Source organism: Perognathus longimembris, chromosome 4 (genome assembly GCF_023159225.1).
Source record: "Perognathus longimembris pacificus isolate PPM17 chromosome 4, ASM2315922v1, whole genome shotgun sequence".
Classification (NCBI taxonomy): domain Eukaryota; kingdom Metazoa; phylum Chordata; class Mammalia; order Rodentia; family Heteromyidae; genus Perognathus; species Perognathus longimembris.
In genome coordinates, this window is record NC_063164.1 from 83354733 (window position 1) to 83426821 (window position 72089).

Sequence of the window (72089 nt, forward strand, 5' to 3'; positions counted from 1 at the left end):
TGGGTAAGTAGTGTATACAGTATGGATACACTGGACAGAAGAATGATTCATATCTTGGGCAAGATGGAGATGGATGAAGTATAATTTCATCACATTACTTGAAACAGTGTACAATTGAAAACTTCTGAATTATTTCTGGAATTTTTCCCAGAATATTTTTGGACCATGGTTAGTTTTACCTTGGAAAATAAATCACAGGTATGGGAGAACTACTGTACTGAATTACTCAAACTCAGCGTATCAAAAGTGTCTAGATAGAAAAACATATGTTTTTCAGGATTAGGGGCTCCCTTTCTTCATACTCTCTGGCCTTTACATTGCTTTCCAGAGCTGCCATGGGTAGTGGTGATGGGGAGGCGCACTCTTAATCATTTCCTCACCCTGACAGAGACTATGTTAGTGTTTGTGCTCTGCCAACTTCCCTTTTTCCTCCTGCCTTTCTCCAGTCTTCCAGAAGAAAGGGCAGGAAGGTCTTATAAGCAATATCAGAGAAAAAGAGGGGGGAACATGATAACATTCATTGAAAGACGAGACTTCTGACATAGTCCATATGAGCATGAAATATTGAGAAAAATTAGATAATATGTGGCTAGTCATCAACATATCTTATATTATAAATGAGTCCCTATAGAAAAAGGGTTATCATTTTTATGAGAGTCACAGGTAACAAATGTGTATGCTGAGAAGCCACTGGAACTCACTTCCATTCATAGAAATCTGTCTGGCTTGCTGTGTGCTCACAATCTCAAGTATCACTTTGCATTTCTGGGTTCACTAAACCCTCAGATTCAATACTGAAAGTCAAAGTGAAACCCCCCAAGAAGAAACCACATTGATTTTTACCTGCTTTAATGTTCATATTTCGAGATACTCTGACAATAAATCAGTTCACTCCACACTTAACCTTTAGGAGTGTATAACATACCTCCACCAAAGTCTCAGGATTTGACTTGCCTTGAAAAATGTTTTCCAATGCCAAGAATTTTAATAAATGTATCTATCTTTATTATCTTTAAGTAGTTATACAAAAATGTTTCATTTCCACATATCAATTTGTGAGTATAATGCATCTTGATCAATTACCCTTCCTAAATTTTTTTAATAAAATAAAAATCCTTCACCCACATCTAAAAACTTTTTTTAAAAGAATCCTGCCTGTATGTCTCAATTCAGTCAAGTAATAATTGAGAAAGGAAGCCCAAAGTACTTCTAAAATTTAACTTCTTATAAGTGTTTTGTAAAAATTTCAGTGTCTTGAGTCCCTGAAAACAAAGATCCTAAGTAACTATGCAAATTTCTCCATTACTATACCTATAATAGCACACAACAGAAGAGAGAAAGAAAACAGCCCACCAAAAATGAAAATAGATGAAGACAGAACAAAGCTGGATATCAAAAGATAAGTTTCTTTTTTACTTATTTCTGAAACAAGTAGAATTTTCACCTGTTATCTGAAATAAGTCTGATTTTAAATGATCATCTAATTTGAGATGTTCAGAAGAATCTTGGAACCAAAATGATCTACCCAGTGTATCTGGAGTTGAATTTGGGCAGTTCTATTTGTTGGGGGTTATTATCCTCATCGTGGCTGTGTAGCATCCTTTAGTACTTTTCTGTCAGTTTCCCTGAGAGAATAGAACAAGAAATAGCTCAGATTCCTTAAAAGCTAAGACACTACCTACAACTGTTAAAAAGCACAATAGGACTTGTGGGGCACGCCCACCCAGATGCCTTGTATCATTAAGAGGCGGCTCTAACTGGCCCCGCCTCCCAACCTTGGGACCACGTGTAGCCAAGATGGCCACTGGGGGTGAACCTGGAGGCAGTCCTGTGGGCTGTGATGTAGATTTAGGCCATCCCTTAGGGAGGTCCCTTGGCCCTCTACCCCTAACAGACAGCTCAGGCTGCCAATCATCGCCCCTAGATAGGTGCGCTACACCCCTCCCCTTCCGCCGCTCTCTGACCCGTTTAAAAAGCAGCTCATTTCTGCCATTAAAGTGAGTCTTAGCATTGACTTGGCTCCTGGACTGTCTGTCCTGGGTCGAAAGGGGGGCTGGGGTGGCAGTCTGTCTGCCCTCTTTTCCTTTTCTTGGCTCATCCGGGTGGGGCGTGTTTTCCCGTCTCTCCTGCAGTACAGGAGAGCGCGGGAGGCTAAAAACCCCAACAGGGACTGGCCCAGTCACAAGCCAAGGTTACCCAAACAGCGGAATCAGGTAGGACTGCTTAGTTGGGAAGACTAAGGGGAGAGTTGTAAGGAAGGAGAGGACAGTTCTAGAAGCTTGTGTAAACATCCCACTGTCCTCTGGGTGGAGGGTGGCCTGGGAGGGCACTACAGCAACCTAGTTGAACTGGTAAATGGTTATCTGTAATGACAGAAGCAACCAATCAAATCCTTGAAATCAAAACTTGGCAACTTAATGCCAAAAAGCCCTGCTCATTTGTGAAAATGGGCCCAACTGGACACTTGACCATCCTTTAAAAAAATAAGCCAGGCATAAGTGGTTCACACCTGTAATCCTATCAACTCAGGAGGCTGAGATCTGGGGGTCGAGGTCCAAAGACAGGCCAGGCAGACAAATTCGAGACTTATCTCCACTGAACTAGCAAAAAGCCAGAAGTGAATGGATGAACAAATGTAGTAAAGGTACTTACTGGACAGTATGTTGAAAATGAACTATACAACTTGTGGGTGGGGATGGGAGGGAAAAACTAGAAGAGAACAAGGGAAAGGGTGACATTATCCAAAACGAAATGTACTCTTTACCTAACTTATGTAACTGTAAACCCTCTGTGATTTACCTTTATAATAACAAAACTTTTTTAAATGCCAGAGTACAGTTATGACTCACTGGTAGAGCACCAGCCATGAGCTCAAGGCTCTGAGTTCAAAGACCCAGTGTTCACATTTTTTAAAAAAGCCATGTACTGCTGAGGCTGAGATTTGAGAATCACGGTCCAAAGCCAGCCCAGGCAAGAATGTCGAAGACTCTTATTTTCAATCAACTACCAAAAAAGCCAAAAGTAGAGTTGTGGCTCAGATGGTAAGAGTGCTAGTCTTGAGGGGGGAAAAAAAAACACCTCAGGGACAGCACTCAGACCCTAAGTTCAAATGCCAGGACTAATGCAAAAATTAATTATTAATTAACACTAGGCTTTAGTTTGCGTTTCTATTGGTGAAATAACAAGTCCCCAGAGAGAATTCCATAAAGGTGAAGAGGAGAAAGAACAGGTGGCTTGCTGACCCCACTGCACAGCAGTGTCCACCGTTTATCTGCCATCCCAATGGGTGGTGAATTCTATACTTGGGTTTCCTTGTGATTTCTTGCTCTGTCCTTAGGGCTGACCTAGTCTAGTATAGACTAGTATTGCTAGTTCTAGGGATCAAATATAGAGCCACCTACATGCTAGGCAAGTAGTCTATCACTGAGCTACATCCCCATTTCCCAAATGACACTTTGCAGAGGGTCTTCAAATGTGTTTGAGACGTTTGTCCTCACCGTCAATTAAATATCATTAATCTCCAGAAAGCCCCACAGGGGTCATCCTTGTATTCAATTTGCCTTTCCTATAATCAAAAAGTGGTTGTTTCTTTTGTAGAAACATATGAGGAAGTTTAATATGCACAGTCCATTTTTCCCGCATTTAGTTGTCTAACAAAGTCACCTCTCTTTGCCTTGAAAATTATGGTATGTATGTTTCCAAGCTACAAAGAAACCGTTGAAAATTAAACCACAGAACAGCATTTTAATGAGAACATGATTACCTAACACCCCACTGTGGTTTCAGATGGCCTTGTGCCAACCTTCCAAACTGCTACAAGAAGGTGGGGGTGGGGGGAAAGAGAGAGAGAGAGAGAGTTGACTAACATCCCTTAGTGAAGGTAGCTTTCTTGGATGACTTCCAAATAGATCTCTCTAGAAGGACATAGGTTATTATTGGTGCCTACAATTGAAGAAAACTTTCTTCCTGTTTTGAAGACAGAAAAAAGGGGGAGGCACCCTTGAATTAGTACATGATGTCCTCAACGAGGTGTTTTTGGCACTGAGGTTCAGCTGTGAGTGGCTGTACCTTTTACTGTCTATCTCATCAGCTTGCCTTCAGCATACCCACTGCTATTTCTGTAACCTAGGTTACAAGACCACAGGTGTGGGTGCTACAAAGTGGAAGGTCCCAGGCTGGCAGAACAAAGTCAGGGGACGTGGTTCCTCTCTGATTTGACAACTCAAGCTGAGTGCGCCTGGTACTGGGCCCCAAGAAAATGACTGAGGTGATAGAATTCACAGAAGGGCAGGTTCTCAGGACCATTCTTTCATTTCCATGGTGGATTTCCTGACTTCACTAACTCCTGAATCCCCTTCTGCAGTTTCCTTCCCTCTGGTGTCAACACAACCAGGTAATCCTGAGAGGCACAGGAATGCAGGGGATTGCAGAACTGGGAGACCGGAGTCAAAGCCCTTCTTCATTCTGTGTATGTGCAAAACAAGACCCACAGGAAGTTTATTTCTCCCCAGTTCATCCAAGACTAGTCAACAGAGACAAAAGTATAAAACTATCATCCTAAATTCCATCCTGGGGAAAGGGTGATAACTCTAGTCTTATTATCTCCAATTCCTTTCAGTAACAATCATTAAATAACTTTCTGCATAGGAGTGATGGGTGCAGCCCAAGCTCTTCCTGAATGTTATTTTTCTTCCTGGCAAAACACTCCCACTGAGTTAAATCCAGCAAGGATTAAGTGGTCAAGTCCTACAGAAGTTTGCTTTTAAGGAGTTACATTCTCTTAAAGGTAATAAACAAATGGATTTGGATACATTTAAACAAAGCAGGGCAGAAAGCTAGATGCTTGACAACATAAACGCAATGAAGAGGAAAACTCTTTACTCTCTTCCTGGGTTTAACTCTCATTAACCCCTTTGGCCTTGGTTTTGAGGAACACCTACCCCTTTTTCCAGATAACATTCTGGGTTTGGTTTATGCTGGACTATAAATACCTGGGTCCCAGTATGCTCCATGAGGGTGAGATCCTGAGAAGCTGTGTGTATTGCTCCATCCCCACTTCTGGAGGCTGGAACATGGTCAGGGCTCAGCAAACATTTGCAGAAGGAAGGAGCTGAGTATCTACTTGGAAGTTCTTAGCCAGGGCCTGTGATTGAAATGAGGTCTAAAACCAAAAGTTCCATTGATGCGGAAAGTGGTGGCACATACCACAGAGAATCACCACAATCTGTGCTGGTGAAAGGTCAGGGAGGACACCCCCATCAAAACGCAGCAGTCACCTGTAAGTAAACAGGAAAGTTTTTTTTAGTAGAGTCAAGAGAGACCAGGCTGGGAGCAATCAGAATATTGAATGGATGATGGTGGCGCTCAGCTTGGTTTGGGATTCTGACTTAAGGAAGAGTTTTCCTCCACTGGGAGAAAAAGTTGCAAGCTTCCCTATGGTTCCTGCCCCCAACTTCGAGGTATTGACTTTCTTAAAAAGACAAGCTGAGTTTCCCCTTGGGGAAAATGCAAAATAGTCAGCTACAGTAAAAGGGAGAAAAAAGCATCTGTAACCTCAATCACAGATTCCCCTGAAATACCCCCTAAAGGGAATTCTGAGAGGATCCTTGACTTATTTCAGCCACCAGGCCAGGAGTGTTTAATGTGGTGAGACCCTAAAAGAGGAAAACACTTCTCTGGGCAACAGCCGCATTGTGACACTTCCATGCCTCTACCAATCAGTTAACACCTTTCACTTGGCTCACCAGGTAGACTCTGGCTCCATTTCTATGCACAGGGTGATCCTAGCAAACAGCAAAATGATTTCTGTAACAATGGGGTGTAAAGAAGGGGCAAAGGGTCATAAGGAACTGTGTGAATGGTGTCCTAAAATATGCACTCTTCCTCCCATGCCCTAGTGGAAAGTGCCACCTTGTAGGCAGTCATAAACTACTTGAAACACAGCAGACATTTCATGTCAACTTAAACCATCCTAGCAAAACATTAACTTGGAGGAGATGCCAGGAAAATAAGAGGTTGTAAGAGAGAAGAGACACAGTTCTCTGGACAAGCTGGCTGCCTGGAAAGCGGTGCTTTGTTGGCTGCTCCAACCTAGGGCAGCACGAGTAGAAAAAACTATGACTCATCACTAAGTAAGCTCATTAGGCCCCTGATGGTTCTGAGAATGTTGGTTTAGAGATGCTCCTGGGTGAGCATATGCGCTGAGCTGCCATTGGTCATGGTATCAAGGTCTTATTTAGATATGGACACTACACATCACTAGCCTAGCTAGGGGAGCCATCCCTTTCTTGGGACCCTTAGGGAAGAAGATTTGAGCTTATAAGTAGCACCTCAAGCAACCCAAATCCTAGTGATCTTTAGGATTTCTGTGACCGAAAGAGTCTCTCCTAATGAGATGTACTCTCCTCAGGAACCAAACAGGACACAGCTAGGCTGGGCTGCCAGACTGTCACCCCTCACCTCCAGCAGCTATAGTAAATGGACAACCTGCTCTCTTTCTGCCTCTGGGACACCCCATGAGGACCTGGCTCCATGGTTCAGTGCAGGATGTCAAGCATCTGGCTTCCCTTATCCTTCACTTAAAGAGAGATGGGCTTCTGATGCCCTTGTCCTTCTCTTTCTCTCACATTCTCTACCTAGATTTCTATCATCAACAAAGGGATGGCATCCCCAGCTCAGAATTGGTACAAGGCAAAGGCACCACATATAGTTGGTTCATAGCTAGACTTACAGAAAGAGACACCCTTGTCTCTACCTTACAAATGGGGAAAACAAGGCTCTAAAATACGGAATCATCTACCCAAAACCCCTTGACTAGTGAGCTCAGACCTCTTAGGATGGATGGAGGAACTGGATGTGTCAGGAGCCCTTCAAGAGTACCACCCTGCTCTGATTCTGTCATCGCCAGGCTCCTGTCATTAGGCTCCCGCCAATTTGTGCTTGAAATCTCAGTTGTGGGTGCAAAGTCATAAACTGCCTGTCCTTCTATAAGAGGAGACACACCCACTGTTCCTGGTTTCATTTGTACATTAGGGTTCCAACTGTCACTCCCCAGCCACCACATTGGTTTCACTTCCCCGAGCCCTAATTCACTTATTTTTTAAATAGGGATCTATCTACCAAAGGAGGTGTGAGAAATGAAAAAAGAGGGGGCATAAATATATAGCCCACAAGAGCCCCACCATGACTGTTCATGCATCAGTAAGTACTTCACAAACAAAGAACATTGTATTGAATTATTTTTGTTCTTTCATAACAGTCCTTTGTCTCAGCTCTGGCTGACATCAGAATCTCCTAGAGTATTTTTTTTTTTTTTTGAGAGTAGGGGTTGGGGGTGGGAGGAGAGGGTTCAAGGCTTCACTCTAGCCCTGTCAAATTAGAAATGCTGAAAGTTGAGGCCCAGGGATCTGAATTTTACATGGTAGTAAGCTCCTTATTATGCAGGGACAAAGGTCAAGCTAATGTTCATTCTTTAGGGGAGATTCTATAAGAAATTCTTTGCCTAGGGTGGGAGGTGGTTTAGAAGATCCCAAAGCTCCCTGACAAGTGACCATGCTCTCATTTCATTGGTTCTTAGTTAGTACACTTCTGCTACAAATTGAGTCTCAAACTTTAATTTGGAGAACTATTTCTTTTGTCTCACTCCACCTGGATCATCTCCCAAACTCTGTCAATCAGAGCACAGATAGACTAGGCACAAACCTGCACTCCTTCCACACCACAGCTGCCTCTCCTCAGCCAAAGATGAATATGACTTTTTGTCTTGTTTTGTTTTTTGCCAGTCCTGGGGCTTGAACTCAGGGCCTGAGCACTGTCCCTGGCTTCTTTTTGCTCAAGGCTAGCTAGCACTCTAACACTTGAGCCACAGCGCTGCTTCCAGCTTTTTCTATATATGTAGTACTGAGGAATCAAACCCAGGGCTTCATGTACGCGAGGCAAGCACTTTACCACCAGGCCATATTCCCAGCCCTGAATATGACTTTTAACAACCACAAAGTTTCATGAGCCACTGAGTGAAAGCTAGTCATGCTGGTAGTGTCTGTTGACAACCGTGTGTGTGTGTGTGTGTGTGTGTGTGTGTGTGTGTGTGTGTGTGTGTGTGTGTAGGTCCTGGTGCTTAAACGCAGGGTCTCCCATTCTGCCTTAGTTTTTTCACTCAAGGCTGGCACTCTACCACTTGAACCATACCTCTACTCCTGGCCTTTGCTACTTAATTGGAAATAAAAACCTTGGATTTGCCTACCTGAGCAGGCCCCAAACTGATCCTCAGATTTCAGCCTCCTCAATAGCTATGATTATAGGTGTGAGCCACCAGTGCTTGGGTGACATTCTTAAACACACACAAAAGCAAATCAAACCCATATGAACTCAATACATTTGAGTATAAATTCAGTATTTTATCAATCACAACAGTATCCACATGCATTTGAAAAACTGCATTTATTCAGTTATTTATAAAATTATTTTAAAATGTTTTATTTAAAATTAAAGTTATTTTTTATTTAAAAAACTGTTATTTATTCAGTCTGCAGAAATATTTGAGACTTGGAAATATTTGCATCCTTAACCATAACCTCCCTGAGAGTCTACTGCCCCTAATTGGGAAAGAATACTTCAGAGTGAAAGCCCAGTGGCTTGTTTACACTCACTCAGTGCAATAAAATATCACCCAAAATATCCAGTTGTGGAAATAGTAAATGTTTGGGCTGGGGATATAGCCTAGTGGCAAGAGTGCCTGCCTCGGATACACGAGGCCCTAGGTTCGATTCCCCAGCACCACATATACAGAAAACGGCCAGAAGCGGCGCTGTGGCTCAAGTGGCAGAGTGCTAGCCTTGAGCGGGAAGAAGCCAGGGACAGTGCTCAGGCCCTGAGTCCAAGCCCCAGGACTGGCCAAAAAAAAAAAGAAATAGTAAATGTTTTACATAAGCTATTGTTGAGCAACCAAAATGCCAGAAATATGATCTGAAGTCAAAGAAAAGGAAAATGGATTTTAAAACAAATTCTTATTGGGTGCCAGTGGCTCGTGCCTGTAATCCTAGCTACTGAAGATGCTGAGATCTGAGGATCATGGTTCAAAACCAGCTCAGGGAAGGAAAGTCCATGAGACTCTTATCTGCAGTTAACCACAAAAAGCCATAAGTGGAGCCATAAGTGGTAGAGCATTAGCTTTGAGTATTCAAGCCCTGAGTTCAAGTCCCAGGCCTGAACACACACACACACACACACACACACACACACACACACACACACACACACTCTTCCCAAAGTTGGCCATAGTTGAACACCCCAAAATAGTCCAGAACATTCCATATAACTGTTCCAAAAAGAGTACAATGGCTGGGAATGTGGCTTAGTGGTAGAGTGCTTGCCTAGCATGCATGAAGCCCTGGATTCGATCCCTCTGTACCACATAAACAGAAAAGGCCAAAAGTGGCACTGTGGCTCAAGTGGTAGAATGCTAGCCTTGAGCAAAAGAAGCTCAGGAACAGTGCCCAGACCCTTATTTCAAGCCCCAGGAGTAGCAAAATAAATTAAGTACATACATATGTACATAAATACATAAATAAAATAAAAGTACAAGGTCTAGAAAAGGTGTTGTTGTTGTTGTTTAAGAATGACTCTGGCACAATGTATAAAACAAGGCACAAATATCCACAGAGCAAGTTATTTTTAATATTCTTCTGAAATTATGCTTGCAATTAAGAATCTCTAGAATTTATCTTTGGTAGGACATCCAACAACCTGCCAATCAGAAGGTGAGTGTTGTGGTGGCCATGTGGCCTCTAGTCATCTTGGATGTCATTTTTCCTGTCTTTGCCCAGGTACATTATTTGTAATGACTTCCTTTTCTTCTGAACCACTGAGTCCTGACCCTCATCATTCTGATTGTAGATCTGAGGAGGTGGAGGCTATCAACTCCTTCTGCACTGTGTAATTCATCTGGACCTGCAAAAGTTACAGGTGGTTGTATTTAGGTAGTCAAAACATCAGAGATGTTGATTCCAACTCTCACCTAAGATGCTTAGGGCATATATCTTTTCTTCTGTCTTTTCTCCCCTAGCTTTACCAGTCCCCAGATCTCATGGTACTGAATAATATATTGATTTGCTTTTACCCAATGTACCCTCCCCTATAGAACTAACTGTACACCAGAAAGAGACCTTAGAAATTTAAGAGAAGGATCTTCAAATATACCTTTTTTTTCTACCAAGTTTGCCACCTCTGATGTTTATCTTTTAAAATGTGCATGGAGATGAAGTCACCTTGATGACATCAGTAACCGGATGTCCTTGTGCTACAAAAAAGCCCACAAGTCAGACGCTGGTGTTGGTTGAAAAATCAACACCCAAACTGAAAAATAAATAGGATAAGCTTATAGATTCTCTAAACCGCACCACTTCTCTCCCATTCTCTCTAGACATCCATTCCAGTCCCCTGACCTCCTTGTTTTTCCTTAGTCCCACATCAGTGAGTCACCGAATGCTGCTTGCCCAAGATCTCTTTCCAGCTCTCACCACTGACTAGCCAGATGTTTACAACCTCCCAACAAGAATTTCTTTATGACCTCTCTTCCTCAGCTTTTTCCTTCTAATTCATTCAACAATCCACTTACAGATTCTTAAAAACTGAGTTCTAGCTATGTTCTCTAACTCAAAATCTTCAGTCTTCTTATGGCTAGAACTATGTGCAGACCTCTTAGTCTTGCCTTTAAAACTACCTGTGTTCTGACCTCAGTGTATATCTCCAGAAAGAACTCTAGTCAGTATCCCAGTCAAACTAACTTTCTGTTCATGGCTCTAACCTTCCATTCATGTTTTCCTTCTTGCTGCCCCAGTGCTTTCCTAGTCAAAATCCTATCAATCCTTCACATACATATTCTTTAGGAAGAGCCTCTTCTTTCATTCCTGGTCCTTGTGTCTACATTATCATCCTGTTCTGGCTTGTATCATAGTTATTCATGTTCTTATACCTCATGCTGGACTTATGTGACTTGATTGTATGCTGTTCATCTATTATTTTTTCCCTATGCCTACCAGAGCTCTGCACATGTAGGCATTTTAGTTTGGGGAAAGAAAGGAGAGATGGGCACTGGGCATACACAAGCTACTGAGAAAGCAGAAATCACGAAGAGCATGTGAGGCCAGGCAGGGCAAAAGTCACCAAAACCTTATCTCAAAAACAAGCTGGATGCCTAGATACCTAAGAGACAGAAGTAAAAGGATCAGTGTCAGAGACCAGCTCCAGATAAAACCATGAAAGTTTGCCTGAAAAATCACTAAAGCCAAATGGGCTGAAGGTATGGCTCAATGGTAATGTGCATACCTAGTGAACATGAGGCTCTGAGATTAAGCCCTGGAATCTCCGAAATAAGTGGGGAGAGAGATGAAGGAAGAGAGAGAAAAAAAGAAAAAAGAAAGGAAGGAAGGAAGGAAGGAAGGAAGGAAGGAAGGAAGGAAGGAAGGAAGGAAGGAAGGGAAAAGAAAGAAAGAACATAAGAAACAGAGAAGAAAGGAAGGAAAATAATGACTCACAAAGAAAGCAGGAATTAGAGGTGCTAGAAAAATCAGAGCAAGGAGCCACTGAAAAAGAAAGTCAGGGGTGGGGAACATCTATTGGACTGGTCCTAGGGCTGTGTGGGAATGTGTACATTCAACTTTCCAAGAGAGTAGTGAGACTACCCAAGATTTTTATATTCGGTGGCAGAGTCAATCATCATATTATCTACCCCACCTTCCACGGTAGGAATAGAGTCTTCTGGTTGGAAATTGGTCTCCATAATTTATGAAGCTATAATGAGTAGAAGCTCACCTTGTCCTATACTTAATCTACATTTAATTAAAACATCTAATCTCTATAATAATGAACTTTTAATTAATGCCATGTCAGTTTACAAAGTAACCCAATAAATTACCCTGGATGGTCTCCATATCAATCCCACAATATATTAAGTTAATAGAATTCACTGGTGCCTTGCACATCAGAATCCAGAAGCTCCTGGCCTTACCATTCTGTCATCAACTTTGGTGCTCATCAATAGCTCCATTAACCCCTTCATGCCAAGTCATACTCAGGGAAACCCATCTACCCTAGTCTGAAGACTAAATATGGATGCTTTACCAAGTTCTTTGCACATAGGATTTTCTGGGTAGACTTCTTTTTTAAGCCTTAGTAACTTCATCTCCAGAATCAAGTCTTTTGTTGTTGTTCTTGATGCTCATGGGGCTTGAACTCTGGCCCTGGGCCCTGGCCCTGAGCAATTCAGCTCAAGGCTAGCACTCTATCACTTGAACTTCAGTGCCACTTCCAGTTTTCTGGTGGTTGGTTGGAGATAAGAATCTCACAGACTTTCCTGCCCAAGCTTACTTTGAACCACAATCCTCAGGTCTCAGTCAGCTGAATAGCTAGGATTAACAGCTGTGAGCCACAGGCACCCAACCAGAATCAGGTCTTTTGTGGAGAGAACCAGAGTAGTACCCACCAATGGGATATTTAAGGTCTTTCCAGAAGCAGGAGGTATTTTCCTCACCAGACAGACATACATACCTGGCTTACTGTAGCTACTTATGCTTCTGTGGAAATTCTGGAAGATGAAATGGATCAAGGTGATTGTGGGAGCCATATTACCGCTTCAACACCTCTGGCAAGTAAAGAAACACAGACACATGTGTATACCCATCTACCTTCAGCACACCCACCCCAGCAACAGAGAGAAGGGAGGATTGCTTGTGTAGAAAAACTCACTTCCCTCCCTTACATGAGAAAATAGCTGTTTACACTTAGAACCAAATGGAACAGCAGAGGGGAGGGGAGGAGATGCAGACTTGTACTGGACTATTTTAGCCAATTTTTAATTTACATAGATGTGTCTCACTACCCATTTTAGCTCTTTGTTTATGCAGAATTCTTTCAATAAGAGCAGGTTTTGCTCACAGAGAGGCACTAAGATACATGATATGGAGACTGCAGACAATAGGTCCAACAACGAGAACATTCTAGATAGTTCTTTCTGACTCAAGGTAGAAGTATATGATGAAGTATACAGCTTGAAAAATATATATATATGCCTAGTGCTGTCACTTTTACTGTTCGGAAAACAGCCTATGATCTTCATAATACACTTATAGAAAGGAAGTAAAGTTAACAGCATTGTCTTGACTGTTAGGGAATGGACAAAAGACATCTTCTGTGCATTTGTGCTTTCAAGAAAGACACTGAGGACTGGGAATATGGCCTAGTGGCAAGAGTGCTTGCCTCGTATACTTGACGCCCTGGGTTCGATTCCCCAGCACCACATATACAGAAAATGGCCAGAAGTGGCGCTGTGACTCAAGTGGCAAAGTGCTAGCCTTGAGCAAAAAGAAGCCAGGGACAGTGCTCAGGCCCTGAATTCAAGGCCCAGGACTGGCAAAGGAGGAGGAGGAGGAGGGGGGGGAGGGGAAAGGGGAAGAGGAGAAGGAAGAGGAGGAGGAGGGGGGAGGAGGAAGGAAGGAAGGAAGGAAGGAAGGAAGGAAGGAAGGAAGGAAGGAAGGAAGGATGGAGCTGAGGACATTGCCTGGGACCTGGCAGAAAGGAAGGTCAGCTGAACCTGTAGCTTTAGCATAAAAGGACAGAGGAGGTCTTTGCCTTTCAGCTGAGTTCCTCTCAGTAAGGCATGGAGTGCCTGAGTTGGCTTTCTCCTGTCTGCAATGGAGGCTGGGGTATGGGCAAGGGAAGAGCTTTGGGGACTTTAAAAAATTCAGAGCGTGGGCTAGAGGGCTGTATGGTAGAGAGCTTGCCTAGCATCCACAGGCCCTGAATGTGATCACCAGCACTAGACAAAAATAAAGAAGGGAACTAGGGTGGCTGGTTATAAACACATGTGTAATGTGGGTATGTGGGTGTGCGTATGTGCACACATGTGTGAGAGAAGTTGGGAAATGGCCTAGGTAAAGGGAGTGTGGGTGGTTCTTTTTTTGAGCCTCATAAGTTGTCTTGACAATAATCTATGCATACTACTCCATAAGAATAATCTACTCCATAAGAATAAAAGGCAATTGGGATGGGGTGGGGTCAGAAAAGTAACCAGCTACAAGGAACCCTAATCCTGAAATTTTACCTGACAAAGAACAAAAATCCTTTTCAGTCTCCAGGAAGCTAATCAAATCAGTTCAGGGCTTCCTTCCCATTTATCATGGAAGATAAAGCTTTCAACATTCTTGATGTGCAAATAGGAGGCTTGGACTGGTATAAATTGATCAGCATTTTTCAGTGCTTATGTTCTCTGGCTTCAAACAAGCCATTAACTAGTCATGTGTGATTTCTAAAACATAAGGTGACAACAAAAGGGAACAAGCATGAAAACTTTTGATGCTTCCCTCTTTGGAACTGCCCCCACTTTTGACTCTCAAAACCATCCAGGCTATGGGACACAGTAGAACAACTGGATCCAAAATAACCCAGCTAAGGGAATGAAACATCAGAAAGCTTATCCTATCAAACACAGGGATAAATGAGTAAAAAAAAAAACAAGGGACTGGGAATGTGACATAGTGGTAGAGTGCTTGCTTACCATGTATGAAGGCCTGGGTTCGATTCCTCAGTACCACATAAACAGAAAAGGCTGGAAGTGGAGCTTTGGCTCAAGAGGTGGAGTGCTATCCTTGAGCACAAAGAAGCCAGGGACAGTACTCAGGCCCTGAGTCTCAAGCCCCAGGACTGGCAAAAACAAAACAAAACAAACAAACAAAAAACAGGAGAAAAACCTGAAACACACTGCTTTGTTATTTTTAAATGATACTAAAAATTATTTCCAACCTGAGTAAAACCCAATTTACAGAAATTCCAGGAAATGCCCTGATCTTTAATTTTGGATGGTGGGGGATATAACACAGGCCCTTTGGAGGGGTAGGGAGTGAAATCCAGATTTACCTCTTTGCCCCAGACTGAGCTTTTAGCTGGAGAAGATGGAAGGAGCAACTAGATGATAAAGCCATGTTTTTTCCAGGCAGCCAGCAACACTTGCTAAAAAGGAAGCCTATTTCTCTTCTTCATGTGATCTTTTTGGGCAATACCATCACTTGAACTCAAGACTTTCTCCTTTACCAGGCAGGCAAGGCTTTTGCCCTTAGTAGGCACCTGAGCCATACCACAAAACCTTCATGATCTTTAATTGATTTACCTTATTCTTATTATAAAGGTGATGTACAGAGGGATTGCAATTATATAAATCAGGTGGAGAGTACATTTCCTTTGCTACAGTGTCTTCTATTCCCTTACTTCTTTCTAGTCACCCCTCCCATCTCCACCCATGAGCTGAATAGTTCATTTTCATTTGTGTTCATTGAGCTCCACTGCTGTACTTTTTTACCCTTTTTCCCTCAAGTTCATCTTGTTATTTCGAGATAGGGTTTTACCTAATGAAAAAAAAAAAAAAAACAAGCAAAGATGGGGTTAACTTCATGCTTTATAAGCCTGTTGTCAGCTGCTTTTCCACATTTCACCTCCAAGCCAAGTATATTAAAAGTGTCCAGAGGCCTTAAAAAGTCCAGCACTAAATCTTTTGAGTTACTTAATCCCCAACTCTTCCATGTTTAGAGATAATTTCCTTTATGGAAAAAAAAACCCTCTAACTTGGCCCAATTCCCTCTTTCTAACTTGCTAATGGAACAAAAAAGCTTCTCATTAGACTCATCCCTGTGGCTGTAGAAGATATATCCTAGAAAGGACCCATTTTGCTTTAGCCTGAGGATGATTTTGGCTGCCACTCTTTGGCTTGCTCTACTGGCATCTTGTCCAGGCAAGCTCTAACTGAGTTAGACCCAATGGATAGAAAATGGAAGAGACAGGTACCCAGGAAAACGAGTGGCTAGTGATCTACTGAGTTTGTACAGCAGAAGATGAGCTTCCTTTCCCCATAATGAGAGTTCTCAAAGACGGATTACTCATGTGATACGATGAAATGAACTCTTTCCAATGGATGATAAAACCAAATGGCTTTGAACACCCCCTTCTAATGTTGGATCTGAGCCTCTGTAACTATAATGGGGGCTTTCAAAGCACACATGAGAAAGCCTTTATTACTTCTCTTTTCTTCCCTCATCACACATGCCTCTCATCTGCCCCACAATTAAAAGTAAGAACATTTCACACCTTATTTAAAGCCCCATTTCCCTTTACCTCACTTCTGTGGGTAATGATGGAGAAAACCATTTGTCTGGTGAATTAAAGCCTTCTACTTGCAAGAAACACATAAGGGCAGCTAAGATATGAGGTAGTGTTTATTGAGCATTTACTATGGACACCATACTCTACTAAAGATTTTACTCGTATATCATTTTTAACCACCTCCTCTAGTAATCCAAAATTGAAATACTAGTGTTATCTGGAGATTACAGCAAAGACAAGAGATATGCTAGCTCAGGATCTAGACTGGTAAAGCATGTACAAGTAAACCAGCTCCCCCCCCCCAAAAAAAAAAAACTGAGATCTGACCCAGGTACCTGTTGCTCACACCTGAAAACCTAGCTACTCAGGAAGCTGAAATTCTGTGGACTGAGATTTAAGGCCAGCCAGGTAGTAAAGTTCATGAGACTCCATCTCAAAAATACCCAGCACAAAGCCAAGCCAGAGGCATGGCTACAGAAAAGCAAGTAAGCCTAGCAAGCTCAAGGACCTCAGTACTGGAATAAATGAATGAACGAATGAATGAATGAATGAATGAATATCCTTATGTGTCACATTTGCTGATTTCTGTGGGGTAACTATTGCCACTGAGGGTAGTTTTAAGTTACCAGTGTAATTTAAACGTGCATTTGGAGTTAGAAGAGCTACTAGTGACACACAAGCATCTCTATGTGCCAACTCCAGCGCCCCTTGATCTGAGCCACAAAGCTATTTTGACTGGTGCAATCTTACTGTCACTCCTCCTGTTTAAGGAAGAGGAGAAATGTCCTTCTTCCTGAAGGATATTGTCCTATGACAGCTGAAGGAACAGGCCCTACCCTCACGGATCAAGGGGGCTGAGACGGCAGATATCCAGAGATAGGAAAGGAGCTGAGAAATTTGAGTCAGACAAAGCATGTACATTCTTCCTAGGGTCCCTCACTGGAACTCTCAATGGAGGATCAATTCTGGGATTGAAATGATTAATTTCCATCTCTGTGAGAAGGACAAAGTATCACCCAAAGGCCACCCCAAAAGAATTCTGAGGCCAATTTTCTTTTCCTTTGCTGCCCTGTGTGTCTGTTCCTATTCGTTCTTTTTATGCCTACAGCCAACACCTTGGAAGCTGGGAGCATTTGTGTGTTTGTTTTGAACCAAATATTTTGTCATTTGTTTTGTTTTCCTTTGTTTTTCTCATTACTACAGACCAAATCCAAAACCTGGGTTTTCTAGTCATGTACTTTACCATTGAACTATATAATCTCAGATCCTAAACCAACATCTTTAAGTTGATACATTTCAGATTTTAAAAAAGAATAGCTTTGCTAATTTGCTAATTAGCTTTGCTAATTAGGATGGAGAAAAATGACCCAAATCCACATAAAGCAATAAAAGTAGTAGGTGTCTCTTTCAGAAAGGACATGTACCTTCTAGTTAATCCACATGACTCTGTTGCCTCACTCACTTACATATATCTGGATTTTAGACTTTATTTGTGTCTTAACAACAAGGGCCTCATTGCTTTGGATTAGGAAACTGGGAAAACAAAATATTGCATAGACATAAACATAGATCCACACTCACAAATAATTCCCACCTTATTCTTTTGCTAATATAATGTTCCTACTAGATTCAAAGCCCATCTTTAGGGTGATCAGATCACCACATTTCTGGGAGCTCTGTGGCTTTGCCATGGAATGGACAGTTCTTTTTCCAAAATCTAATGTCCACAGGGCTCTAGGCACTTCCTCTTGTTACATAGCTGCTTGGGGTCACCACTAATAAATTACTGGCTTAAGGAAAACAATGACAAGCCTTTTCCATGGAGAACAGGGTTTTCTCATTCAATTATTTCCTAAAGCCATGCCCTCTTTCTCAACCTGACACCATAATTTTTGAGGCAATAGCACTGAGTCTGTTTGTTTCTGTTCTTCACACCCACAAAGCCACATATGCCCCCAAAACTTCTAACAATAATTTATCCTCCTGGCAGTGAAACTGGGCAAGTAATGACCATTGCACTATTAATTAACTGGCTACTTTGTTAAAATGACTTAATAGGGTGACTCTAAATTGGCTATATTTGTTTACCAGTTTAGGTTTAGGTAGGAAATTTTGTTGACTTTTTATTGCTATAAAACTTGCTAGCCCACTCCACTGCTTAGTGGTAGAGTGTTTGCCTAGCATACATGAAGCCCTGGGTTCGATTCCTCCATACAACATAAACAGGAAAAGCCAGAAGTGGCACTGTGAGTCAAGTGGTAGAGTGCTAGCCTCGAGCAAAAAAAGAAAAAAGGAAAGGAAAAAAAGCCAGGGACAGTGCTCAGGCCCTGAGTTCAAGCCCCATGATTGCCACAAAAACAAAACAAAACACCTTGGATGGACATCTCATTTTAGTGAAGTAAACCCTTTTAGGAATTCAAGATATGGATAGGGTGCCAGCTTAGAGGGTAGAGCCCAACAGTGGGTAAAGGAGAATGAATATGGTGAAGTACTTTGTATGCATATATGAACAGTGAAATCTGTTGATATTGTTTTAAGAAAGGGAGAGAAATGAGGGAGAGAGCTGGAAGGGGTAAATTTGATTGGAGTGCATTGGATTAATGTATAGAAATGTCACAAAAATCCCCCTTATCCAACTAACATATACTAACCTTAAAATCCTTTTTAAAAATTCAAAGCATTATTTAAATTTAAGGCAAAAATGCTTCCCAGAAACCCAGTGATAATTTTCCTAAACTGGCATACATCTGGTAGAAGGCTCAAGTTTATCTTCCAAAGTTATTTTTCACCTGTAAGTATTAGAGACAGAAGGCTTACGGGAGGAGAAGTGATCTGGACAGGCAGGGAACTGTCTCTCCCATTTAACATCAGCTTGGAAAGAGTTGACATTTGATAGCACTGTCTCTGAGATTTGTAACCCTCTGATAGAATTACATGCCCCTTAGGAATACTTTCCTTTTTTAAAATGTTTAATCATTTGCAAAAACTATTTCTTTGACTGCCTCCTATTCCCATCAGGGAAGTATGCGTGTATATATGTGTGCATGTGCATATTTGTCAGTAACAAAAATGGTCACTTTTGTTTTGTTTTGTTTTTTGCCAGTCCTGGGGCTTGAACTCAGGGCCTGAGCACTGTCCCTGGCTTTTTGCTCAAGGCTAGCACTCTACCACTTGAGCCACAGCACCACGTCCGGCTTTTTTCTATATATGTGGTGCTGAATTGCACCCAGGCCCAAAAATGATCACTTTTTAAAAGGCCGCCTGCCATCCATCTCTTCCTAAGGGACTATTCCTAAGCTTTCTCCTTGACTGACTCAGAGTCTATTTAGAGACAAATACAGCTTTCTCTCCTACACATAGATAAAATCATGTATACACTCATACACACAACCAGCTGTGGAGCAAGCAACAGGAGGTGGCAGGATGCTTGCCACCATGCTACTGGATTTGTAAGCAGCCCCTGCAGACTTTGGCCAAAGTTAGTGATTCCCTGGGCTAAAGCCAACCTGAGAACCTGGGGATCCTGCCAAAACCTTGACAGAGCCCTAAGCCTGGCTCTGTTGCCACAGCCACACAGGAAAGTCATTAATTCTTTAAATGAAGTTTCAGTAAACAACCAGGGGACCTATTATTCCTTCAGCAATGGACTAGTTGGATAGCAGCTATCTGGACATTCACTTTAAGGAAACTGGAACTATTTAGGGAAGGGGCATAAAAACATACATGCATTTAAAAGTTGAATAACATCTCAAAATATGCTACTCAAAGCAGAAAGGAATTGTTCTCACAGGGTAAATTTCTGCGGCCAGAGAAAGGGAGAGATTGTGATATTGTGAAGCAAGCCTGGAGCCAGACAGACTGGGTACAGATCCCTGTTGCTGGATTACAGGCAAGCTCCTCACCCTCTCCAGACCTTGACTTCATTAGCCTGGAAGACAGGTGACAGTACCTGCCTGGTGGACTTGCTGAGGGGATTATCTCAGGTCTGAGCTTAACAAGCTATCAACCCATGTTTGGGTTCTGTTTGTTTGTTTTTGCAAAGCACATCATAGAGTAGTAGAGAAGGTTAGGTAAAATTAGCTCTGGAAAAAGGAGAACTACTAAGGAAAAGTCATCATCTCTAGGAGCTGTGTAAGGAAGCAGAAAGTATGAAAAGGGAGGCATTTATAGAAAAATTGGGCAACATCAAGAATACAAGAAAGTAAATATTACTAATTCTGTGCTCTATGAAAACTACATTTTGTTTTTCCTCCTACTCTTTTTCTAATACATATTTTAACCCTATGAAAATCAGTTTTGAGTTTGCTTTGTGCAGTGAATGGGAACTGCCCATCTCATTAAAAATTCTTCACAAAACATCATTTGCAATGTCCAAATAAAATTTCTCATATATACACATACCAAAATATTTCATTAGTCTACTAACCATACATATTCAAGGCTTTATTTCACTATTAATAACATTAATGTGTCCATGTATATCTTTGTGACATTATCCTGTTTCCTGAGGGTAAATTCCTATAGGTGGAATTACTATTCTGAAGGTTCCTGCCGAATATAAAATGCTGTCCAGTGAGACTGTCAGAACCCACTCTTGCTAGTGACAAGTGAGAGACAGCTGGTCTTTTCAAATCTGGAGGTCAAATAGTACCTCAGGAAGAAAAAAATTTTTTTTGCCTAATTTGATAGTCATCAACAGCATTTCATTGTTCTTTTATCTGCTTCCTTTTAGGGGATATACTTAAAAGGAGCCTTCAGATAAAGGAAGGCAGTTTTCCTTTGTCTGCCAACAATCAACAAATATTTATTATGCATATCATTTTACTCAGAATGAATGCTGGGGAGAGGGCAGGTTTGGAAGAGTCCCCTTTCAGATTTCAGCTATTGTAAAGAGAGGGATTTTGATGTGTAATACAGCCACATTTCAGCATAAAACAATGATTCTGCCAGCATGAGGCTTCCTCCTGGTCTGAAATTCAGTCCTGGGACAGATCTGCTTGTCACACAGCTCCAAACACATGTATGAGGGGCTTAAAAGTTTTATCCGTGATTTGATCAGGGTAAAAGTGCTTTGGAAAATGTATGTGTATTATAATTTGGTAACTTCTAAGGGTCCCACTTTCTGAGCCCCGGTGCCAGTTTTTCTATATAGGCAAAAGTGCAGAGTGCATGAGAACCTTTACAAACATTGTTTTAGTTTTTGTGCCTGGGTAAGGAGAGGGGACTAAATTCAGGGTCCAGTCTGGGCCTGCCCTCCCTTCTCAGAACCATTCAGGGATGGGGTGGGGGAGGGCATCTGGGTCTGCGTGGCTGCGCAACCAGGGTGATCGCCCCAGCGCAGCTCACTTTGCGGTCAGTCCGCGTGCGGTCTCGCTGGTTCTCAGCCCGGCCCCGCCCCTCCCCACCCCGCGCCACCCCGCCCCACCCAGGCTAGGCGCCGGCGGGAAGCGGCGCGGGGCTGGGAAGCTCCGTCTGGGCGCCCACTGCCACCCCAGCCTGTCTGGGACCGCTCTAACCGTTCTAATCCCCGCCCCGCCCCACGCTTCTCAACCTAATTTCTCATCCGCGTTGTAGCGCTGCTTCTTCACACAAAACCGTAGCCGTCGCCGGATGTGGGGGGGTCCTAAAATCTGGGTTCCAGCCGGGTTTGGTACTTTCCTAGCTCGTCTCTGCGGGCCTATGTCTGAGTGCTTAGCTTCGCTGGGTTCACGGCCCCGACTGGCAGCGCCTAGCACATTGTGTGGCACGCACCCAAAGCTGGCCTCTGTAAATTTCTGTTGACAACATTCAAGTCTATGATGGCAGTACCCTCAAGCTGTGAGAATAAGCAAATGCCTTCTGCTGTGTCTCAAAAAAGGCAGAGTACCTAGTGCGAACTGGTTACAAGTAGTGGTCTGTTTTTCCAAGGAATACACATCTACTTCTGGGGCAATCGCCAGGATTGTGCCAAATCCTACCTTCCATCTTATCAACACCTGACCCTGGTGTTGCGACGGAGGCGGTGCTAGCATACTCGCATGCTAGAATAAGAGTCAAATAACTGGTCTGAAATTCCAGTCCTGGGACAGATCTTCTGGTTGTCACAGCTGTTTTCCAAACACACATATGAGGATCCTAGAGTCACTCTATTACCTTCTCAAAGGACAGCAGGGGCTGAAAGCGCGCAGAATGGGGTCCGAAGTTGGCCCCACTTCCAACATTGCCGCCTACTGGTTACAATACTGTGGCAAGTCTGGCCAATTCTCAGGGCCTCAGTTTGTAGCATGAAGTGTCTCCATTTGTGGTCTGAAATTCCATGCACGTGAGAGAGGACCGAGGAGCCACGCAGAAAAGCGCCCCTCGCTCGTGTGGCCCCCTCCCCCATCCCAGGCACGTCCCGCGTTCCCCGAGTTAGGGAACATCTCTGGGACATCCCGCCCCCCCCCCCCCCCACACACACACACTAGATCCAGGACGTGACCACCGGGAAACAAGCAAGCCGCAGCTCTTAGGCTTCTCTGGCCGCGCCCCGCCTCCACCCAGCCCCCTACACCCTCCTCCCCTCCCCCACCCCTCTCCACCTCCCGCCCCCGCCCCCGCCCAATACTCTCGCGCCGCCTGCCCTCCTCTCGGCCCAGCCGTCTTTCACCTCCCCACCCCACCCGAGCTGCGCATGCGCAGCCACGAGAGCGTGTTTTTATAAAAAGTCCCGCCTCAGCCAGAAACTTCGATTTGTTGGCTGCTGCTGCAGGTAGCAAAGTGGCCCTGAGGACTTGGGTGCTCCAGTAGCCACCGCAGCGGGCGGGCAAGCGGTTACTATGGAAGCGATCAGTGTAAGTCCAGTTTCAACCTGCTTTGTCCTAATTTTACCAGCGCGTGAACTTAAAACGCAGCTCCTCTCGGAGCAAGCAGAAACGGCCAGAATATTGGAGGTGCCCGTGCCACCGTGAAAACGAGGCACAGAAGAAAAAAACTTTGTGATCATAGCTATTTGGAAGGGGTGGGTAGGGTTGGAATCCCCCCCCCCCCCAATTTTTTAAGTAGCGGGGAAAGATTTGGAAGGAGCGGCTGCGTGCGTCTTCCCTGGAGTCCCGGGACGCGTGCCGGCTTGCACCCTGTTTGCAAACATCGCGTTCTGCGCACTACTGCAGAAAAGGCGCGCGCACTGCTCCGGGACTCAAACCGTCGGTCTCTTCGGGGAGCAGGGGCAAGAGTGCATTTTGCTTTGTATTACAGGCTAAGGTCAGCGGCGCCTTCTGGGCTGCATTCCCAGCGACGCTGTCGGGTTAACTTTGGGCAAAGGCGCCTGGGGAAGGGTTTTGCCGTAGGGTGCACATTTGCTAAACTCTGCCGCTGGCGTTTGTGCTTGCCCCGGGGCACCGCGGGCAGAGGGCGGGAAAAGCGAGAGAGCACCGCGTCGCTGGCCCGAGGGGTCGGCGGCGCTGTAACAGCTGGGAGAGGACTGGGAGAGAGCTTGCTGCGCACTTAGGGACTGATGAGGAAGCGCTTGTGGGCATACGGAGCTCGTCATTTCCCGGTGACTCCAAGCGGGTTTGGAGGTACTGGGAGGTGGGTGATCCTGCCGAGATAAGGAGCGTCCGCCGGGATCACCCACCTGCCTGTACCGAAGTGTAAGCGGCGGGACCTGGGGGCGGGGAGCGGCGTGTTGCGACGGCACCCGGGCTACAGGACCCGGCGGCCAAGGCGAGCAGGTGCAAGCAGGGAGGCCGTTTGGCCCAGGGAGCCCAGTTGCAGCATTTAACCGTCGGTGGTTTCCTGAAGCCTTTTGAAACCCCCTCGCTCAGGAGGCTTTTCGTTTCCTCCCGCGGCGCGCAATTCAAAGGCGCTCACGCCGGAGCCGCCCAATCTCTCTATTGCACACTGCTGAGCGAGCCTGGCGCGCAGCCCATCGGAACCCCTGGAGTTGCTGTCCGCGGGCGGTGGACGTGGGTGTGGTGGGCAGCAGCGGGGATTGGGCGACTCTGGTCTCGGAGTGCCCATTTGCCTGGAGGACTCCAGCGCCCACGACGGACCCCATTAACGAGATGAGTAGGTGGGTGGGAAGAGCCTCGGGACAGTGAGGAAATGAAACTTGGGGTGCTGTACGGATGCACACCCCGTGACCTTCCCCACCCAGGAAAATGTTGCTGTCTTAACGTCCCAAACGCGCCCAGTGATAAACACGAGGACTGCCCAAAAAACTCACTCGCGTTCCCCCTCGGAGGAGGGCCGGCTGGAATAGAGTGCCTTTGCCCGTTTCTGAAAGTCCATCCCCTTACCTCAAGCCCGAAAGCCCTAAGCTTTAAGTCGCTTTCTCCTTCCCCACTACGTGTTGCTTGAAAGGTTCAAAGGCTCGTGTTTTGACCATCGTGGGGAAAAAAGAAAAGTGTTTGTGCGTTAGGAGAATGAGTCTCTGAGGACCCTTTCTCCTTTCCTTCCCCCTCCCCCTCCCTTGGCTAATCTTCATACAAAAAGTTAATCCCCCCCACCTCAAAACACTGGATTCCCTCCTCCTCCCCCCCCCCACCGCCTCCATCCGCGCGTCTGGGAGTGGCCTCTTTGTGTGTATAGATTTTTTTTTTCCTCCTAAGGTTTTTCTTCTTTCTTTCCTGTCCTGGGCGGGGCTGAACAGTTAGCCAAGACGCGACTTTGAAACCTTCAGAATCTCAGCGCCCTTTTGTTCTAAACAAAGAATCTTGTAATTGGTTCCACTAAAGAGGGATCTAATGAAATGACAGTGAAGGAAATGGGAAGGATATTTGTTTGGTTCTATAACAAATCTCTAGGGCTCTCTACCCACCACTGCAAGATTTCCTGAAGAAGGCTGGTCTGAATTGTGTTTAAAAAGAAAAAAAGAATGTATTGCTTGGTTTTAAGTTATAGGAACATTTTTTTAAAAACTTGGGTAATGCCTACTGACCTTGAGAGTGACAGTGCATGTCCTTGCCTCTTTTACAGATTTACACTTCTGATAACTACTCAGAAGAATTGGGCTCAGGGGATTATGACGCCATAAAGGAGCCCTGCTTCCGGGAAGAAAGTACCCATTTCAACCGGATCTTCCTGCCCATCATCTACTCCATCATCTTCTTGACTGGCATAGTGGGCAATGGATTGGTGATCCTGGTCATGGGTTACCAGAAGAAATTGAGAAGCATGACTGACAAGTATAGGTTACACCTGTCAGTGGCTGACCTCCTCTTTGTCATCACCCTTCCATTCTGGGCAGTTGATGCTGTGGCGAACTGGTACTTTGGGGACGTCCTATGCAAGGCGGTCCATGTCATCTACACTGTCAATCTCTACAGTAGTGTCCTCATTTTGGCATTTATCAGTCTGGACCGGTACCTGGCCATCGTCCATGCCACCAACAGTCAGAGGCCAAGGAAGCTGCTGGCTGAAAAGGCTGTCTATGTTGGCGTGTGGATCCCTGCTGTCCTGCTGACCATTCCTGATTTCATCTTTGCCAGTGTCAGGAAGGCAGAGGAGAAGTATATCTGTGACCGCTTCTACCCCAATGACCTGTGGATGGTTGTGTTCCAGTTTCAGCACATCATGGTTGGCCTTATCCTGCCAGGTATTGTCATCCTGTCCTGCTATTGCATTATCATCTCCAAGCTGTCCCACTCCAAGGGTCATCAGAAGCGCAAGGCCCTCAAGACCACAGTCATCCTCATCCTGGCTTTCTTTGCATGCTGGCTGCCCTATTACATTGGAATCAGCATAGACTCATTCATCCTCCTGGAAATCATCAAGCAAGGATGTGAGTTCGAGAACACGGTGCACAAGTGGATTTCCATCACTGAGGCCCTTGCCTTTTTCCACTGCTGCCTGAATCCCATCCTCTATGCCTTCCTTGGAGCCAAATTTAAAACCTCTGCCCAGCATGCACTTACCTCTGTGAGCAGAGGCTCTAGCCTCAAGATCCTTTCCAAAGGAAAGCGGGGAGGACATTCTTCTGTTTCCACTGAGTCTGAATCTTCAAGCTTTCATTCCAGCTAACATTGATGTAAAAGACTTGTGGTTTATACAGTAAAGAACTTTTTTTTAAGTTACACATTTTTTTCAGATGTAAAAGACTGACTGATATTGTACAGTTTTTATTGACTGTTGGATTTTGTCTTGTGTTCCTTTAGTTTTTGTAAGGTTTCATTGACTTATTTATATAAATATTTTTGTTTCATGTTAATGAGTGTCTAGGCAGGACCTGTGGCCAAGTTCTTAGTTGCTGTGTGTCTGGTTGTAGGACTGTAGAAGAGGGAACTGAACATTCCAGTGTGTGTGGTAAACCCTGTGAAACTAGAAATGATCTTCAGCTATTTGTGCATAAATGATCTTTCCATTCCATTGGACCATCTCCCTCCCCCGACCCCATTCTTAAGTTTGATTACACTATGTGATTTTGCTATAGAAGGTAGCACTTATAACCAAAGCCTGAAGTGGTATAGAAATGCTGGGTTTTCAGTTTTCAAGTGTGGGTTCATTTCAGCACCTACAATGTACACTCTTGTTTGTGTTGTTAATAAAAAATACGTGATAAATGTACATGATATTGTTTTGTTTTCTGTTCATCTCTCTTTGGCTGTCAGTGATAATAAGCATGTTTAGAAGACAATAATAGACCTGTTTATGACCTGTCAGATATTATCTTACATATTTTCAAATTCACGTACTGTAAAATTTTACTTAATTTTTCTCAAAACTGTCATTTTGCTGTCACTTGAGATTTTATAGAAGAGAAACTTACTGCACAGAAAAACTTAAGTCATTTGGTCAAAGTTACCTGGTAAGTAGCACCGCTGATACTTCAAACCAAGTAACAAGTTAAGAATGAAACCTTAACCACTTCTAGCTCATGGAAATTTAGAACTGTCCATCTAGTACCCACTCCTATGAAACATCATCTTTCAGAAGACTCTGTGTTTGTAAAAAAAAAAAAAAAAAAGGAAGGTAGGCAATAAGTGTTTGCATCTCACTGCTGTTCCCTTGTGTAATCCAGGTAAGTGTGTAATGCCAGGCATTGTATGGTCTTGTCATCTAGTTTTCTCAGGCATCAATCCTTCTTCATGGACAAAGGAACAAACATTCAAAGACTTTCCATAAGTCTAGGCATTTTCAAAAGCAGAGCCCAGGGGTGTTACCATTTATTGTTCTAGCTCCTGATCTTAACCATTACCACTCTCATACCCCAAAACACCTGGTCACTAGTCAACTGCATTGTTATTGAAAATAAGGCTAAAAGTGAATGTTTTCTTCTTAAAGTTAACCATGCTCGAAATACCACTCTTGTAATATCTTTTATGCAAATCTAAATACCTTTATTCTGACTATTGCAACTCTGCTAGCTCCCAAAGTACTCAGGCAAGCAGCTAACAGTTAACATTGTGTTTTTTTAAAGTTCAAAATAAAGGTCCACTGAAGCAAGCTTCCCATTGCCCATATTTTGCACAAGATAGTAGTCTTATGTAACAGCACTGTAGTTATTTACACTACCATTGTGCAAGCCCCAATGCTCTTGAGTAAATTTCAGCTCTGGTCTCCATTTAAAGGTAATTTCTAAACTATAGTGGCAATACCTACCTCAGTTTGGAAAACAAATAGGGAGCCCCAGACAGGGACTCAGATCATAAATGGGATATAATTAAGGCAATATTTGGTCTACTTTTAGTAATTGTTTCTGACACACACAAAAATCCATTTTATAGGAAAAATTGCAATGCCTTATCTTTCTAAGGCAAATCACATTTGCTCAAGACAAATTATAGATACCATGAAGGGAAGTAACTTAATTACTTAAGATAGAATCTAATTTGGCTGTACATTTTTGCTGCAGTCTATGGATCTGGGATAATTCAGACTAGTATTTCTATTCCACTTGAGGACACAATTAGATTTTAGATAGGAAATTATCTTGGTTTTCCCTGGAAAGCCTAATTGGATCACCCTTCATTTAAGCATAGTTTTAGATGCACTCTGTCAAACTTTTAGTCTTAAAGCCATGAACACTGTGGCAGGCTTCACTTGAATGTCTCTATAAATATTTATTCTTAGGCAGACAATAGAAATTCTTTTTCTTTCTCATCTTAGCTTGAAGCCTCCTTCCCCCAGATTCCTCTGCTTTGCCTTGGAATCACAACAAAGGGGACTGATCTGAAACAAAATTCCCAGTGTCACCAGTCTTAATGGATATTTCATTCTCCCTTGGAACAAAAGTGGGATAGCTCTTTTCAAAATGAAAAAAAATAATAATGACCTCACCAGCCTTTGCCTTGCTATCTTCCTACTCCAAAAGTATATATACCCATCCCCCATCAGTCTCTACCCCATCCTCATCATTCTCAGTCCCAACTGCTCCAAGCAGAGCAACTCCCAAGCCTTTCCTGTTTCATAGTTTGAGAGCGCAGGGAAATTCAGTCTACTGGCTAGCACTTGCATGAAGTAGCTGATTGTTCCCACTCCTTTTCCCCTATGAATGGGACCCTTCAAGGTCAGTAATGTAGATTCAGTTGTATAATGGAAGCTAAAATATTTAAATTAAATGCATACTGCCAATAATGGCATGAGTATGACATCTGATGTTAATAAGTCTCTAACTGGGAGGAAGGTGGATGTTTTTATCTTACACAGCTTTTGTTTTCCTAAAATGCCACTTGGCAATTTATCTCTCCCTACTGTGAGCATCCCAGCCCCCCTTTGTAGTTATATTTAATGATTCCAGGAAAATAAAACCATTTTATTTTAGTAATTGAGCTAAGTGTCTGTGGCTTTCTCTTAGTTTATTGTCAGATATTTTTAAAGGCTCCACAAATAATTATCATTGCCCAAATGTAGTATTCATTTAGGAGGTACAAGGACCCTTAGAGACAAATTTCAAATTATTTCCTAAATAACCCAGTATACATTTAGAAATGTAGCTTTGCAGCCTGGCATTGAAGGATTGGTTCAGCACATTATAAGGAGTTTTTTTCTATCTCCTATCAATGTGGCTTAGTCAGTCAATGCCAAAGATATCTGCAAGTAGCCAGAATGACCTTAGCAGGAACCTCAGCAACCTAAGACCTTAGCAGCCTAAGAGTGGATGTTAGGACCTCAGGGGCAAATAATGCTGAAATGGGTTCTTTAAAAGCAGTGATCCCCAACTGGGAGCAATTTCTAAAGCATTTTATAAGGTCTAGAAATATTTTTCATGATCGTACAGGGTGGGTGGTAGGCAAAGAGCAGTAGAAGATATGCCACTGGCATTTAGTAAATGGTGGGCCAGAGATACAGTTGTGCTGATAAATTTCCTGCCATATTTAGAGTACGAACAAACAAGGAAAGAGCTGACCTAGTTTCCATAGTTCTCCAAGTTAAGAACCCCTCCCTATTGTATTACAGAAATTATCAAAATATATACATCCTACCACTGTGATTCTATGAAATACTGAATCCATGAAGAAGCAAGTATCTGTCTTGTCTGAATGTCTCGGTACTGCCAAAGTTCATATGGGGCCTTTGAGAGGTGAAGAGTTTATATAGGCATGGATATTATTATCTGTATTAATAATCTTACAAAAGAGACCTTAGTAGTTATGTCCACCATGTGAAGATATAGCTCAAAGCCACACCCTATGAACCAGAAGGCGGGCCCATACCAGACATTGAGTCTGTTAATACCCTGATGTTCAATTTCTCATCTTCCAGAACTGTGAGAAATAAACCACCCAATCTATGCTAGTTTGTTATAGTAGCCCCAGTAGACTAAAGACTATCATTGGGCAGGGTTCCAAGGTTTCCTGTTAGCCTCTTTTACTCTATGTCATTTCAATGCACTATACCCATCCCCACTTGTTCAACTCACAATTCTCGTCCACCTTTATCTCAGTGTTGCTGTGTCATCATGAACACACCTTGGTATTTGATTGCTTCTCTCATTAGATGATCAGCTTCCCAAGAGCACATGTCTGTCATTTCTTCTCCATCTTGCTAGGCTGCTTGCTACATGTCATGCTAGCAACACATCCCACAAATGACAAGATATGTTGAAGGGTGACTATTTGAAGATTCTCTAATTCCCATTAAGTGTCCATGTCTCTGAAGCACAGGATGCTTACTCATTTAATCCTTACCAGTGCCTGTGACTCAATTTGGAACACTTCCCATTTTTCTTCCTTTATTTGAAAAACAAACAAAGCACAATGAGGTACCAGTCCATTGTTCCATTCTCTGCAACTGACTTGGATTAATTTAGGTCAATCCTATTAAGCCAACAATTAAAATCTTCTGGGAAAAAAATCCTTCTTTCAACTTAAAATGCAAACTAATTACAGGCTGAATGGAGGGATATATGAAGTTAAGAAGCTTCAGATGGGGAAAGAAATTTTCAAAATCAGACAAATAAAAGTTCTCAACAAAAGTACACCTGGTTCTGAGTGTTTATCTGACAGACCTGGTCTATAATTAAATGGATTTACATATTACAGTTCAACTACCCAGAACCTAATTCATCAACGCTCTTTGTATGTATGGCAGGGGGAGGGGGAGGTTCTACATCTTGAACTCAGGGCCTGGGCACTGTCCCTAGACTTTTGTGCTCAAGGCAACTGCTCTATCACTTGAACCACAGCACCACTTCCGGCTTTTTTTTTAATAGTTTATTGGAGATAAGTGTCTATTGGACTTTCCTGCCCAGAATAGCTTTGAGTTGAGATCCTCAGATCTCAGCCTTCTGAAGAGCTAGGTTTATAGATATGAGTCAGCAGTGCCTGGCTAATACTCTGAATTAAAGGGAATTACTTCCTCATATTGGGCCCTATCCAAAAGAATGTAATATATGTATGTACATATATATATATATAAAGAATCATTAAATTCCAGTGCTGTCATAGTTAAGATACAAGATCCTTACCAATTAGATATTCCTATCTCCATTTTCAGGCAATAACATCGTAAAAGAAAGTTAAACAAATAAAGGATTATAATCTTTCCACTAAGCACACTACAAATGACAACAGAAATTTCAAGGTCATCATTTCCTCAAGTTCTCAACGTACTTGAAAGAATTAACCCTGAATTAGTGCCTAAAAGGAACTACAGGAGCCTAATTCCTTGCTATATTGTTAGCTAATGTTCAAGGTAATTACTATGAGGTCAAAAGATCCTTCATTTTCTTTGGTACTCCAGGGTTGAATACTAGACATTTTCGTGCTTTTACTTTTTAAATTGACAAAGCAGACAACAACATTTTAGAAATATTTTCATTATCAGTGGTTGTAAGAAAATGGGTTTCAAGTTAGACTGATATACTGCCTGGCACACATTAGGAATAAAATGTTTTGCTGAATGAACAAATGAATAAACACCAATAAATTTCTACTCCTGAGAGCACACCATTCTCTAAGCATTGTGATTAATGTTTGCATGTATGATGCGACTTCTATCATTCCACCATTTAATTTTCATAATTATTCATTTGTTAATCCATCTATTAAGTAATACTTTGAACCAGGCAAGTATAAAAGCAGCTCATAGTATAGTGGAAGATGTAGACATGCCAGAAAATTAGTAGAAAGACTCTCAGACTTTCTTACTTTCACCATTTTAAGAAGTTAAAATCTCTACTCAGCCATCAGAGTTTTCCTATTACAGTGAGACCTCCCATATCCATGGCCCTACATCTACAGACTCAACCAACTGTAGCATGAAAATATTTAGGAAAAAACCCTATAATTATAACAAACTTTTACAGACTCTTCATCTGTATAAAAACTATTTATACAGCATTTACATTGCACTATGTAATAAGAATGATCTAGAAATGACTTGACATATAAGAGATGATAGGTTATATGCAAACACTGTATTATGCAATATAAGAGAACTGAGCATCCACAGGTTTTGGTATACATGAGTGATCCTGGAGCCAATCCCCAATGGGAAACATATTGGGGGTACCCTCTCAGTCTTGCTTCCACTCATTTTTCATTTAAGGAGGAGTAGATCCCAGTCTATCTCACAAGGTGGGTGAAATGCTCCAAATTCTGACCTTCCTTCCTGCCTCCCCAGCCCAAGAGAAACTAATAACACCATGAAGATAAGAGCAGGAATCCTGCCAAACAAGAGGATATGGGAAAGAGCCTCAAAGGCAGTTTTTCAGCCTTCTGTTCACAGAAGACAACTTGTTAGGCCCCTGGGATTGAAGAAGGAAATCAAGACCATCATTTTGGGCCACATCCTACTTCCTTTTGGCAAGTCTACTCAGCCTCTATCAGTTCAAGTGAGTTAAATTCTTAACACATGAAGTCTGTGACATGTAAGGCTCACATAAACAAAAGTTCAGAAAAGTGTAAAGAAGCTTTTATGTATGCCATCCTACTGTTTTACTTTTTAAACTTTTTTTTTCTTCTTAACTAATTTAATGCCTTAAGGCCTGGGGCTTTTACAGACCATAGTTAATCAACATTTAATTTGATTTATTGAAAACAAATGACCAGATTCCATAATACTGTTGGGTGTTGGCTAAACTGTTTAGAACTTGCTGTTTCCCAAGCCAGAACTAAGTGTAAAATCCACTGTGTCTATCTTCAAAGAAATGTTACACATGAAAGTTCTGTGAATGTAAAGATATTGTCTGTCTGTCTTATTCCTAAGCTGTTTTTCCAATATCTAGAAAAGACATTCCCAAGCTTTTTCTATAAAAGGACCAGATTAAAAATGTTACAGGCTCTGTGCATTATGCAGTTCTGTCATAACTATTCAGCTCTGCCATGTAGCAAAGACTGTATTGAGAGACAATATATAAATTAAGAAATGTGGCCCAGATCCAGTAAAATTTCATTTGTGGAAACAAATTTGAATTTCATACAATCTTCATGTGTTACAAAATATTATTCTTTAATTTTTTTTGTTTTTAGTTTTTTTTTTCTTTTCCAGTCCTAGGGCTTGAACTCAGGGCCTGAGCACGTCTCTGGCTTCTTTTTGCTCAAGACTAGCACTTTACCACTTGAGCCACCGTACTACTTCCTGCTTTTTCTATTTATGTGGTGCTGAGGAATTGAGCCCAGGGCTTCATGCATGCTAGGCAAACACTCTACCACTAAGCCATCTTCCCAGCCCCTCTTTGATTTTTTTTTTTAACAATTTAAAAAATGTAAAAACTGCCAGGCACTGGTGGCTCTCCCTTGTAATCCTAGCTATTCAGATCTGAAGATTGCAGTTTGAAGCCAGCCAGGGCAGAAAAGTTTATGAAACTCATATATTCAAATTAACCAGCAAAAAGCTAGAAATGGAGCTATGGATCAAGAGGCAAAGTACCAGCTTTGAGTGAAAAAGCTAAAGACAGCACCCAGCCCTTAAATTCAAGCCCAAAACTGGTGCCCATGCACGCGCATGCGCAATGTTTACAAGCTGTAGAAAGCAGGTAGTAAGCTACATTTGCCTTGCAGGTTAGAGTTGCTGACTCCTATTTTAGACAATGCTGAAAATACAGTAGAAGTTCAATAAAGGAATTCGTTTACAGTACTCAGGACCCAGAACTAATAGCCTTTCTCTATTTACATAAACAAAAGGCATACCATTTATAAAGCACCCTAATTCACAATTCACAAAATGGTTGCAACAGGGAGAGACTTGAGGTGAGTCTGCAAACCGGTTTGCCATGCCCTTTGGCAGGATTCTGCTGCATTACTAGGTCTATTATTTCAGGATGAAAGGTCTGGGATAAAAGGTGCCTTTTTATCCATCTTTGTGCAACTTCATCACTCTCTTTTCCCAAAGTACCGGTGAAAGCAGCCAGTCCTTTCCTTCAAATTCCCTGTAGTTCGAACAGTGACAGCTCACTAATAAACGTTGTTGTGCTACACTAACCTTCCTCAAACATGAGCAAGACCAGCTTTTTTTCCTCCAAAGTGATAATCACCAGTCACAACTTTTGGCAGCAACTCCCCAGACAGTCAGTAAATAGGACAAAAGAAAAGCCATACTCCATGGCAATGAATAGTGTTTCCCAGCCACAAGCTGAGCCACAAAAGCCCAGGAAAAATCAATGGCGCAGAAAGAAGTTTTGGACCTAACCCCAGGTTTGGGAAAAGGGAGGATAATTCTGCTATTTCCTTTCTGACTCCAGGTGCCTTGTGGGAATGTCAAAAGTACTCTTCAAGGAACTACCCAATTATGTCTCTGGCAAACCAACTTCATTACTTTATAGGACATTCTTGCCAAGGTGAGAGGTCTGATTTCTGTCTCAGAGGAGCAGACTTGAGAAGAAAGGAAAGATAACGTACTTTCTGCTTCAACGTGGTTTTTCGGCTCTATATATATGATGAAAGGAAAATGCCTGCTCTGTTACCATGGCCCAGTGTAAAGAAAAACAAGTCATTGGTCTAACCAGCTGGGTTGATTTATCATCAATGCAGAGTAAAAAAGAAGAGAGAGATGTAAATATAATAAATAAAATAGGAAAGGACACATGTCACAATTCAAGAAAGAGGAAATAAAACTGATAAACAAAAATATGAGGAAATGTTTGACCTTACTAGCAACCAAACAAATAAAAATAAAAACTACAGCATACTACTTCCCATGTGTCATACTAACATTTACAGAGTCATATGTTCTGAGAGAGCTAGGGTACATGCACCACTGAGCAAGGCTGGCCAGACAGAAGCTGGCCAAGCCCTCCAAAGCCAATAGCAGATGCCCTGGTAACCACCATGTCCAAGCCTTCTGACACATAGCAACGCATGTTAAATCTTAAAACTGCTCCATGCACAAAGTTGAGTTTTGCACACATAATAATCAAAACCTGGAACTTGTCTGAGTATCTGACAGCAAAATGAGCATTCAGGTAGCTATGGTAAATATGCACATTGAATATTACCCAGTTTATTGCATGATGTGAATGAAGGCTACTAAAAAGTCTTCATGGGGTTGGGATGTAGCTCAGTGGCAAAGTGCCTGCCTAGCAGGTGCAACATCCTAGATTCTCTGTATTTTCCCAACTTCCTAGAATGAAAAATGAAAAGATAATCAGGTTATTTTAATGGGTACAAAACAGGAAGGAAAGAAATACACAAGTCTCAATCCCTTTGAAAGCTGTAAATACCTTTCCTTTGTTTTTAAATAGATGCAGTGCCCAAGAAAGTGCTAGATGAATGCTGGCTGAGCTGAACTGAAGTAAGCATTTGGGGGATATTTCAAGAGAAAAATGAGACATATATACATGCACACATATATACCTATTATCTTCAGGGTACTTAGTTTGGGGATTTATCAGCTACAGAATCTTAACAATATATTCCCACTGTGCCTTTGATACAGTTCAGTTCTTCTGAACTAGAGATCAGGATCTCAAGGAAGCATTCTAGAGAATTCTAAAAGTACAAGAATTAAACTGAGGACTGTATGGCAAGTTACTACAGATCAGGCTGAGTTTAGAACAGTGTGAACCTGTTTCAAATAGATTCATACTCATGATACTCATGTTTATAAGATTGGCCCACTAAGGCTTTAATAGAAGCAGTGTGGAGCTGGGTCTCTCAAAGGATTTCTCCAAGAGAAGCCAAGTCTGTGAAAACCCACAGGAAAGTAAACATACTAGAAAACTCTAAAGGAAATCTACGAAAGAGCCAGGCATTCATATATGACGGCAATAGTGTGGAGCCTGAAATGGGAACAATGTATAAGTGGTCAACCCTAAATGTTCCATTTTTGTATTGTATAGGAAAGGAAATGTCATGTTGGGGAAGAACTTCCTTCATCCTAATAAATCCCCCAAATACAGCAGCACAGAACAATGGTGGCCGAGAGCAAGTCACATAATGCAAAGCTCTGAGGTGGGAAATGTCAACCATCAGTTTTCTCCAAAGGGTACTGCAAGTTCACTTCTTTTATTTCTTGAGATAGACACAGGTATCAGATAGAAAACAAAAATTAGAAAGGAAAATTTCATGTTTTCTTCTGTGTTTAAAAAACAATTAATATGTTAACAAGTAAGAATTTAGCACTTTTTTATTCTGGGGGAAAATTGTCTGAATATAAATTCTCCACAAAAATATGATAAGAATAGTATGTAATTTGATTTCAATTTTAAATCTATGGGATAAATATATCTCCATTCTGAACATTGGAGACCTGGTTCAAGTAGTAGAACTGACTAGCAAGTGCAATGATTTTAGTTCAAACTTTAGTACCTCAAAAAAAGAAAAGAAAAGAATCTCTATTTATAGTTTCAGGCATAGTCTTTTATGACTTGAAACTCATTTCTCTGTATATGTAACATTTTTACTTGGAAGTCAGTCCAACATTGCAAGTCCACCCAGTAATTACTAAAAAGCCTTGGTCTAATACTTCATTGATTTAAGAAGCACATATAACTCCAGCTATCAATTAGACATTTCAATTTTTCCTTATTTAATATGCTTTTTATTTTTCATATTGTATTTGACTTCTCTTTCCATTAAGCATCCAACACATGTCAAAACTCTTTTACACCAAAGAATTACTTATTGGCAATTTTATGGGACTTTACTATGGGTGGAATTGTGTGCCCCTCCCCCCAATTTATATGTTGAAGCCCTAAACCCAGTAGCTTAGAATGTGATTTGGAGATAGGATCATTGAAGGAGAAATTAAGTTTAAATCTTAAATGAATCCACTAGACTGGGACTTCATCCAATATGAAGCAGAGAGACCATGTGAAAGCATGAGAAGAAACTGACCATCTATGAACCAAAAAGAGGGGCCTCAGAAGAAATCAACTGTGCTAAAATCTTGGTTTTGGACATCTTGTCTCCAGAACTCTGAGAAAATTAGTTTCTTGTGCTTAAGGTACTTAATCTTTGGAACTTTGTTATGGCAGCCCTACCAAATTAATACAGCTTTCATCTATTATAGATGTCTCATCCTTGTCTTTTCTTTTCATTTCAAATGAGAAAAATCGTCCTTATGATACATATTTAGTCACACAACAAAGACTCATTGTTCATGTACTAGTTGTCAATTATTGGTAGATGACAGTAACATAGTGTCAGGTCCTGTGAGCTCAGGCTAGAGAAAAGGAATTACTCTTTTTCTGAAATTATTCTTCATTTTAGAAATAAACTTAGAAACAAGCCTTACAAATTGACCCATAAACTAAAATCCTTCAGGGAGAATGAGCTAGGGGAAGGGAAATTGAAAAATCAAAATAAGTAAATACAACTCTAACATTCTAATTCCACATCATCATATTGCTAGATGCCCCTTCAGGAGTTGGTTCTTTTGGGAAGTAGATGCTAAGATAGAGCCAGGTGAATAATAAGTTCCCTTGAAGGTACTGTGTATGACAGATGGAAGGGAAAGAAAGTGGACCGCAAAGAGAAAGGCTTGGATTGCATGCTGAGGAAGAATTGGAATTGGGAAGAGAAAGCCCAAGACCACAGTGTGGATTTTACAAACTCATAACCAACTCAACTGGCAACTTCAAAGGAAAGACTACCTGCGAGAAGTGTTGCATTGGGCAGATCCACCCAGGAACTTCAGTACTGCTCCATCATTGGCCAGGGACTCCTGGAAAAAGCAAGCACAGTGGCCTCACTCAGAAAGCTGAGGTTTCTCCTGAGATGTTTAGACCTAGAGACTGTCAGCTAATTGAGCTCATGGAAAGTTCTGTCTTGACAGGAGATCGACAAGGCCTCTGCAACTACTTGAGTCTCCAAAAAGAAAAAGTAAGAACAAAAAAATTCTAGAAAAATATTTCGTCAGTAAAAGCAATTCTTCTATTCATGAAAAGGAGGACTATCTCTTAGTAAGTGCTTTAATAACCAAAGTGAAGTTCTTTAAAGGAATATATTTGATGCAGGTTAAACTTGCCAAATATTTATATAATGGAGGAAGACTTCACTTATAAATTTTTGTTGTTTTATAATGTTCCTATACAAGAGCATCATTTGTCCACAAAGTAAAGTTGTGTTTTAAAATGCCACATTACGATTTAGAATATAAAGAAGTCAATATTGGTATATGGGGCTTTTATTTATTCTTTCATTCATTCCATTTTTTTCATGCTGAGTGCTATGCTCACTGCAGAATCCAAAAAACTTACATAGTCTCTCTTACATGGAACCAAAACAGGACAGCCAAACATTAGACAAATAGGGCAAAATGCATATTTATGATCTGAGCTTGGCACTCTGAATGCAAAAAATCTAAACTGATTTAGACTAAGGTTGAGGAAGTACTGCTTTGGTATGAAGGATGAATGTGCATTCGGTTTTTTTTGTTTTTTTGTTTTTTTTTTACCAGTCCTGGGCCTTGGACTCAGGGCCTGAGCACTGTCCCTGGCTTCTTCCCGCTCAAGGCTAGCACTCTGCCACTTGAGCCACAGCGCCGCTTCTGGCCGTTTTCTGTATATGTGGTGCTGGGGAATCGAACCTAGGGCCTCATGTATCCGAGGCAGGCACTCTTGCCACTAGGCTATATCCCCAGCCCTGAATGTGCATTTGGAAACAGCAAAAAAAGAAGAAGAAAAACAAAACACCATGACAGCTCTCCATGCAAAGGCCCTGGGACAGGAAACAGATTGTGTGGCTGGATCTTCAAGGTCAGGAGGAGAGTTAGTGCTTGGGAGTCAAGGCAGAGGTCACATAGAGAACACTCTCCTAAAGCAAGTCAAGAACTTTGATCTTTGCTCTAAAAGCAGGGTGGATAACATGACCTTGTTTGTGTTTATAAGTAATAACACTGACTTTGGTTTGGAGAAGAAATTAGAGTCTAAGTAGCTCTAGCAAACTTGCTGAGCCACAGAATATGTAACCCACATGAAAAACAATAGTTCAGTCAGAGACCAACATTTTTTTAACTAGCATTCTGTGCAATAGGAGAAACCACCTTGTCTCTGTAATTCGAAGGTCACAAAGGCTACAAAATACACATAAAATGACTTAATTCTTCCAAATTAATTTGCCACTGTTTTAACTTTCCCACAGTCCCCTCAAGCCCTGTATTTCAAAACAGAAGGGATTCCCCTACAATAAATCTATGTCCAAAATGTCTTCTTCCCCCTACCTGTTTCTTTGTCTTTTATTTACAAAACCTGGAAGCCTCCTGTGGCAGTTCTCTCTCCTTCACCCTGAGGTCTACTCAGTAGCTCATTCACCTGGGCAGGAAGAATCTATGTCCAGATTCCCTGCTTCTTTCCACCTCATTCTCCTCCCTGGCCCAGAGAGTAGGCTATACTGGGAACTCGGTCCAGAGGACTTGAGACTTGGCTTGTGAGGAGAAACAGGTGAATTTAGCTTTCTGATTACTTTCATAACTATTAGGCTAAAAACACTTCTCTTTTGTGAAAGTTTTGTGTGCTACTCTGGTTTCTTTCTCCTCAAATTCTTAAATCCAGCAGTCCATGCTATGCAATTTACTTTTCAATTGCTGCCCTGCCCTTTAATTGACTATCATTTCCTAATCCACAAAATGAGAGATTCACACAAGATTTACAGCACAATTGATCTTCAGATAAAATCTTTTTTATGTGCACACACAGCACACAAAAACATAATATTATAATAGCTCAGATAGAGCTCTCATGGGTGATAGAAAACTTTCCCTACTCCACCTACTTCCCAGCTACCATAGGCACCCTATGTATAGGGCATAAGAAGCCTAGTATGAGAAGGACCAGACTCTGCCTCTAAGTTCCTTCAGGCCCTGAATTCTGTCATTTTTAAAATGTCCTTTGGTCTCACCCTGTTCTCTTTGTTATCACTGCAACATATTTCAAGCCCTTTTCATCTCATGCTTGCCTAATTGCAAATTGCTTTTGTAACACCTCTGATGTACTGAGCTGAATAGAATTCTGTCAAAACCTCTGTACATCCAGAACTTGATCTGCAACCTTAGGTCGAAATGGTATTTTTATAGGTATAATTAGTGGAGATGAGGTTATACTTTAGAGTAGGTCAGGAATCTATCATGAATACTCTCCTTCTAAAATGACAAGCAGGGCCCCAGAGAGAGAAGAGCACACAGGGAACAAGGCCTATAACAGTGGAGGTGAGATGGAAGCACTGCTGCTGTCTACCAATGAAGCCCACATATGTCCAAAACACTGCCAGAAGAGGTAGAAAGGCACAGAAAGAGACCCCAGAGATACCATAAGGCTATGGATGTCTCAGTTTCAGACTTGTGATCCCTGTAACTGTGAAAGAATAAATTTCTATTGTTTTAAGCCACTATTTGTAAGAATTTGTTAAGGTAGGACTAGGAAACTAATAAATCCAACAAAAATGCATTTTATCTATTTCTTCCAGACACATTTTTCTTTTCCCATCATGTTTCTCCCCTACTTATGTCACTTCAAGAAGTTTACCGGGGGGCTGGGGATATGGCCTAGTGGCAAGAGTGCCTGCCTCATATACATGAGGCCCTGGGTTCAATTCCTCAGCACCACATATACAGAAAATGGCCAGAAGTGGCGCTGTGGCTCAAGTGGCAGAGTGCTAGCCTTGAGAAAAAAGAAGCCAGGGACAGTGCTCAGGCCCTGAGTCCAAGTCCCAGGACTGGCAAAAAAAAAAAAAAAGAAGTTTACCGAGGGCTGGGAATATGGCCTAGTGGTAGAGTGCTTGCCTTGTATACATGAAGCCCTGGGTTCGATTCCTTGGCACCACATATATAGAAAAGGCCAGAAGTGGCGCTGTGGCTCAAGTGGTAGAGTGCTAACCTTGAGCAAAAAGAAGCCAGCGTTACTGTATAAACAGAAATCATTATGATGCTGAAATCACGAGGAAAAAGACAACACCAACATGACCCCTGCCTCCATGGACCTTCCAGTCTAAAGCAGAAGTCAAACATTAACCAAATGAAGCCTGTGCCTCATAAAACATTATAAATATAAATGAAAATAATAGAGCTGGGAATATGGCCTAGTGGCAAGAGTGCTTGCCTCATATCCATGAAGCCCAGGGTTCGATTCCCCAGCACCACATATATAGAAAACAGCCAGAAGTGGCACTGTGGCTCAAGTGGCAGAGTGCTAGCCTTGAGCAAAAAGAAGCCAGGAACAGTGCTCAGGCCCTGAGTCCAAGGCCCAGGACTGGCAAAAAATAAATAAATAAATAAAAATAATAGATTGCTATATAATATATATAATTAGAAATCCGAGAAAGAGAAAGTTAAGCTAGTGCCAGAAATATAATAGGAACCAATGTGACAAATAATGAAGAATGAACAGACATTGAAAAGTAGAGATAGCACATGAACAGAAGCTGGATGGGAAGGAACTTGGAGTGTTTGAAGAACTGAAATGGAAAAAAGGCCATTGTAGCCGAAGACTGGTCAGCAGGGGAAAGTAACATAGGATAAGGCTCAGAGAGAAAGCAAAGACTAGCCCACAGTGGAGTCAAGAGCCAAGAGCATTTCCATGGTATGCCATGTGATGAGAGATTTAGTAAGAAAGCAGACAGACATGGGTGATCAAGTTCTACTGCCAGCCTTATCTTTTCTGCTATCCCCCAGTCTTTAAAATATGATCTATGGGGCTGGGAATATGGCCTAGTGGCAAGAGTGCTTGTCTCGTATACATGAAGCCCTGGGTTCAATTCCTCAGCACCACATATATAGAAAATGGCCAGAAGTGGCGCTGTGGCTCAAGTGGTAGAGTGCTAGCCTTGAGCAAAAAGAAGCCAGGGACAGTGCTCAGGCCCTGAGTCCAAGGCCCAGGACTGGCAAAATTAATTAATCAATTAATTAATTAATTTAATTAAATATGATCTACGCATATTAGCCTACACATTCAAATACTCATCTCTACAACCTGTTCTAAAACAACCTCCATATTCTTGATCCCTAAACATATCAGTTAGTTCCCATCTTTGACCAAATCCTTCTCTAACCCCATCCGTATTTCTCACCCACCTATCTTCCTTCTTTAAGGCAACCAACTTACGAAGCAAATGTTTAACTTTTACAGCCCAAAGTTGCAGGGGGTTTTGTATTAGTAGAGAATAGAGACTATATCCCATATTCTCCATGCCCCCCACAAGCTAATTACCAAGTACCAAGTTAATGGGTTCCTGATATTTATTGTCTAAGGTACAATATAATGCTTTCTAAGTATAATAATCAGAAATAGATGCTTAGCATTTTAGATGGAGAAGGACCTTTGAGATTATCTCATTAAAGTAACTAATTTACACATGGAAAGTCTAACATCAAAGAAACATGAAAGTGTTTTCTCTGTCTTTAAGACAGAAGGTAAATTCATATTGAATCATGGTAAACATCAATAAGCACCACTGAAACATTGTGCCCTTCTGTGTACTTGTCGGTAATGATTCTTTTGATTTCAACCTTTCTATTGTCCTGTTAGGACAAAGGTATTTGGTACCTGGCATCCGTCTCCAGCATGATGAACAAGACAAAATCCTATCCTCGAGAACTGTGCAGATACAGAAACTGGAATCTGCATTGATCCTCTTTCCCAGATATTCAGCTAGGTACCAGTTTCCCAAGGAACCCTGGATAATCGAGCACATGTGCAGAAGTAAAACAAAGACCCACCTTGACTTATTCAGGGAATAAAAGTGATAGATTCACCTGCATGAACTGACTTTACTTGCCTCACTATTTCTCCTCTACTTTTACACTGAATGTTATGCCAAACTCAGTATAAACCATATTGAATCAATAGGCATATTTAGATATTGGAGTCATTGACTCTTCCTATATTCAAATAGCTCCATGGATCTTACTAAAATATGAGTCATCTCATTATAAGACATGCAATGGCTTATAAGATATGTGATGATTTATAAACAAGGCTAACATGGGTTCAGGATGTGGTATCAATTCTAGTTTTCCTTTCTGTGATGAACATCAAAAGACATCTTGGTTCTTTCTTTCTTTTTCTTCCATGTGTGCGTGCATGTGTGTGTGTATGTGTGTGTTGTCTGAGACCAAGACTCAAATTCAGTATCTGACATTTGTTGTTCATTGACAGGTGCCCTACCACCTGAGCTATGTCTCTCTTTTTTTCTTTTTTTTTCTCTTTTGTTCAAGACCAGGATGAAGGTGAGACATATTAGAAGGTCATTATCAACTATGGAATATCTTCTAGAGGATCTTATCTTCAGATAGATACAAGAACTTTGGAGAAAATCCTTTCTTGTGCTTTGGGAGAGAAAGAGGATTGAGAAATTAGAGAACAGGAAAAGGTCAAAGAGAACTTGAGGCTGCTTTAATTCGGTTTGTCAAAAGGCTATACTTGGGGATAGCATTTTCTGAGCCTCAGCAGAAGCACTTGAGATATAGACCTTTGTTAGGATTCAAGTTTATACATTGGCCTTCATATCTACCTTGTTCCACCCAGATTACTAGAATAAGTCTTTATGTGGTAGAATGCTGTTTATACATTTTGTTGTTTATTTTAAATGTTAAAGTTTGGTATTTAAATTGAGTATTTTAAGTCTTATTTTCAAAATGGACTTAGATTTTGGCCAACATTTTTATTCTACTATACTTGTGGATACATGTGACCTCTTAAAGAAGTCCCTTTAACTACTTCAGCAAAATGATAATAAGTCGATGCTAATAATAATTGTATCCATTATTATTATTGCCTAAAATTATCTACCCATTTTTATCCTTTTTTCTGTCTTACTATTCTTACCCCTCATCCTTCTCTCTCATTTCTGTCCCTCCACTGACTATGACCAAGTAACTAGTGTTCACACACTAATGAGCTGCCCAGGCACTTAAGGAACTTAATCCCAAGTCATAAAAATCCTAAGAAGGACCTCAGCTGCCACCCATAAATTTTTGTTTAAAAGCAAGATAAAAAGTGGAATTGATTCAGCACACAGCCAGTGCATTGAAGGGGGAAAATTAAGTGTCAATTCAACAGACTTGTGTGTGTCCCTGCCTTCCTGAGCTCATAACTCCTGCACATGCTTAATAGGTCATGTCATACTTAATGCTTCCTCCTTCTAGGAACAGCTTCATAAGCCCCCTGAAACCCAGTTATCACAGATGATGAGGGAATGGAAACACAGAGGCGACACCTTCTTTCCCCTAATTGGAGTGGCTAATTCCATCATAACAGTGGTTCTACCCAGATGCTCAGATTTGGTTCAGAGTATGGAAATCTGTAGTGAGGGGATTTACTCAGGATGCTGAACAAAGAAAGCCATCATTATCTATGATCAGGAAAAATTATTCTAATTAGTGTTCATATCCTCCTGCTGAGCTTGCTGTCATCCACCTTGTGATCACTGTCCTTCAGTTTTCCGGGACAGTTGTTCAGGTTGCCTGCAAGCAAGGATCCAGGCACTGATAGGGTGAATGTCAAGCTGAGGCTGAGTGTGCTGTCCAGAGGGGAAGAATTATCTTTCAACTGTCACATACAATGACTTTCTAGAATGAGATCTTTATAAAAATGGGTTCTGTGTAAGTTCAATGCACTCAATTTATAAACCCAGGAAATAGGTAGTAATTGAATAAAAGCATGAGAAGAGTATATGAAACATTGTACTCAAACATGTCGATTTCCATTCAGGCTCACCTGCAATAGAATTGCAAACACATGGATACCCATTAAGACCTGAGATTTCTCAACAATAAATTTAGACTGTGGAGGAGATCAGGCACAAGTCAACTGTTAATATATTGCCATTGGCCATGACATTAACAGGGGAGATGTGCAGGTGGGTCTTCCCCTGGGATTTCTTACTTCTCACTTACCCCTGTGAAGTCCATTGTCCTGATGGACTGACTCAAGAGTCAAAAAAACAGTCTCACAGAGAGAATAAGGAAAAGAAACTTGATGTGCAAGTCCCATGTAGAAAGGAAGAGGGATAAGAATGATCCTGGCAAGCTATAAATTTCCCACCAAACTGATACATACTGTCTTACAAATAGAAGGATTGAACAGATCCAGCTGAAGCTCTCCATATGAGGTTTTTCTGAATACTGGGCACTTTGCCAGTCACATACTTTCTGTCGCACATGACATGTGTGGTTCATGGTCAGAACCAGGCTTGCCAGAGAAGCCAGGTGGACAGTTATCAAGAAGGGCTTGTCTGAACAGCAAAGAGGAAGACTTCCTCACCTCTTCATCTCTCTCTTAAAGTAAAAATGACTATAATAACTGTGACATCAGTGAAAATGTCTGAAATACCCCCACTAGAAAGTTATCCATTCCTTTAACTCTTACGTTTCATGCCCCTAGAGGTAGAGGGCAATAGATATGAACAGTGAAAAAGCTTTCTGGGAAAACAGAGGTTTAGCTCTTGATTCCAACTCACAGTCTAGTACTGGAGTTCCTGACCAAAGGTGAAGGAAATTTACCACATATTTGGCCATTAAAATATACTCACAGTGAATACTTTTTCTCAAAATGAAACTGTGCCATAAAATACTAATGTATATTTTCTTCGTTATAAAACCTCGAGATGAGCTCACTAGTGATAGTTGGTGAAAAATAAAACATTTCATTTGTAGTATGTTTCATTAGAAAGTAATGTTTTTCAGTTTCATTATCTGCTAATCAAGTGAAGAAATAGAATTCTGATTTTAAGGTGCAAATCTTGTCTCCATTGTTCTCTGTGTAATTTCAGTGTCTGTGTAGATCTAAGATACAAAAGGAAATGCTAAGGGTAAATATCAAGAAGCCAAAATAAATATGTGAAGTAAGAGCAGGGGAAGGAAGAAAAAGGAAATCTTAGAAACAAAGCTTTGTTGTTACAGTTGTTTCTGATGATGATGTTGATGTTGTCAATGGTGATGTTTTTAATGGAGAAAATCCAAGAAAACCAAACCTTGTCCTTATCAATGAAGATAATTATAAATTTCTGGAAAGGAGGAAGCCAGAGCTTAAGAATTCAAGTAGAAGAAATATCTGCACAGAGACACAATGTCTTTTAGTTCTATAAGTGCTAGTTTAAAAATAATGGAAATAAGGAAAGCCACACACACAAAAAAAACCCACAATACATGTTGGCCAATACAGGCAATAACCACTTCCCAAGATCCTAGCTCAGCTAACCTCACTATCAAGAATTTAATAATTTTATTCACTGTTTTATTCAATTAATATTTGTTGAAAACTCTCTACTGTGCCAGTAATTATTCTAAGATTTGAGGATTTAGAAGTAAGAAGTAAGATGTCTCCTATCCTCCTGTAGAATTTACCTACTACAAAGGGAAATGATAAGTAAATCAATAAGCACACAAGGGAAGTTCTTGTGGTAAGTGTTGGGAGGGGATGAAGCAAAAATACCAAAGAGTCACTAGGAAAGCTACTTACAATTCATAACATCTCATGAATAACTTATCTATTTCTCAGTAAATATATATTGAGTACTTAGTTTTGGTAGCAACGAACCACTCCAAACTTACTGGCTTCAAACGGTAACTGTTTCTTTAGTTCATAATTGTTTGGAGGACCTTTTGGAATGGGTCCAGCTGGACAATTCTAATCCCATCTGGTCTCACTCAGGCATCTGTGGTCAGCTATTGATCATGCAGGCAGCATAATTCCAGGAGTTGGCTGGTCATCACTTGGGGCAATCAGGGTGACTGGGCCTTGTGTGTATTACCCTTCAGCACACCAGCCTGATCTCATTTACATGAAGAGTCCAAGAAGGAAAACAGCAGTGTACAAAGCCTCTTGAACTAACATCATGTCACTCCTGTCAAATTGCATGGCTAAAGTTGCTGGCCAGTTTTACTGCAAAAAAAATGACATAGAGGGAAGGGAAGAATTTATTTTTGTTTTGGTTTTTGTTTCTTGCAATCAAACACAGATTAACCCAGGAGTAAGCTAGAGAGTAAAAAGATAGCAGTGGGTGAAACAGATGCAACCCCTATCTTCTTGGAGCCTAAGGTCTTTTTCTGTGATCCAGATACTTCTGGGGGCAATGCCTGCTTCCTGCTCTAAGAGAATGAATGCAGAATGGTTGTTTACCTGTGGGACATCAATGTTGATTCCATTAATTGGCATTTGGCATCTGAGACAGGGGACTCTGCCTGCTCAACATGGGACCTATTAACACGCCTTATTGTGAATGGAACTAATTACTAAAATTGGATTCTAACCAAACCACCCTCAGTCACTTCTGTATGCAGTGCCAATCCTATTGAGCAAAAGACAGTCACAATTCTGTTGTAAGACAAAGTCACTCATTCATTTCTTCTTGCCTCAGACAATCAATTGCATCTGGTACCCCTGAACCAGAATTATTTGTCCAGAAGGTGACCTTCACCATCATGTCTTTTTTCCTAAAAAAATGTCTTCCAACAAACATTTGGCAAGCCAAAAAGCCAAGATGCCTGGCCCAAGGCCTGCTGGTTGTCCACCTCCCAGATGTCAGAGCCCAGAGACACAAGGAGATTGTCTCCAAATGGCCTCATCTTTCAGCACCATGGGAGATCGGCCATGTGGTAGACATGACAGGCCTTGGCAGGGCAAGGCCTTACATGGGACCAAAACTCAAAGAGAAACTTGCCATGATTCTAGCAGAAGGACTAAAAGAAGCTCTTCACATGCTTTACCTCAACTTGTCTTTCTGGAAAACAGAGCTGCAGCCACTTTATCTTTATTCTCAGGTTATTCTCAACAACTGTCCTCCCGTGTCTGTTCATATTAGTGCTGTCAGTCAATGAACTTTTACCATGCACTGTAGTAGAATTATGAACATCAAGGCACTTGCTGGCTTGTAGAAGTATACAGTGATGCTTCTTAAGTTCTAGGTTTTTAATTATCAAGTGGCTTTTTTTTTTAACCAGAGAGAAGAAGCCGTTTTGAAGATGAATGTTGCTAATGAATAATGTTTTCTGAAACAGGCAAGATTCCTGGCCCTACCCCCCTGAACTGAGGGCCTTCATCTTGCCTTTGTCATCACTTTATGCCAAAATTCTTTACCCAGTGTGTTAAGAAGTTATGGCAGAGGTCAACTGTGCAGAATCAGGGAAAGGAAAGGTTTTATGTTAGGAAATGGAATTTTCATGGCTGGATGAGGTGTTATGCATCCCCTGGGAGTGACAGGACTCTGTCTGCTCTGCTCTCTTACCCTCTACTCTACTTGGGACATGTTTCCTCATCTCTACTTCCATACTTTTATTTGTGTGTGTGCTGCTGCCTTCATGTAGGACCAATAGGGAATGCCACTGATGCAAAAGAACCCAGAGGCTGCAAACCTAGCAGCAATGTGAGCTGCTGGGCACCAGATTCCTCCTTTCACTCCAGACAGTTCTCAGGCTTGTTCAAGAAAAATGGGTCCTAGATAGCAGCAGATTTTCAACAGAATGATTCCAGAAGATCACACCAGAGCTGAAGCAGGAAGGAAGAAGGAGGGGACACCACCATGTAGAAGCTGACCACTTTATGCCACACCAGCATTTTTCTTATTTCTACTGAGCAGTGACACACCACAAAAGAATTGTGAGGAAGGGAAAGGGAGCAAGTTCAAGCAAGACACGAAAGAGTTGTCTACCATCTGGTCCTAGGCCTGGATGTTTTATAATCATTAAATCAGTGCTTCTCCACAGTCCCTTCCTGCCATTTGTAAGTTGCCCATAAACCTTGATAGCACTTCTCAGGTGTCCAAAGCATTTCTCTATGCTTTCTCCACATGATCTTCAAAAGTCACATTTCCTTTTTATAGCTAGCTGAGAGGCCAAGAGGTCACACAATCAGTCCAAGGTCATAAGCAAGTAATGGGACTCACATCCCTTCAAGGCACTGTTGTTTCATGAATTCATCTTCTCACCTTCACTATTCCTTTTCTTTTTTTTAAATTTATTTATTTATTAAACAAAAATTTTTTGACAAGGTGGTGTGCAAAAGGGGTACAGTTACATAATAGGGCAGTATGTACATTTCTTGTGTTATCTTACACCATGTTTTTCTTTCCCTTCCCTAGGTCAGGTAGACATATATACAAGACACAATGTACCAAGAACATACACAGTAGCCACGTGGCCTATGCCAAAGAAAATTCGCTTAGGTCTTTAAATGTAATGTCTACAATAGACAGTATGTCGACAATAGTCTTATATGAACGTACATACATAGCTTTTGAGCTATTGTGATCCACTGAGAGGTCAATTATTGACCTGTATATGTTGAGTAGTTGTTTGGTTTTAGTTACATAATGTAGGGTCGCTGACCCAAACCTGTGGGAAATACCATTTGACAAGAGGTTTTTGGTTTCACAGACCTGGTCTCTACTGTCTCCCCGTCACCCCATCTTAACAGTCATATATCAGGGAGATCATGCCCCTTTGTTTTCTGTGTTCTAGGCTTGTCTCACTCAACATTATTTGTTCGAGTTCTGACCATTTACCTGCCAATAACAACATTTCACCATTCCTAATCGTCATGTAGTATTCCATTGTGTATAGGTACCATATTGTTTGGATCCATTCATCTGTGGAGGGGCATCTGGGTTGTTTCCATATTTTGGCTATTGTGAATTGTGCAGCAATAAACATGGAAGTACAAATGTCTTTTTGATATCTTAGGACCTGCTGTTCAGTATAGATGCCTAGAAGTAGAATGGCTGGGTCATAGGGTAGGTCTATATTGAGCTTTTTGAGAAACCTCCATACTGATCTCCAAAGGGGTTGTACTAGTTTGCATTCCCACCAACAATGGAGAAGGGTTCCTCTTTCCCCGCACCCCCTCCAGCATTTGTTGTTGCCTGAGTTCAGAGTACAGGCCATTCTAACTGGAGTGAGGTGGTATCTCAGGGTTGTTTTTATTTGCATTTCCTTTACTACCAGGGATGTTGAACATTTCCTCATGTGTTTCTTTGCCATTTTTATATCTTCTCTTGTAAAGTCTCTCTTTAGCTCCTTTGCCAATTTCCTAATTGGTTTACTGGGCTTGGAGGGGCTTAGTTTTTGGAGTTCTCTGTAGATGACAGATATTAGGCCTTTGTCTATTGCTGTGCTGGTAAAGATTCTTTCCCATATGGTTGGCTGTCTTTCTATTTTGGTGGCTATGTGCTTAGCTGTGAAGAAACTTTTTAATTTGTAGTAGTCCCATTTGTCTAGTCTCTCCCCTATTTGTTGTACCCCTGGGACTATATTCAGGAAGTTCCTTCCTGTGCCTATAAGTTCTAGCGTCTTTCCTACTCTGTCCTTCAGTAGTTTCAAGGATTCAGGTCTGATATTGAGGTCCTTGATCCATTTTGGGTTGATCTTGGTGCATGGTGATAGGCTTGGGTCTACTTTGAGTTTTCTGCATATGGCTGCCCAGTTCTCCCAGCACCAATAGGTGAAGAGGCTATGTTTATTCCATTGTATGTCTTTAGCTTCTTTGTCGACTATCAGCTGACTGTAAGAGTGCGGTTTTATTTCTGGATCTTCAATTCTAATCCATTGGTCTTCCGGTCTGTTTTTATACCAATACCAGGCTGTTTTTGTTATGATGACTCTGTAGTAGAGCTTGAAGTCTGTTATTGTGATACCTCCTGTAACGCTTTTTTTGCCTAGAATTGCTTTGGCTATTCTAGGTTTTTTGCTGTTCCATATGAATTTATGGATTGGTTTCTCTATTTCAGTGAAGAATGTAACTGGGATTTTGATAGGGATTGCATTGAATTTGTATAACTATTTGGGCAATATGGCCATTTTCACTATATTGATTCTGCCTACCCATGAGCATGGGAGGTCTTTCCATCTCCTTGTGTCTTCTTTGATTTCCCTTATTAGATTTTTATAGTTCTCATTAAATAGGTTCGTCACGTCCTTGGTTAGGTTGATCCCTAGGTATTTTTTATTTGGGGGGGGCTACTGTAAATGGAATTGTTTCCATAATTTCCTTTTCTGCTTGTACATTGCTGGTGTACAGAAAAGCTTCTGACTTTTGTGGGTTGATTTCGTATCCTGCTACTTTGCCAAAATGGTTTATTAGGTGTGGGAATTTGGGGACTGAGTTTTTTGGGTCCTTCAGATATAAGATCATGTTGTCTGCAAATAGGGATAGCTTGATTTCTTCCTTGCCGATGTGGATCCCTTTGATGTCCTCCTCTTGCCTTATTGCTATGGCTAGGGATTCCAGCACTGGTTGAAAAGAAGTGGGGAGAGTGGGCATCCTTGTCTTGTTCCTGAGTTTGGGAGGAATGATTTAAGTTTCTCTCCATTTAATATGATATTAGCAGTTGGTCTGTTGTATATGGCTTTTATTGTTTTGAGGAATGTTCCATCTATTCCTGTTCTCTCCAGAGCTTTTAATAAGTATGGATGTTGTATTTTGTCAAAGGCTTTTTGGGCATTGACTGAGATAACAAAGTGATTCTTGATTTTAGTTCTGTTTATGTGGTGAATTACATTGATTGATTTACGGATGTTGAACCATCCTTGTGACTGTGGGATGAAGCCTACTTGGTCATGATGTATAATTTTCTTGATCAGTTTCTGGATCCTGTTAGCTAATATTTTATTGAGGAGCTTTGCGTCTGTGTTCATTAGTGATATTGGTCTGTAGTTCTCTTTTTTTGTTGGGTCTTTGCCTGGTTTGGGAAAGAGTATGATATTAGCTTCATAGAATGAGTTTGGGATTTCTCCCTCTTTCTATTTCGCGGAAGAGTTTGAGGAGTATTGGTATTAGTTCCTCACTAAAGGTTTTATAGAATTTGTTGGTGAATCCATCTGGGACTGGGCTTTTCTTTGTTGGGAGGTTCTTGATTACCCCCTGTATCTCTCTGTAAGTTATTGGTTTATTTAGTTGATTTATTTCCTCTTGGTTCAGTTTGGGCAGTTCATACTTCTCTAAGAATTGATCCATTTCTGTAAAATTATTGTTTTATAGTGAGTAGAGTTTCTGGAAATAGTTCCTTATGATTGTTTGAATATCGTGTGTACTTGTTATTTTTCTGGTGGAGTCCCTGATTTTACGTATATGAGTCTCTTCTCTTCTTTTTTTGTAAGTCTTGCGAGGGGTCTGTCAATTTTGTTTATTTTCTCAAAGAACCAGCTTTTAGTCTTATTTATTTGTTGAATGGTCTTTCTATTTTCGATCAGATTTATCTCTTCTTTAATCTTTGTGATCTCTCTCCTCCTAGTCATTTTAGATTTGATCATTTCTTGTTTCTCCAGTTGTTTTAGTTTCATTGTGAGGTTATTCACCTGCTCTGCTTCCATTCTTTTAATGTGAGTGCTGAGGGCGATGATCTTGCCCCTCAGTACTGCCTTAGCTGTGTCCCATAGGTTTCTTTGTGATGTATTTTCATTGTCATTGTGGCTTATGAATTCGTTAATTTCATCTTTAATTTGGTCTGTGACCCAAGTGTTAGATAACAGTGTAGGGTTTAGCCTCCAAGAATGTGTATAGCCCCGTGGTAACCGTTGTTATTGAGGGTTATATTTAATCCACTGTGATCAGATATAATGCATGGGATGACATCAATACTTTTGTATTTGCTGAGGTTCTTTGTGTGGGCTATGACATGGTCTGTTTTGGAGTATGATCCATGGGCTGCTGAGAAGAAGGTGTATTGGGTCTCTGTAGGGTGGAAGATTCTGTATAGATCTGTCAGATCCATTTAGGATATGGTCTTACTTAGGTCCTCAGCTCTCCTGCTAATCCTCTGGGTGTTGGATCTATCTCTTGGAGAGAGTGGGGTATTAAAGTCACCCACTATGATTGTGTGTGGGTCTCTCTTGTTCTGTAGTTCTGTGAGAATTTGCTTGACATATGTAGGGCCTCTTTTGTTTGGTGAGTATACATTTATCACCGTGATGTCTTGATTCTGGATTTTTCCTTGTATTAATATATAGTGTCCCTCTTTGTCTTTTTGAGTTGATTTTAATGAAAAGTCCAGCTTGTCTGAGATCAGGATGGCTACTCCTGCTGTTTTGGTAGGTGCATTTGCTTGGAAGATCTTGCTCCATCCTTTCATTCGGAGCCTGTTTTTATCCCTTGCTGTAAGGTGGGTCTCTTATAGACAACAGATGGCACCTTTTTGTTTGCAGATCCATTCTGCTAGTCTGCTCCTCTTTGTTGGAGAGTTTATACCATTTATATTCAAAGAGATCAAGGATAAGAGTGTTTTGTTCTCCTTCCATTTTCTTGTTGGGCTGTTTTTCCTCTTTTTTTTTTTCTTGTCTTTAGTGAGCTGCTCTTTCTGTTGGGCTCTGGCTATTGTAGTTTCTTTCTGTTTCTGTCTGTGTGTCCTGTATGGTTTCTGTTGGGTGGGAGTCCCCTCTTAGAATTTGCTGTAGAACTGGTTTTTTATTCACATACTCCTTTAGATCCTCTTTGCTATAGAAAGATCTGGTTTTCCCCTCGAATATGAACTTCCGCAGGGGGTTGGCAGACGATCCTCCTGCTGGAGGACTAGCACGCTGGCCCATGCTCTCCCTCTGGGGGGCACGTGCGTGTACATTCTAGTGCTTCCTTTGGGGGCATGTTGACCCGAGTTGTTGGAGAGTGCTTGTGCCTTCTCGCGAGTTTGCAGTGGGGGGTGGTATGGGTGGGCCCCGGTAGGATTAAGTGTCCGGTTGTGGGTTGGTGCCCACAGACTCTGCGCCTCTGCTGTGAGGGGGGCGTGTGATCGGACCCAGATGTCCCTGCTGGGCTGGTATTGTACACCCGCGAGTCTGTGGTTGTTGTTCAAAAAGACCATGAGGACCAGGCGCCTCAGGTAGGGCATCCAATGCCTATCATTCCCCGTGCCCCTGCTGGGGAGGGGGCGGGGCCAATGCGGCCAGGTTCTGGCTCCTCTGCTGGGGGTTTGGGGGGGGATGCCTTGGCGTGGCTCCTTTGTTCCCTCGGGGTAGGGAGGGAGCTCTAGCTTCTTTGTAGATCTTGGATATCTGCTCGGGCTGGTCTCACTTTTTGGGGGGGGACGGGTAATGGGGAAGTTACTGGTCCTGGATTGTGTGTGTGTCCCTCATTGCTGTGGGCTTTTCGAGGCTGGGTGCCAGGGTGTGGCGATCGGTCGTTTGGTGGTGGCGGTCCTAGCACTCCCCGTCTGCGCTTCCTGGTTCCCGGCCGCTCAGTCCTGCGCCACTGCCCAGCCATTCGGTCCCGTGTCACCTGTCTCAGTTGGTCTGTGCTCCGTCTGGGGTCCATGGAACTCCTGGCGTGACTTTTTGGCTGTTGCTTCTCTGGTGGCTGAAGGTCTGTGGCCCCGCTTGCCGGCGCTGGGTCCCCTTTTCCAGCCTGGCCCTGTTCGGGCAGGGTCAGCCACTATTCCTTTTCTTGATACTCCTATGGGGCTTTGCAATCACCTCCATGGTATGTATTCAGCTTCCAGTCTATCTCTGAGGCCAGACCCTGCATTACCCATGCTTATCTCTAGTTCATGGCATGGTGCCTGACTCATACAAGGTCTCCAGTAAGTGTTTGTTTGAACTAAATTATATACTAAACCCAAGAATTCTTTCTCCAAATGCATAGCACTAGAATTCTTTCTAGTGTAAATCACTAGCGTCAAGTAGTATTATATAATCACTGAAGATTTCTTGTAAAATAATGAAAAGTATAAAAAAAGAACCAATTTCATGACTCAGAGGCAATTTCAAGTGCATTTTGATACATTTCCTCAGCCTCTCCTTTCCATAAGTCTGTGTTTTGTACATTGAGATGATAAAGAATAACACTGAATAACAAACATTTCCTCACATATTTTTGGTATCTCCATTTCCATTGTTCTTGAAGTTATATTGTAACATTCAAATATACTCCAATATTTAAATAAGTAAGCTAATTTTGCCTTTCTTACTGTTAAGAGATTTCTGAATTTTTAATTATCATTAATAATTTTAAGGTGATATGTTGGTGAACAAGTCTTTTCAAATTTTGAACTATTGAGATAAAGTTCTAGAAGTGCAATTATTTTGAATAATTTTCAAATTAGTGTCATAAATTGCATTCCTGAAAGAATGAAGGCTGAAGTTCTTTCAAGTCACAGTAAACCATTAGAAATAAGACACTGATGGTTCGTGTCTGAAATCTTAGCTACTTGGAAGACTGTGAATGAGCGAATTATAGTTCGAGGCTAGCTTGTGGAAGAAAAGTTCTTGAGAACCCTTCCCATTCCATGGCTGCCAACAGTGGTGCATGTCATGTGCATGTCATACCAGCTAAAACAGGAGCCTAAAATAGGTGGATAGCAGTCCAGGTACAAGATCAGACAGGAAATAAGTCCCTATCTCAAAAACATAATCACCAAAACTCAGGGCTGGAGGTGTGGCTCAGAGATAAAGTGCCTGCCTGGTTGTAGGGGATGGCTATACCTTTAAGACCTGGGACTGTTGGCTGCTAGCCACTCCCACCTTCTCCCTGGGTCTGGAACCAGCCCCCCTCTCATCTGAGAGCACATGTCTCGTAATGGCGCCAGGGACCTGGTCCTTGGGGGACTGTGGTCTCCGCCTCTGCGGGAAGTTCCGTGACATCACCGTGATGGACAGTTCATTAGCCAATCATTAATACCCAGTTAGTCCCTCCTCTTCCTGTCGTCATTACTGTTATATAAACCCCTCCCCTGAATAAAACTTTTGGAAGTCAGTAGTCCATCAGAAGGCTCCCCCAAAATCTCCGTGTCCAGTGTCTGCTCTTAAACATAAGGAGGGCTTGGGACACGGCGGGGGGGGGGGGGGGTCGGCAGCCCTACTTCATCTCAGCTTAGCCCCAACCGGGACATGCTCTGGCCTCCCTTGGGCGGGAGAAGTGTGTAGAGCTGTCCCCACAACCAGTGAGTGTAGCGCAACACCTGGTAAACATGGAGGTCTTGAATTCATACCCCTTTCATCAAAGGAAAATGAAAGAAAAAAGAAATATAATACTGAAAGAAATTTTAGGAATTGCCTACCAAAATTAAATCACATCCAAACATTTTTCCAAAGTTGTGCTTATGTTGGGTTAATCTCTTCTAGAGAAAATTGGGGAGAAAACTGACATTCTTGAGGTCTAAGTAATATCATAAAGTACAAAAGATACTGGCTTAAAATATAGGTCATGCCATCTGACTGAGGACAAAGACTCATTCAATCAAGCCCTCAACCTCCATAGCTCATTACATAGTCATTCTCTTCCCAATACATATCACTGGCTCTTCTCTGCCTCTTACTCCCAAGAGAGTTAGCTATAATCTGATATCCTTAGTCTGACTTTTTTGCCATATTGTTAGCAAACATCTTAAGTCAAAGCATTTTTAATTATTTATTTTAATTGGCACCTCCTAGGTGCCAAGCATTATGGTGAGTGTGAAGGATAGATAGTGAGCAAGTGTTGCAGAAGTTCTGCCCAGGTGGATATATGCCAATGTCAGAACCCAAAACATATATAAAGTAGGGCAAGATATCACAGGAGAGGAGCAGATGATGACTTTTCTGAAAAGATAAAGCTTTAATTAATAACCCAAATGTGCACTGAGGGAAGCAGTAATCCAAAGGCTTTGAGCCAGAGCACATACAGAGGAAAGGAGGAGGCCAGGCAGAGACTAACTCACACAGGGTGGGGAAGACCACAGTAGGCCTTTTGAGTTTCGTTTGGTTGCAATGAGAAGCCATTGCAGAGTTTCAAGCCTGAGTGGACTGCTGGATCATCTGCAAAGAAAGTATAGCTAACTGAGGGAGGTGATCCAAAGACCACAGACTTGAGACATTTTGTGGAGGGAAGAGCTGTAAAGGAAACTGGCATGTGTCTCACTTAAATAGCAAGAGAACCAAGATGTGTGGTCTTCCAGGGACTCAGAGAAGCATTTCACATATTTGGAGCATGTGAACCAACACTGATCCAGAGCAGCTGAGGAGGATGCGCAAAGTAAGCAAACTAACCGCAGGCTTTGACAAAATGGGGATCATCAGTGACTCTAAAAAGAGAGTCCAGTAAAGTGGGTGGTGTGAAAAACCTGAATAGACAGAGGAGAGGTAAGGAAGTGACGGTACAAATAGAGCTGGCTCTTCTGAGAAGGTTTGAAGAAGCAGAAACATACAGTGGTCATTAACTGGGAACATGGGTCAGGAAGGCACAAAGGCAGCATCAACCAACAGAAAATTCAGTAGGGATGGGATGCTCTCGGTCTCCTACTGGACACTTGGAAGTGGCTGGTAGAGCTGAGAAACTAAACCTAAAGTTTATTTAATTTTAATGTAAACAGCTACATGTAACTGGTGGTTACTATTTTGGGTAAGGAAGTTGTGGCTGTGGTTCCACTCGAGAGTGATAGCAAGACATATCTGTGTGCTGATAGGAACCATTAATTATACATTAACTCTAATGAAAACCTGAGTAGCTGATCCTGGCAGGGTTTTTCTGCCCCTGCCTCTCAAACATCCTTAAATCTGTTGGTGTTTGACTCACAGTTGTGTTTCATAACAGAGAACATCCATCCCTTATGATCAGTTCTGTAAGCCATTATAGTTCTAGGTGAATCACCTTAATCTGGATGACCTTCCATCTTTTCATCTAAAACTGAAGCTTGGAACAAGAATATCTTAGCTCCTGTTTTCTAAGGGGAAAAAAAGGGGGGGGGGGGCGTGCAGGTGCCAATAGCTCACTCCTATTATCCTAGCTACTCGAGGCTGGGATCTGAGATCACATGGTTCAGAGCCAGCCCAAGGAAACAAATCCAAAAGACTCATCTCTCCAATTAATCAGCAAAAAGGTCAGAATTGGACTCGTGGCTCAAACAGTGGAACTCCAACCATGGTCAAAAAACTGAACAAGAGCTCAAGAATCCTGCAGTAATGGGCCCAGCACGCAAAAGGAAATATGGTTCTTATTGGATCTAATTGGGATAGTGGTGTGATAGTCTGGGAAACAGTACTTACATATACTCAGTTCCCACATCTGTAATATGGGTATAAGAGCTGAGGGTGTGGTGAGAATCAAATGTGATCATCTGGTCACAGTGTCTGCCTGGCATAGGGGAGGCATTTAACAGATGTTACCTATTATCTTTCATAGCAGACACTAGAGAAACAGCCCTGGGAACAACATCATGCCTTTGTTATAAGGTTGGTTAAAGGGAGTTGATGTCTCTGAGATTTGTTTAGCATTGGAAGAGTGGGCATATTGTTTATGCAACAGCTCAATTTCCTAAAACAGAAATCCAGAATGGGAAAGAGCTTCTTTAACTTGTGGCATATGGCTGTGTCCTGAGAATAAGTGGAAGGACAGGAAGGTCTGCAGGGTTTCTCCAATAAACATTACCTACTACTGGGTGACTTGTTGTTTTTCCCAGACTCTTATCTACCAGTGCTGCCCACTTACTCCCAGAAATTAACTGATAGTTCTGAGTCCAGCTGCTAGGCCAACCATAGTCTCCTTAGAACTTCAAATGAATGCCCCCACGCACACCCACCTATTTTCTCCACATAGTGCTTCAAGATAAGTCCCTCTTGCTCCTGATAAAGGCTTTGAAGAACAACTTGCCTGTTAACAAACAGCTTTTGATTGTGCCTGAGTTTGATCTTTATTTTGTCCTTATTCATCAGGCCCCTTTAAATGGGTTCTTTCACACTCCTCAGATTAGCCTAAAGGAAAACCCATGAAACAATGAGCCCAATTCTCCCTGGATAGAGGGAGTAAGCTGTCAAAAGAGGACCTAGGGCCTCCTGCAGAGCTGAGTGGAAAGAAGGGTTGCTGATGCTCCTACCACTCTGAAAAGTGAATTAGACTGTCTTCAAAAGCAGTGATCCAGTCAGGAAAGCAGATGCAGCACACAGCCTTGTGGCCCAAGAAGGAAACTTGTTTTCCTCAGACTCAGAGCAACTTCTTTCTAGAAAGCCCAAGCTTATTCTTAACCTACAAAGCACCAGAGTCCACCTCAGGGCAGAACAGGAAACAAAGCAATTTGGAGGGATAGAAAGTACATTGTCCCCCAAAGCTGATATACTTCTGAAATTCTAAATTTAAGATACCTTTTTTTTTTCCTTTTTGAGAAATTGGCTCTCCTTAATTTAGAGGGACTGTGCCTACCTCTCCCATCTCAGTATCAGGCACAAAGCCCAGAGTGACCCATTAAAATTCTATCCTTGGGGGGGAGGTGGGCACTGATTTGTCCAGGGAAGAACATGTGGCTCAAACAGGACCAATCACAGTTCTTTTGGTGAGAGGGGATAATAGTAAGGACCTACCATCTCTCTTCCCAAAGTCAAATGACTAGGGGTCTGTCTTTGAGGCCACATGAAGGTAGCTAGAAGATGAAGATGTGGCTAAAGGACATAATTTGAGCCCCTCAATGTAGATGTGTCTGAATGCCTGAGGTTTTATCTGCTCCTTTGGACTTCAAAACTGTGTCAACCAATAAATGATCTTTCAGTGCATTCCAGTTCAAAATACTGCTCAGATACTTGCAACTGAGGGCACATAAGGCTGAAACAATAGTACCAAAGTTTCCCTAAGAATTTGTGGGTGTGGTAACAGCAGTGTTTTAGGAAGAATTGACAATGGTTTTTAAGGTTAATTGTAGTCTAGGTACCAGATTAGAAGCATGTTGTCAAAACCATCAAGATTTTCATTTCAATCATAGTTGATCCTTAGTTGGGTAGAAAGGGTGTTCATTTAAAGGGTATGATTGGCACAGGTGCAACTCGGTCATATCATTTCCAACATATAGATGATCTCACTTACAAAGATACTTTCTTAATCTTGATGGGGTGTGACTGACCATGCATGCCCGCAATCACAGCTTTTTGAGAGAAGGATCATAGTTCTGGATCAGCCTGGACAAAAACCAGTGAGACCCTATCTCATTAAATATGTTGATTCAAGGGATAGAGGACATGCCTAGCAAGACTGAGGCATTGAGTTCAAACCCCATACCGAGAGAGAGAGAGAGAGATTTGTATTCTTACAAAATGGCTAAGTGATTTCTTTTTCTACTTCCTGTTATCCTTTCTTATTATAATAATCACTATTATTTCAAAGGATAGAAAAAATATTTGCAAATATTTCTTATAGTTCTATTCATAACAAAAATCTTATTAAATGATTAAGCATTTATACTAACTTTAAAAACTATATTGTTTTGCTCATGTACATTATATATGGAAAAAACAGATTATTGAGAAGACTGGAGAATATTTTTGAAACTAACATTCCAGAAAAAATGCCCACCTATTATAGAGCTTGTCTGTGACACAACTAGACCCACAACCACTAGTCACCAGGCATTTCACTCTTTACTGTCCATTGTGTCCAACTCTAAGAAGCTTTTGAGCATGAAACATAATTTGCATCAATCTGCTGCTGTCAGGCACATTGACTTGTGAACCAGGAGTTATATGATTTTGGCTTCTCCTACTGCTCTTGGCATGGTATATGTCTTAGCTTTCATCACTGTGATAAAATACCTGAGACTATAAAGAGGAAAGATTATTTTGGCTCACCAATTCAGGGGTTTACGTTCATAGTTGCTTGACCCCATGGATATGGACCTGAGATAAGGCAAAACATCATGGCAGAGAGCACTTAGTGAAGCTTTACTAGTTACAACATGGAGGCTAGAAACAGAGAGAACTCAATTTTAAAATGAAGGTCCTTCCCCCCAACCCATTAAGTTATGAATCCATAAATGGACTAAGGCTTTCTAAATGTGCCATTTCTGAACACTGAGAATTGGTAAACTGCTTTCATCACATGAGCTTTGGGAAAATGTTTATTGCCCAGACTGTAGGGGTAAGATGATGTTTGCTCCCCAATGGTCCATGTGTTGGGCATGGGTGCTTCAGAGCTTCTTCTGCTCAAAGCTAGTGCTCTACAACTTGAGCCACAGTGCTACTTCCAGCTTATTCTGACTAGTTTATTGGAGATGAGAGTCTCATAGAGTTTTTTAAAATTTTATTTATTGTCAAAGAGGTGTACAGAGGGGTTACAGTTTCATACATAAGGCAGTTAGTATATTTCTTATCAAGCTTGCTTCCTCCTCCCTCATTTTTCTCCCACCTTCCCTCCTCCCCAATTCCCTCCCCCACCAAGTTGTACAGTACATTTACAGTATACTGTCTTGTAAGTATTGCTGTTGCATTGGTTGGCCTTTTACCCTTTTTGTCTCTCTATTTTGATGTTCCCTTCCCTTCCCTAGACTTTTGCGCTGGGGCTTGTTTCAAACTGTGATCCTCAGCTATCAGCCTCCTGAGTGGCTAGGATTACAGGGGTGAGCCACCATTGCCCGGAAGGCCCAGGTTTATATAAACATCCCCTCTTGAAAACTACTTTATCTCTTCTATAGGCATATCTTTAGTTGCCCAATAATCTTCAATGAAGCCCCAGCTTTTAAAGGTCCTACTGTACTTTCCAATGCTGCAACCTGGGGACCAAGTTCCCCACCACCCATGCCCTGAGTTCAAGCTCCAGGATTGAAACAAAAACCTAGGCTCACCCAGACCTCTAACTTCCTGTCATTTGCTCCCATCTATGTTCCCTCTTGTCCCATCCACCATGATATGACACAGGAAACAAACAAGAAAAACCTTCACCAGAACTGAACTGGCAGCTGGTATCCTTGAACTTCCAGAACTGTAAGCTAAACCTTCTTCTCTTACAAAGCTAGCTTGTCTCTGGTATTTTATATTATAGTTACCAAAAAATTCTTGAATCAATGCCTGACTCCAATATGACTGATAGGTAGACTATTATGGACTGAATTATGTCCCCCATACTACAAAATTTCATATATTAAAGCCCTAGCCACCAATGTATATTTGGAGGCAGATCCTTTAAATAGGCTCTAAGGGATAAATAAGATCTTCCTTATGATTGGTGCCATTATACAAAGATGAAGAGGCTGGGAATATGGCCTAGTGGCAAGAGTGCTTGCCTCCTACACATGAAGCTCTCGGTTCGATTCCCCAGCACCACATATATGGAAAATGACCAGAAGGGGCGCTGTGGCTCAGGTGGCAGAGTGCTAGCCTTGAGCGGGAAGAAGCCAGGGACAGTGCTCAGGCCCTGAGTCCAAAGCCCAGGACTGGCCAAAAAAAAAAAAAAAAGATGAAGAGATACCACAAGCGCTATACACAAAGGAAAGGAAGATGGCTGCTTGCAAGCTGACCAGAGAAACCTCAGCAAACAACTCTTCTAACACCTTGATCTTAAACTTCCAGTTTCCAGGAAAACTGTGGATAACATATATTTCTGGTCTTTAAGGTACCCCATTTGTGGTGATATGGCCTCTTAGGCAACAAATATAGTAAGATAACTTAAATGCTTTTCCCCTAGCTATAAAGGAGCCTGGGAAGTAGTAGATGGTAAAACTAGGGATGAAAATAAGATAAAAGAATATTTGATTCCTAATTATTAATGGAGGGGAGAGGATGAAGACAATGAGTCAGAGAGGTCTCTTAGACTGAGAACTTGGTGAAGAAAGTTGTTTGTAGACAGAAGGATAGAGAAATTGCACAAGGAATGAACTTTGGAATTCAATCTATACACTTTGACAATTCACAGGTTTCAAGGTGAAAATTGGAAGTGGGAGACAGGACATGAGGTAAAGATGAAGCTGGAAGATACTCTACTTGAAGGACAACAAAATAGATCAAAGACCATAAGACAAGTCCAGCTGGAAGTAGGAGGGGATAGATGCATTATATCAGTTAGCTATGTCTAATTTATGGTAGAAACAAAAAAATACCTAAAGTCTTGATGATAATAAAGATTTATCTCTCAACTCGATTCTTGTCCATGAAAATTGGTTGGTAGCTTCACCACCATAATTCTTAGGACTAAGGCTGACAGAGGCTCCATCTGTCATTACCAGCGATCACTAGCCTTGTCAAGGTGAAGTAAGTGTGGCAAGTCAGGAACAAGGGATGAGAAGTACAATCCAATCACACACCTGAAAAGATTGAAATGGAAATACTTAGTGAGCAATATGATTGACAACGACAGGAGACCAAAAAAATGGAGGAAACAAGGTCAGATCATTTGGACTCTAAATTTTAGAAGCTAATGTTGAAACAGAGCAATGTGTAGTCAAAGAGAAAAATCCAAAACACAAACAGGGTTACTCACTACTTTGCTAAAAGAACACTGCTATGAATGTGACTGAGTGTAGCGGCTGGGAGAGATAGAGATAATTTCTTCCCCTCTCCCTCTTTTTACTATAAAGCATCCCTTCCTAATCAAGAGGTTTTCTCCTTTGTGTATAGTACACAGCCTCAAAGCCAAACCTTCTCTTTGCCATCCTCAGAAATTAAGCCGTAGCATAGGTCGAAACTTTCTTAATAAAGACCCAGAAACACAACAAATCAAAGAAAGGTTGGATAAATGGGATTGCACTAAACTGTAGAGATTCTGCATGGCAAAGGACATAGCAAGCAAAATAAATAGAAAGCCCACAGATTGGGAGAAGTTCTTCATTGGCCAAACAACAAACAAGAGCCTCATATCTAAAATATACTTGGAGCTCAAAAAATGAAATCCCCCAAAACAAATCCTCAAAGAAACAACCAACCCATTAACAAGTATATTAAAGACTTGAAGAGACTTCTCAGAAGAGGAAATAAGAATGGCCAATAGACATATGAAGAAACGTTCATCTCTGGCCATAAAATAAGTGCACATCAAAACAACATTGAGGGCTGGGGATATAGCCTAGTGGCAAGAGTGCCTGCCTCGGATACACGAGGCCCTAGGTTCGATTCCCCAGCACCACATATACAGAAAACGGCCAGAAGCGGCACTGTGGCTCAAGTGGCAGAGTGCTAGCCTTGAGTGGGAAGAAGCCAGGGACAGTGCTCAGGCCCTGAGTCCAAGGCCCAGGACTGGCCAAAAAAAAAAAAAAACCAACATTGAGATTCCACCTCACCCCAGTTAGAATGAACATTATCAAGAAACCTAATAATATCCAATGCTGTTGGAATATGGCCAAAAGGGAGCACAACTACACTGTTGGTGGGAATGCAAACTTGTTCGGTCACTCTGGAAAGCAGTGTGGAGGTTCCTCAAAAGATTAAACATAGAGGTTCCCTATGACCCAGAAATCTACTTCTGGGCATTTACCCAAATGACCACAAACAAGGCCACACTAAAGCTACCAGTACAACTATGTTCATTGCAACATTATTTACTGTAGCCAAGACATAAAATCAAACCAGATTCTCTTCAGTGGATGAATGGATCAAGAAAATGTAGTATACATGTACAATGGAATACTATACTTCCATTAGAAAGAATGACATCACCCCATTAGTAAGGAAATGAAAAAACTTGGAAAACAATCATATTAAGTGAAGTAAGCAAGACCCAAAGAAACATAAGCTCCATCATTTCCCTCATTTGATATAATTAGTATATGTCTAGGATAGTTCTAGCAGAGGATCACAATAGCTCAATAGGGCTGGGGATATGGCCTAGTGGCAAGAGTGCCTGCCTCGGATACACGAGGCCCTAGGTTCGATTCCCCAGCACCACATATACAGAAAACCGCCAGAAGCGGTGCTGTGGCTCAAGCGGCAGAGTGCTAGCCTTGAGCGGGAAGAAGCCAGGGACAGTGCTCAGGCCCTGAGTCCAAGGCCCAGGACTGGCAAAAAAAAAAAAAAAAACAATAGCTCAATAGCTCTGTATATATAATCTTATAAAATGATGCCAATGGAAATGAACTACAAGATATGGAAACAAGAGATTTGATGGCATATGTCATCTTTAAACTGCATTCACAGTCTATAGTTCTTTTGTAACATACAATAGAGTAACAAACACTTTTTTTTTCTTTTTTTTTTTTTTAAATACGGGGCAACTTTCCAAAGATCAGGGTGGAGTGTTACAGAAATAATTAAAGGAAAGGAAATCATAATGCTTGTTTGAGGCTCCAGAATATATGCCAACAAATGCCTTGTACTATAATGGCACTGCCGTAATTCAAATTTGTTTTTATTTTGGAAATAAAAGTTCACTGTAATTTTTTTTTATTCTCATTGTTACATAAATTTAAAAAAAAAAGGAAAAGAAAATGTGAAACACAATTTAGTCCTCATTATTTATTTGTAGACCCTGCTGCATCTTGTTGTAATTAATTTTTTGGAAGTTTTCGTTAAATGTAATATTGCTTCTCTTGTTACCATTTCTGATTCTTTTCTATTTATAAAAGTATTTTGATGGGCAGTAAAACAAAGTGTCTTAAAAGTTTTAAATAGAGAAAATGTGCTTTTCACAGTTGCCTATAAGAAGTGCTCTATGTTATCCAAGCAATTCATACTATAAGCTTCACTCTTACTGTTGTATGCAATTTTTACTATCATGCAAATAAGCTTAGGTAAATAAAATTAATAGATCACCTTAGAAAATTATGCAATTAATGTGAAAATAATTGATGTTTGCAATATGTCTTCCTTTGGTTTACAATCAATTTTAAAGCTACATCTGTATAAAATTTCTGTATAAAGGTGTATTTCTTTTTTTTTAATGAGTTTCATGGCTATGAAAACACCAGCTATTTTGTTACAGCTGGCTGTTTTTATAAGTGTATCACAATTTTGTTTGTATGGTATGAAAAAAAAAAAGAGATTTGAGGCTGGGAATATGGCTTAGTGTTAGAGTGCTTGTCTTGTTTGCATGAAGCTCTGGATTGGATTCCTCAGTACCACATAAACAGAAAAAGCCAGAAGTCGTGCTGTGGCTCAAGTGGTAGAGTGCTAGCCTTGAGCAAAAAGAAGCTAGGGACGGTGCTCAGGCCCTGTGTCCAAGCCCCAGGACTGGCAAAACAACAAAACAAACAAACAAGAGATTTGTTTGTTTTAGTGTACTATATGTAGTTTCTTCTTTTTTCTTTTATCTTTCCCCCCCCCCCTTTGGCTTACCCCCTTGATACTGTTCTTCATTTTGGTACATTTTATCTTGTATATAAGTTTATCTGATTTGGGAAGGTGAAATCACAGAAATGGTGAGATAAAGGACAAAGGGTGAACTAATGCAACACCAATACTCACAAGAAACTAGTTGAAAATGAACTTCACAACTTGGGGGAGAGGGGAGTTGGGGGGAGAAAGGAAAGCAGGAGAAAATGAGGAAAGGAGTAACAATGTTCAAAAAGAACTGTACTTGTTTCCTTATGTAACTGTAACCCCTCTGAACATCATCTTTACAATAAAAATTAAAAAAGAAAGAAAGAAATTAAGCTATAGGCAAGTGGCCTGGGAAGCTCATGCCTTTAAATCTTGACTAAGAAGTGCTGGTTAGAATCTTCTCATGGTAGTGGACTTGTTCTGGAGAGATAGTAGATAGTAAAATATCATTGGAGAGGTGATGGTCTGCTAAAAGATGAGGCTTTCAACCCTCCTGGCTGCTGCTATTTGCTATCTACTCTAAACCCAAACTTTTGGTTCGTTTTATAAATCTTGATATATCCCAGGTATTGTTAAGACAGCTAAAGTTGCTCTCAGATTCTCAAATTTGAGAGAATCCTCTTCAAGTCCATTTCAGGGTGAGATCTGAAGGAAGGTATAATCAGAATTAAGCATAGTTTGCCATCATTAGCCAGGTTCCTTGATAATGGTTTCACAGTTACCTATATATATTTTAAAAGATTATAACAATTATCTTAATCATCATTTCTAAGACAGTAAGGTATAAAATGATGGGAGTAGGGGTATGGGGAAGCAACTGAGAATTACATGGGGGAGATTTTTGAAGTGACATGCCAGCCTCCCTCCTAGTGGAATGTAGTAATTGCTTTGTCAACTCTCCAATATTTGAGCACCTTCCTCTGCTAAGGAAGTTTCCCATTGTGTGTCTTGGTGAAGAGTATGCCTGTCTCTCAGCACCAAGTTGAAAATATCAGGCACTCGTTGTCCTGAAAATATCAAGCACTCACTATCCTGTCCCCTGGTAGCTATTGCACATAAACTAGACTCAAGAAATTCAATGTTCCTGCACCTTGAGTCTGTTACAAGTGATACAGAGGATTTAGAATTGGTACCAGAAACAATAGCAGGTTTTTTTCTATTTTTTTTTTTTGTCAGTCAAGGGCTTGAACTCAGGGCCTAGGAACTGTCCCTGAGCTTCTTTTGCTCAAGGCTAACACCCTGCCACTTGAACCACAGCACCACTTCCAGATTTTTCTGTTTATATGGAACTGAGGAATGAAACCCAAGGCTTCATGCATGTTAGGCAAGCACTTTACCACTAAGCCACATTCTCAGCCCTCCATGTTCTTTTGTATTTGCAATTTTGTCCTCACAACCCTATGAAGTAGGTAGAACATACATTATTATCTCCATCATGTAAATGAGGTGATTGATGTGTAAGGACATTAAACAGCATGCATAATATAAAAGCTAGTTCATGACAGGCAAGATACATAGTATAGGACACTTTTTACCAAATGGAGACAGCCAAGCAGAAATAGGTGGTACATATGGCCCCATATGGCTCCTGAATTTAAAAAGGTCTCTTCCAAACTACACTCTCTCCCTCATCTTAAATAAGGGGAAAACAACTTTTTCATTAATGCTGTTACTTACAAGCATATATTGTGCATGTAGGACATAGAAAGGCAGAGAAAAAATACAGAGCCACTGTTGCTGATAACACTGCCTCCCTAGGGACTCTGACTTGTTTATGCACTTGTTTCTTCATGCTTCACACAAATACACTCTAAGCAAGGTATCTAAGGATTGAAATAGATCTAATTGTCCTCAGGAAGGGCCTTGGGAAGTTCAAGGTGAACTTTTTGGGTTGTCACAATAGCCCCTCTCAGTTTCATGGCATTTAATTAATAGGATAAAGGGATACTGAAAGTCTTGTGACACTAGACAGCCATACATAAGGAAGAATGCCCCACTTCAATTACTAGGGGTGCCCACATTAAGAAATAGGTTCATCTGTCCATGGTGGCTTATGCATGTATTTCCAGCTACTCAAAAGGAGGAAACAGGAAGATTTTGGTTCAGTCTGAGGGGAAAGTTAATGAGAGCCTGGCCCCATTGGCTTATACCTACAATCTTAGCTAATCAGGACACTGAGATGTGAGAACCATGTTTCAGAGCCCTTCTAAGCAGACAAATTTGGCCAACAACAATTAATTAGCAAAATCCAGGACTGAATGCATGGTTCAAGTAATGGAATGCCAACCATGAGTAGTAAAAGCCAAGGAAGAGAGAGGTCTAGTGCCAGCACCAAAACAAACAACAACCACAAAAAAATGGTAATAACATTGTTGAATGGCACCCCCCTTGTATAACTACTTGAAGATAATAAATAAACTCCTTTGTATACTACTTAAAGATAGTGATACCTCAGCTGGTACATGACTATAATCTCAGCTACACTAGAGATAAATGTAGGTAGGAGAATCATGGTTCAAGACCAGATCCAGACAAAAATGTAAGGCCCTATAGGGCTGGGGATATGGCCTAGTGGCAAGAGTGCTTGCTTCATATACATGAAGCCCTGGGTTCAATTCCCCAGCACCACATATACAGAAAACGGCCAGAAATGACGCTGTGGCTCAAGTGGCAGAGTGCTAGCCTTGAGCAAAAAAAGAAGCCAGGGGCAGTGCTCAGGTCCTAAGGCCAAAAAAAAAAAAAAAAAAAGCACACATTCTGAGTTCAAACCCAACTGTCATGAAACAAGCATGCATGCATGCGTGTGCACACACACGAGGCTCATGACAAGATCAGGAGAAGCATAAAGGGATAGGTAGGTTTAAATCACTTTGCATCCAACAAATTCTCCAAATCCCTACAAACAACTGACTGTTCAATCTAAACAGCAGTGTGCTAGTTACACAAACTCCAAGCCACAGCCCTCCTGCACTGTTAATAAATGCCTCCTATCAATAAAACCTAGACTGCTGGAGTAGGGAGTGGAGAGTATACAACAGGTGATCAATTTCAAATGATTTAAGAAGTAAAGTCAGGAGTATATAGAGCTGAAGGTCAGTTTGGAAGGCTCTGTCTAAAAAACAAAATATGCCAGGAGCTGGTCATGGTTTGAAGCTAGCCCAAGCAGGAGAGTCCATAAAACTCTTATCTCCAATTAACCACCAAAAAGCCAGAAATGGAGTTGTGGCTCAAGTAGTAGAGCCCTAGCCTTGAGGGAGGAAAAAAGTTCAGGGACAGCACCCAAGCCTGAATTCCAGTCTCAGGACCAATACAATACATACATACATACATACATACATACATACATACATACATACATACAAAAGAGCTAGAGGCATAGTCAAGGGCTCAACTGGTAGAGTACTTGCCTAACCCTGGGTTCAATCCCAGGTACCAAAAGAAGGAAAAAGAAGCTGGGGATGGTTTTTGTTTTTTTGTTTTTTTTTTGGCCAGTCCTGGGCCTTGGACTCAGGGCCTGAGCACTGTCCCTGGCTTCTTCCCGCTCAAGGCTAGCACTCTGCCACGTGAGCCACAGCGCCGCTTCTGGCAGTTTTTTCTGTATATGTGGTGCTGGGGAATCGAACCTAGGGCCTCGTGTATCCGAGGCAGGCACTCTTGCCACTAGGCTATATCCCCAGCCCCTGGGGATGGTTTTATATATCTATAATACCAACTACTCAGAAGGAGATAGTAGGAAGATTGAGGTTGGCGGAGCACAAGATGCTATCTGAAAAACCAAACTAAGAGTTAAAAGTCTAAACCTGTGGTACAGAAAAATGTGAGGCCATGAATTCAATACCAGTATGAAAGAAAAAAAGAAAGAAAAGAGAGAGAGAGAGAGAGGACAAAAGGAAGGGAGGAAGTAAAGGAGGGAGGGAGAGAAAGGAAGAAATAAAAGGATTTCCACTAGAGTTTCCCCTAAAGATGTTCATAGATCCATAGCCAGAAGTTCTAGAACATCATTGTTACTACCAAGTTTAAATGATATGTTTTTTAAACAGAATAAAAGCAAGTTTGTTAAAGGGGTAGGTAAAAACAAGAATGTTTTAATTCACTTGCTATTGTACAGTAGAAACATGAGATTTCCAGAGTCAAGATATCTTTCTGATTAAACGAATCTTATCTCCTCTCAGGCTTCTCCTGGGAAAACACTTTTACAGAGAAAACAAAACAAAAACTCTCTTCCAGTGTGTGTCTTGCAAATAATAAAGGATAATACAGGTCCTGTGGCTGAACTGGTATCTAGACAGTGCCTCTAACCTGAGAACTTCTAGCTCTGTAATCCAGGTCCTCTAATCTTGAAAAGATCTAAGAAGAGGAAAGAAAGGAAAGGGGACAAACCACTTTTCCTTCTCATTAGCATTTCCAATTTCCTCTTGTAGCCGTCCACCTCCTCCCTCCAACATTGCCACTGTGAACTAATTCTTTGTGATTGATTATGGTCTGTAGATAACTGGTGTGTACTTTCTTGCTTTCATATTAACCCGTCCATCACACAAAGCATTCTTAAGGCTTCCTGGAAAGAAAGCTGGCATAAACCTGAAATTTTAAAGTATCCGTGAAGAGCATGTTTGTAAAGCTCAATTTCAAGTTACTTCTTCTCCCCTCCTCCTTGTGAAATAGAAGGCAGAAGAATAGGAGGAGTGGAATACTCTGGCAACTTCAGCTTTAACTCTTTGGAATCACAGTCAGAAAAGAATGTGAACTGTTTGGAAATGAGCAATCAGCCCATCCCTGTCACACACTGGGAGCTACAAACATTTCCATTGTACATACAACGGGTGATCAATTTCTAAGCACATCTTTGTTTTTCCTAAATAGCTGCGTTATTTGTCTGATGTTGAAAATGGCATCTGCACTGTATGTAATTTCCATACTCTCTTGGCACTATCAACTGCCTTTGATGACACTCAGGACCGTTTCTTTTTTGTCTCCTCCTTCCCTCCAGCTGCAAGACCCAGATGTCAGGTTCAGGAATGCATTTTCTCTGGCAGGAATATCTGGCTCCTTCCTGTAGGCCCTAAGTTGGTGGCTATTGTGGACATGCCAGCAAAATAACACAAGATCATACTAAAGATGGGATTCAGATGTTCTTGTGAAAAGTGAAAACATAAGTCCTAGGTGGGTGGGGGTTGGGGAATGACACATTTCTTCTGCCTCTAATTATAAGCCAAGCAAGTGGCAGGCTGTGCCTGAGCAAATTGTGGATCCTTCCATTTAGCTGCTGCTCATCCATTTTCCCTCTTGACAGTTTTTTATCTCCCCTCTCTGCATCTGAAATCAGCAGCTGGGCACCATGAAGGGTTGGCTTGAGTTAATCAAACCTCAGCAGTGACAGAACCAGGCTTTGTGTAAAATACGTGGTCAAGGAAAAATAGAAAGGAATGAGGAAAAAAAGGATGGGAGGGAGTCAGCCTATAGAATTGGTAAAGTGAAGAAGCTGTTGGGAACAGCCTTCCTGTCACCTACGCACTGGGATTTCCTACAATTGGCTTTTTTTTTTTTAATCAGCCATTATAAACATGAGTGGAAATCAAGTACTAACCTGTCTACAATCCTGATCGGGCTTACATTGAGTCTGGCTTCAAAGGTATCATAAATGAGGCAGAAATTCAAAGAACCATGCCCCAAAATATCACTTTACCAGCAGGGACTAAATCAGACTAGGAGGTGAAGAGAATTGCAAGCATAGGGGTCCTCGTGGTACCTAACTGTATGATTTTTGCCTTTCTATGCATCTGGGCTGGGCTGAGCACTTGTGTGATGGTACTTTGGAAGTTTTCCATGGCGAAGCCAATCTACTAAGTACCCACCCAGCCACCCTTGCTCACTGCTTCAGATCGTCCCAAACAGTTCAAAGGAGCTTGCTGAAACTTAGTCACTGAGAGTCTGTTTCCCTGTTATCTAGTGTTTCTGAAAGCATAACATGCTGCATCTTAGTGGGATCTGGCTTGTATGGATTCAGCCTATGTGTGTGGAGCACACACCATCTTGGGTTGTTTGGCATTTCACTTCCTGGCCAGTGTAGGTCTAGGTTATGTCTCTCTCATTCGGTGGGAGCTGCTATAACAAAATGCCACTGGCTGGTATCTCAGTCCACTTTCTGATGCTATAAAAGAACATCTGAGAGCAAGGGAAGAGGTGACATTGTCCAAAAAGCAATGTACTCTTTACCTGACTTATAAAACTGTAATGCCTCTGTACATTACCTTTATAATAACAATAAAAAAAAATTT

The 72089-nt window shown here is 41.5% G+C and overlaps 1 protein-coding gene and 1 long non-coding RNA gene across 2 annotated transcripts; one reads left to right on the plus strand and one right to left on the minus strand.

Annotated features, from left to right (window-relative positions):
• Window positions 1–9650: 9650 nt before the first annotated feature.
• On the minus strand, window positions 9651–21851 carry LOC125350042. Its single transcript, XR_007210669.1, has 3 exons — window positions 21698–21851; window positions 10198–10297; window positions 9651–9948 (listed from the first exon to the last, which is right to left on the minus strand). It is a non-coding gene; the product is annotated as an uncharacterized LOC125350042 (long non-coding RNA).
• A 1001-nt stretch (window positions 21852–22852) lies between these two features.
• Window positions 22853–26670, plus strand: Cxcr4 (C-X-C motif chemokine receptor 4). The gene is made up of 2 exons (XM_048345549.1): window positions 22853–22958; window positions 25084–26670. The coding sequence occupies exons 1-2, from the start codon at window positions 22944–22946 to the stop codon at window positions 26125–26127; spliced, it is 1059 nt and encodes a 352-aa protein (XP_048201506.1). The 5' UTR covers window positions 22853–22943; the 3' UTR covers window positions 26128–26670.
• The last annotated feature ends 45419 nt before the right edge of the window (window positions 26671–72089 follow it).